General features: G+C 46.4%; 1 protein-coding gene and 1 pseudogene across 2 annotated transcripts; one reads left to right on the top strand and one right to left on the bottom strand.

The window, feature by feature from the left end:
• Positions 1–2,660: 2,660 nt before the first annotated feature.
• On the top strand, positions 2,661–3,653 carry LOC307063082 (putative olfactory receptor 1F12P; annotated as a pseudogene). The gene has a single exon. The product of its transcript is annotated as a putative olfactory receptor 1F12P (transcript).
• Positions 3,654–35,532: 31,879 nt separating this feature from the next.
• Positions 35,533–46,238, bottom strand: TMEM225B (transmembrane protein 225B; the record flags this gene model as incomplete). The annotated part of the gene is given in 7 exon segments (XM_079720275.1): positions 35,533–35,854; positions 41,780–41,917; positions 42,206–42,272; positions 42,276–42,277; positions 42,680–42,826; positions 43,756–43,966; positions 46,227–46,238. Coding segments are annotated over 7 exon segments (750 nt in total). The 3' UTR covers positions 35,533–35,681.
• Positions 46,239–72,089: the final 25,851 nt, after the last annotated feature.

Genomic DNA, 72,089 nt, shown 5'->3' on the forward strand with positions numbered 1-72,089 from the left:
AAATACAAATAAATTTTTAAAAAATAAAGAAATAAGTAATGAAATCACTTTACGTATTTAAAAAAAGAAGAAAAAGAAGAAGGGGGAAGTGATCAGCAGTGCTGGCTCCAGCTTGTTGGGTTTCTGCTGGGTTTCGGGAGATGGAGCCTGAGCAGATGAGCAATGGTGGCCTTAAGGAGGGAAGTTCCAGGAATTGGTGGGGAGGCCTGAAAAGGGGGCTACGTGAGAGAACAGGAAGGGGGAACTGGAGAATGAGTACTGACCACAGTTTGAGGACTTTTGCGGAAAAGGGGAGTAGACAAATGAGCTGATGGCCAGAGGGGAATGTGAGGTCAAGGGTGGATTTTTCAAACTGGGGGATGTCTGCATGCTGACAGGAATGGTCCAGAAGCTATGGGGGTGGTGATCCTTTCTGTTTGAAGTTAGACGTTTTGAGCTTTGGTGTTCTTAAAATAGGAGTACTAGGAAAGACTATCTTCCTAACCAGTGGGACATAGTAACAAGGAAATTTTCTTCTCCCATATCTCTGGGGAAGTGGGAGGATGGGAAGGAAAAGAGAGGATGGAGACACCCTGGTTCAAAGGGAACATTAGTCAAGAAAGGGACAGAGCTTTTGTCACTGCACCACGGCTCCCATTCACACGTGTGTCAGTCTCAGCACCTATGCTGCAGCCACACAAACAAGCCCTCTCTCCCTAGTACAGGAGACCCTCTTCCACCATGTCCCTGCCTTATCCAACCTGCTCCACACTCCCCTCCTCCTGTCCCTTTGCTGGTCACTGCAGGATTCCTTGATCCATTTACACTGATGCCCCAAGTTTAAGTTTACCCAGTAGCACTTCCATGGTCTTTTTGAGAAAATCAAAGTACTGCTTTGAAATCAGACTAACCTGGAATCAAATCCTGATGTCTTTCAGGGAAATTATTCAAACCCTCTAGGTGTCAGTTTACACATCTGTAAAATAAGAATAATAACACCTACATTATATACGTTGTGAGGATTAAATACATGCACATACATGCACATGCCTAGTCCTGTATATGACACGCAGTAGCTGCTCAATAAATGTCAGCTCCCTAGGCTAAGGACTGTTACCTTTCCATTCGACCAGAAGCTTCTTGGGAACCAGAACAATTTCCTTCATTGTTTTCTCATCTCTCACATCACCCAGTTTTAGAGCTGTTTTAATCAGTACTGATCTAATGAGGATTTACCCCATATTTAAATACATGTTTCTCTTCATTCTTACTTTTCACCAGATTTCTCTTAGCCTCCTGCATTTATATCTTATGGTTGTCCTTTACCAAAGATCCTTGCCTTTGGGTCGCCAAATACTCAAATCCTTTTAAAAAAAATCACATCAGTAAAACATTCATTCAAAAGGAGCCATTTATTTTCCACACTAAGGCATAGCTCAACAGAGGCCAAGAGCTCAGCTGGGTCCTGCTGCAGAGCTGAAATCTCCATCCCTGTTGTATGCTGCCCAGTTGAGCTGGTAAGCTCCTTTGCTCCAAGCAAAATGGCGGCACAAAGCCTCCCAAGACTGTTTACCCCTTTCACTGCCTGCCCAGTTCCCAGGTGGGCCATACCGATTCCCATAGCTTTTCCAGACTGATTTCCTCCGTCAGCTGTTCCCCATCCCCAAGCAGCACAGTAACTCCAGTTGCTTCTTTCTCCCCCTCCCTCTTGATGATTTACATTCTATAGGACCCAAATCCCAACTATGTCTTGTGAAGCACTGAAAAATCATTTCTATCTAGTGAAACTTCAGCTGAGCTCGCACTGAACTGTTACGAACTCCAACTTTGAGGGGTCCCTATGCTGCCCTGCTGCCCACTCTGTTACTCTGGGCAACGTTACACCTTTAGTTTCTCTTTGTTATTTGCAGGGGCAACTCTTTCCCTCCAGAGGTGAGGTCCTTCCTGGGTCAGCCGCAACAGAAGGGTTGGCTGAGCTGTCCCAGTCAGCAGGCTCTTCTGTCCAGGTTTGCTCTGGCCAACTCCAGCCCACAGCATCATCACCAGGACCAAGGTGGCCCAGAGTTGGTGACGAGTGGCAGCCGGAGCATCTTGATCCCTGGGCTCCATGTGGGTGGAAGAACAGGGGAGATAAAATACTGGTGGGGAAGGAGGTTTGTGTGGAAGGAGGATGTTTACGAACATTACCCTCAGGTTCCACGTATGTGCCATTGTGGTTCCAGAATTCTGTAGAGCAAGGGCCTTCAGGTGGCAATCCTATTGGGAGTAGGAGGAAATTACATTCCTATAGCTCTTTACTTAATATTGAGACAACATCACAACAAAGAATGAGAGTATGATAGAATTCTGGGGGGCTAAGACACCCTAAGTACCCCCCTTGTTGCCACCACTGAGTACCGGGCCATATGTCACAAGGATTCTCCTTGGAGAGATGACACATGGGGCTTTGTGGGGCTCAGGCGCAGTAGTATTTTGGTGGCAAAATCATTAAAATCCTGACTTTGGGATCAGTTGAGGCCACAGGACTCCCTGGTTGATAGGCAGACTTCTTTTGGGTTTCTACCAAATGAACACAGAGATGTGAGCTGAGGGATTATATGAGGGAAGGAGGGAGGCATGGGCGCCTCCATCTTCTCTAAAGTCTGCTCCTGGTCTGGATCTCCTAGCAGGACCAGCCAACCATGGAGAGGGGAAACCGCACACAAGCGCCTCTGAGTTCATCCTCCTAGGGCTCTCAAGCCAGCCTGAGAGGCAGGAGCTGATCTTCGGGCTCTTCCTTGTCATGTACCTGCTCGGGGCAGCAGGGAACGTGCTCATCATCCTGGCCATTGGCTCAGACTCCCACCTCCACACGCCCAAGGACTTCTTCCTCAGCAACCTCTCCCTGGTAGATTTCTGCTTCATCTCTGCCACAGTCCCCAAGATGCTGGTGAACATCCAGACACAGACTCAGTCCATTTCCTATGGCTGCTGCCTAGCCCAGATCTACTTCTGCCTTTTGCTTGCCAACATGGACAACTTCCTCCTGACGGCCATGGCTTATGACCTCTACACAGCGATCTGCCAGCCCCTGCACTACTCCACGATGATGAGTCTGCCAGTCTGTGCCCTGATGCTGGGGAGCTCCTGGCACCTCGCCAACTTCCATTCCCTGCTACACACCCTCCTCATGGCCCGGCTGGAGTTCTGTGCCAGCAACGTCATCCCTTTACTCCTTCTGTGACCTTGCTCCCCTGCTCCAGCTCTCCTGCCCCAACACCCAACTCAACCAACTCATGATTCTGCTGGAAGGGGGACCTGATGGTCCTCATCCCCTTCCTTGGCATTCTCGTCTCCTACATCCACATTGCGTCTGCTGTGCTACAGGTCCCATCTGCCCAGGGCAAACCAAAGGCCTTTTCCACCTGTGGCTCCCACCTTGCTGTGGTCATTCTCTTCTATGGGACCATCACAGGGGTCTACCTGAGTCCCTCATCCTCCCACGCAGCTGACAAGGATTCTCTGGCTTCAGTAATGTAGATGGTGGTCACCCCCATGCTGAATCCCTTTATCTACTGCCTGAGGAACAAGGACATGAAGGGAGCTCTAAGGAAACTGGTCAACCTGAAGGCGTTATCCCATGGGCTGTGACAGCAGAGCTCTCCTTCAGGGCCTCTGTGCTAGGAAGAGGATGAACCCCAGGGAAAGGCTCCACACAGAGAGGGTGGGAGGAGCACAGACCTCATTGTCCTGGGTTGTCACCATGGCCAGGGAAGCCTCTCATTGCTCCATAAGTAATCTGCAAGTCCAAAACTTCTTGACCCCTGCACTGACTGCCCAGACTACCAAAGGGGAATAAACTCTCCCGTAAAGACAGGACCACATAAACAGGTATAAACTAGCTCTATCTGCAGACCTTCTGGAGAGGGTTCATGTGAAGGGTGAGCTCATAAGAATCTGTGACCTATACTGACAGCCTGTGCCAAAGAGATGCCCTCTGAGTACCCCCACGCACCCCACAGAGCCTCAGACCCTTAACCCTCAAGCATCCCAGTTTCCAAACTCCTCCAGTTTCTCCACCACCACCCCACACTCTGGGCTGAACCTAGCTTTGGAGACAGACTTCACGGTCCTCCTCAAAGCTGTCCCACTCTCAGCCTTGGGTCCTGCTGGGTGGAGCTCCACAGCTCTACCTACTTGTATCAGGAATGCCTATAATGACTGTCTCAGCTGAACACCTACGCAGGCCCCATACTGTGCCACTTATGTGCTTTTCTTAGGAAAGAGAGGTCTGCTGACCACACAGTAAAGAGAGAAGAGAGGCTAGACTTAGAGCTGGTTCTCTGGGCATGAAGCACATAAAAGGCATGAGCCACAATAAGCCTTATGAAGGTGCTTCTCTACAGGAAGGACCTGGAGAAGGAGACAAAGGGGAAGGGCCTCATGTAACAAGTTTATGGCTGAAGAAGTTGTATGTGGCCTCCTGAGCAACAGGATAACATCCTAGGCTGCAAGGGGTATGGCAGAGCTGGGAGAGCGTTACCCAGAAAGTCAGCACAACCGGCATCCAGTCCTGGGCCCTCCGATTACCAGCCATTTGACTCCAGTCCCTCTGAAATGAACCATTCTACCAAACACACTGTGCATTTTTGTCCCTCTCATGCTATTCCAGCCATCCCATTTTGCTCATTTCTATTAAAACTCTAGTTGTCCTTCAAGCTCACATAAAATACCATGCCCTTCGTGAAGCCACTTCAAGTCTCCCCCAGTCAAAAGGAAGTATTTTTTTCTCTTCTGGAACTCCATATAATTTGAATTCTATTATAGCCCCTTTCATGCTCTGCTTTGCAGAGTTCACCTCAACTCTACCCCAAACAGGATTGTTGGAGTCGAGTTTAAAGATTTTTTTAAATGTTAATGTTTTGATTTAAATTGACAGCAGACATGGACAAAGAACACTTATGGCCTTTCTCCCCATGATTTTGCCTTAACCAATACTCTTATATTTCCCCAACACCAGACAAGGAAAAGGAGTTACCAAGCTGGTTGATCAGAGCCCAAGGAGTTCACTGGTCCATATTTTATGAAGGGCAGTGTGCCCTAAAGGGTCATCATCCAGGCATGAAGCTCCCTTCCTTCCAGCCTGGCCCCCGACTGCTCATCTTCTAGCTGTATGTCTTCACTTAGGTCCAGGCACTTCTCTCGCTCTCTCTCTCTCTCTCCCCACCATGCCCGAGCACACAGGTCCTCAATTCAGATCTGGGGCTGAGAGTGGGAAGCAAGGGAGGCCAAAGCTACTTTTCAGCCCACCTTTTACCAGTGAGCCCGTGATGGAGGCTACTGGGTATAACTCAGATACTAACAGAGTTGTACTTTGGCTCAAAGTTTGCTATTGTTCCTTGAACATACTGTTTCCTTGGGATCCCTCAGGAGCTGGGACTATTGGATTTTAGCTTTCCTGGGTCTCTAATCATAAAACTACAATAATAGCAATAAAATCTCACCTCAAACCCATGAAAATGATGCGAAGAAAAGCTGATGTCAGCATGGAGAAGAGGTCTTCGTATGCATTTAATATAATGGTGAATAATACAATGGTTTGGCCTCAAGGTAAAAAAAAAAAAAAAAAAAGAACAAGAAAAAGATTTTTTAAAAAAAGTTGGGGGGGAGGCAGCAATGAATAAATTTGAAAGACCTTCAACTGACCTTGCTCATCATTGGGTTGTGAGGACACTTCCTGTTCTGATGCCTACTCTTCCAAGGAAGGGCATAGGATAAGATAACCCTTCTCTTACAGCAAACACCTTTTCAGCCTGGCTCTAGTCCTGGCCTGGAGGCTGCTTGCTGCACGGTAAATAAGAAGGAATGACCTGCACACAGGCCAATGATAAAAAGTTCAGAAGCTCAGCCACTCTTATAGACTTGATAGCATAAACCCAATCCTGTGAAGATACCAAAATGTTAATTTCTATTTAAAAATAAAATGTTCAAGAAGAAAGGGTACGGGACTTCCCTAGTGGTCCAGCGGTTAAGACTCCAGCTCCCAGTGCAGGGGGCCCGGGTACGATCCCTGGTAGGGGAACTGAGATCCCACATACCACAACTAAGCCCACGTGCCGCAATGAAGAGCCCACGCGCCACAAAGAAGACCTGGTGCAGCCAAAATAAATAAATAAATAAAAATTAAAATAAATTTAAAAAAAAAGAAGGGGAAAAAATAGTTCCATTATCTACATTTTTAAAATAGTATCATTAAGGACCACTAGCAGGAAAGTGGAAGTATCTTCGAGAATAATTAGAGTAATAAATATCTCCTACATTACATTTTCCAAGTCACATAACACTTCCTCTACTCACGGCGGGTGCCCTCTCCACACCAGGGGCCACAGGTACTGCATCCATTTAACAAATGTAATTTGAGCTCAGGGACAATTACGTCCCAGGTACCTTATAAGAACTGGGGATATATCAGCAAAAAAAGCAAAGCTTCTACTTTCATGCAGCAGGTGATGTGCCAGAGAATAGGGAAGGAAAACAGAAAAAAAAAAAAAAAAGAACAAGTAAACATACAATATGTCAGAGAGTTCTAAGTGCTATAAAGAAAAATAAATCCAGATCAGGGACCAGAGGCTGATAGGGAGCGTGGTAGGGTTGTGCTTCAGTTATCTATTGCTTCATAACCAGCCACCCAAACTCAGGGACTTAAAATAACAGCAATCATTTATTTGCTGTCTCGTATATCTGGCGGTAACGGGGCCCTCAGAATAACTTACAGATGTGGTTCTGTGAGAGTTCCTGGTGAATCCTCCGCAGCACTCAACTCTAACCCCATCATACTGGCTTTGTGTGCTCTCCATACCCAACCCAGCACCTGGTCATGGATAAGCACAACCTCCTCTATAACAGAATTCAAGTGTTTACGGTAGAGCTGCACTCCTGGGATGCCCAAAGAAAAGTGCTTCATTTGCCTCTCTCATCATGGGTCGTAAAGTGGGGTGGAGCGATGGCAAACGAGAAAATTAGGGAAGGGGCACCAGGCGGAGAAGGAGATACTAGGTAGCTATTGAAGAAATGGATTCATTGAAGAAATCTTTATTAAGCACTTTTATTAAGCTTGGCATTGTGCTGAGTGCTAAGACATAGCAGTAAATGAACTTCGGATCACCCCCACAAAAAAAAAATCAGTCTTTTCCTAGTGCGAAATCACGATGTGACTACCCTGTATTGTTAAAGAGATTCCTGCATTATGGCTACCAGCTGAAAGTATTAACAGCACTTTGCCATGAAGATCATGCCTTGCTGTTCATTTGTAGGACCATCTCATATCTGCTTTGGGCTGGTGGGGGGGAAATTTCTGGATTTGTTCAAATGTTTCCATGAGTGCTCTGGTGAAGCCACAGTATTCCACGCGATGATACAGCAGTCTTTCTCAAAATTTACATGCGTATTATCACCTGAGAAGTTGGGTAAAATGAAGACTCCTAGGTCCCAACGGAAAACTGCTCCATCCCCAGTTACATTTTAGACAAGTTCCCCAGGTGATTTTTATATAAGTGGTCTTCAGATGACACTTTGAGAATCTCTGTTGAAAAGCATTGTTAAAAGATAAACTGAGGCATAGTAAAAATTTTAAGAGTTTATCTGAGCAAAAATCATTCCAGCCACAGGAGGTAGGGGCAAGACATTCACAGAGAAGACAAGAAGGCAAAGGGAGGAAATTATTTGAGTGGCTATAGCTTAGGCTGCCTTATACAGGAAAGTCAAATTGGCTGTTTGTGATTGGTTGTCCTTAGGTTTCGATTATTTTTAACCTTGAGGCATTTACAGGCTGAGGTTTTGGTTTGCTTATATAGGCTGCCAAGGCTTTAGAATCACCTCTAATGGTCTCCTTGTTTAATTAGTTTAACAGCATGAACCCTAACCCTCCCCTCAATCCGGAATATCCTAAGGATAGTTTTCCTCTTGAGCACTGAGTATGACAGGGACTTGCCAACCCCTCCATTAGCAAAGCTGTAAATAACACATCAGCAAGCTGACAGATCTGATTTTATTGAGTGTTGAGTACCACCCAGAGGCAGCAATATCCCCTGCGGTAGCGTGGAAAGCAAGGGAATGTTCTAAAACAATGGATCTGGTAATCTCTAGATCCCCTACACTGACTTTTTTGAAAGAGATGCCATTATTCCATGAGAAAATGATCTTCTAGAGTCAAACCCCACTAGTTACCTGCCCCACTGCTCCCCAGAGCTTCCTGAAATATAAAGTATTTCCATGTAGAGATGTGATCAGTGCCAGGTGGGATTTACCAGGGAGGTTTGTGGCGCACATTTGGGGCGGGGAAGGGCAGAGAAGCTAGGGAACAGTGTGAACCCCAGAATGTTGCAGGCCTCTACGTGTGGCAGCTCCTGCTGACCTGACAGCACGAGAGGGTACTGGATGTGGGCTGGGGCTGAGCTCCTCGGAGGTTTCCTAGGGCCTGGTGTTGGGGAAGCTTCCAGATGTACCCTCACAGTCACTGGGTGGTACATAATCTCTGTCACACACTAGAAGTGTGGAGCTAATGCTTTCTGGATGCTGAATTCCCAGCCTAACAGCTGAATTTAAGAAAACAAAAAACTGGACCTTCAATCCTGACCTGCCTTCTGGTCTGGTCCCCAACATCTAACCACCTTTCCGTTATTTCAGACTCAACAATCCTAAAATTAGACTAACTTTTGCCTTTTAACTCATTGCTGCTCAAACCAGTTACCCTTCCAGATTTCATTTATTTGACCATCAGTTTTGCCCTGTTGTAAAGGTCTGTCATGAGCACCAAGTCAGTCATAAATTGTGAAATAATTCCCAAACACTGTGAGACTGAATGTCCACAGGGACATCTGCATATATGTGTTAACCAGAACACACATTAATTACAAAAGATGCTCACTGAAGCAATGGCCTAAAACCAGCAGTTTTTGGAAAGATAGTCTCTAATTTGGGGGCAGGAGGTGTAACATGGGTGAGAGCACCTACAGAGACCATGAAGCCTTAAGCAAGCGATCAGCCTAAGGGCTGGTGAGTTGAGAGTATTTTGTGAGGACACCAACACAAAACCAAGACCAAGGATGGACACACACTGAAAATGGGACTATCTATGAAGAAAGAAATCTGCCAGCACCAGAGGTCCTCCTGCAGTCACCATGTGAACGAGCCCTGGCCAACCAGGCACACAGTTAAAATCGGATGGGCGTGAATATGCGGCTCTGATGCAAGACCAGGTGTAATTAAATCAGCACATCTCATGCACATCTCATTAGTTATACTCGGCTCCACCCTCCCGCTCCCACCTGGCGCAAGTATCATCTGACAAGGGCTTGGAACTCTTCCTCCCACAGTAACTGGTAAATCCTGTTCTTTTTTTTTTTACATTTAAAATTTTTATATGAAAATAACTTCAAGCTTACAGAAAAGTTGCAATAAGAATAGTGCAAAATATCCACATATCCTTTACCCAGATTCACTTATCATTAACTTTTTTACCCCATTTCCTGTCTTCTCTCTTCCTCTTTCCCCTCTCCCTCCCCATCTCCCTCTCCCCCTCCTTCTCCCTCTCCCCACCCCCACTTGTCTACCTCAACACACACACACACACACACACACACACACACAAAACCCACACAAATGGTCCTTTATCCCTAAATACTTCTGTATTTCCTTATAGGGATATTCGCTTACGTAGCCACAGCACAGTTATTAACGTTAGTGCCCTTACCCTTAATACAATAATTTAATCTAGATCCATATTTCAATTTTCTCAAATGACTCAATAATGCTCTTTTTTTAAGCTGCCTAATACTCCATCATGTAGATATGCCATAGTTTTTCCAACCACCTGTCTTGCACATTTAGGCAGTTTCTGGTATTTTTGCACTTGCAAAGAATGCTGCAATGAATAATCTTGTGCAGATGTATTTTCATATTGTTAGAGGTGTGCCTTCATGGTAAATTCACACAGAACTTACAGGTGTGTCACAGAGTAAATTCTGTCTGTCAGATATTGCTAAATTCCCCTCCACATGAGGTTGTACCATTTTGCATTCCATCAGCACTTAAGAATTCCAGTTTCCCCACAAACTCATCAAGAGCATGTATTGTCAGGCTTCTGAATTTTGACCAATCTGATGGGATAAAAAATAATATCTCAGGGTAGTTTTAATTGGTGTTTATTTCATTATGAGTGATGGTGAACGACTCTTCATGTTTGAGAGCCATTTTAATCTTTTTTGTAAATTCAAGTTTGTCAATTTTTCCATAGGATTTTAGGTCTTTTTTTCCCCCCTTGGTATATGAGGAATATTAGACTTCTGCATTATGTTGCAATTATTTCTCCCAATGTGTCATTTGTCTTTGCTTTTTGTTTTTGCCATTTAAAAATTTTTTTACATAGGAATTCATCAATCTTTTCTTTTATTACATCTGAATTTTGAATCACACTTTAAATGCCTTTTCCTGAACCTGTGTTTTAGGGGAATTCATTCACACTGTCTTCTAGTACTTGTATAGTTTCATTTTTTCACATTTAGACTCCTGATTCATTTGAAGTTTATTCTTGAATATGGTGTGAGAAATGGATCTATTTTTATCTTTTTCCAAATGGCTATCTGGATATCACAGTACCATTACTTTAAAAATCAGTCTCTGACCAGTGATTTGAGATACCATCTTTATTACAAGCTAAAATTCCATATAGAGCTGGGTCTATTTCTGAACCCTGTATTCCACTCCATCCTTCCATTTGTGCTACCACCACGCTGTTTAAACTCTTGGTTTTTCCACCTCTTATTTTCCATTCTTTCCATTAGCATCTTAGAATGCTTAGAACTGAAGACTGGGAAAACCTAGTGGGAACACTGGTTCTCAACGATAAACTGCTCATCGTGCACTCTGCTCTTCCAGTTCACAGCACATGCTGAGCCCTTCCACAGGAGTCAGCGAAATGCCTAGATGATAGAGACCGGATTTTCTCAAATTCTTCACAGACCTGGAGATGGTGTAAGACTCAAACAGCTTCTGCAGGTGGGACTCAAGAAGGCAAATACAGACTTCTACCACCACTTTTTCCCAGTCTCTCTAAAAGTTAATATACCACCTTCTCAATAAAACACATTTTTTAACTAGGAAGGGAAAACATGAAGCAAGCTCTTACGTCTGCCCTATTTCCTGGCCTCTGGCCACTTAGACGATGGTGCACATGGCAGCGATGGCAGCCCTTTTACTGGAACCTCTCTGCTCTTCCAAACTGCTTCTCTTAAGTCCCTCTGCTTCTCAGGGCCCAACACCTGCATCACCCACCCCTTCCATCCTCACTCTCCCAGCAGTTTAAATTCCCAGCGACAAACATGAGGAAGACAATTGCCTACCCTCCCCACTTTATAACATATGTTTCCTGAAATTTTTTTATTGAAACAGGTCAGTCCTGGGAATGGGCTGGACAAGACCAATCTCTAGAAATATGCCCTTCACTTGAGGTAATAAAGAAAAATACGGCAAGATAGGAACATGAAATTGTAAGAAGCCCAAGTGAATTTCTTTGACTTGTAGAATTTCTAAGTGAATTCCACGTAACTGCAATTGGCAGGACAGCAGCTACAGATGACTGCCAGATCGGGGGACGCTGGGGGGCAACTTGCTGCAGGGTTCTTCCCTCCTAAGGCACCCTCAAGAGAGCCTTCTAGCTACGAAAAAGGTAGAAATCCAGGTCTTTCATCCAGTCAAGTATTTATGACTACTGTGGGCCTTAGGAGACCTTATCATGGAGGCAAAAAAGTTGGAACTGGCTGCACTGTGCTTAACTGGCTCTCACTGCGCCCATGCGTTCACTGAGGACGGTGAACCTAGCCCCAGGCAAAAGCTCGCTGCTGTGTGGATGAGTGCGGCAGGTGCTTGCCTGAAAGGAACCCAAAGCAACCACCCAGGCTGCCTGCGATAGACCCCAGCACCCCATCCTGAGATTCCACTTCAAAAGCCCTTGGCTCTGCTTGGCAACACTACATTTAACCCATGTGATCTCTAGTAACTCCTTTGTTTTCTAGAAATTAGGCCAGGGCTCTTTAAGGTTAGCAGGAAATAGCTCCAGGCCTTGGAAGGCCAGTCCTTTCAATAGGGAGATGCATGAGGGAAGGGATGTGGGAACAGATGTATATGTATGACTGATTCACTTTGTTATAAAGCAGAAACTAATTTAAAAAAAAAAAAAGTTAAACCATCTAATTTGTTTCAGCTCTCTTACCCTGAACCCCAAGGGCAGGGGTTCTCAGCCAGGGTCAGTTTTGCCCCCAGGGGACATTTAGCTAGGCCTGGAAACATCTTTAGTTGTCATCAAGTAGATTGAGGCCAAGGATCCTACTCAACAGCCTACCATGCACAAAAAAGCCAGGGCAGCCTCCAAGACAAAGAATTTCCTGACACAAAGGGAGAATAGTGGGGAGGCTGAGAAACTTGGGCAGAGTTTAAAACAACAAGTAGGGCTTCCCTGGTGGCGCAGTGGTTGAGAGTCCGCCTGCCGATGCAGGGGACACGGGTTTGTGCCCCGGTCTGGGAAGATCCCACATGCCGCAGAGCGGCTAGGCCCGTGAGCCATGGCCACTGAGCCTGTGCTCCTGAGCCTGTGCTCCGGAGCCTGTGCTCCGCAAGGGGAGAGGCCACAACAGTGAGAGGCCCGCCTACCGCAAAAAAAAAAAAACAAGTAGACTCTAGAGAAATGTGTTCTGCCAGTTCCTTTCCCTGTCTCAGAAGTAGACTTGAAACCAGTGGGTTTTTTTTTTTTTTTTTTTTTTTGCGGTACACGGGCCTCTCACTGTTGCGGCCTCTCCCGTTGCGGAGCACAGGCTCCGGACGTGCAGGCTCAGCGGCCATGGGCCCAGCCGCTCCGCGGCATGTGGGATCTTCCCGGACCGGGGCACAAACCCGTGTCCCCTGCATCGGTAGGCGGACTCTCAACCACTGCGCCACCAGGGAAGCCCCAGCTTATTTTTTAAGAAACAAAGGTTCTCATACTTTTCCCTAGGCCGGGATAAAACAGGTACGGAAAGTATTTTTAGCACACTTAATCAGCCTGCAGACAACATTCACCCTGGCATACATTTTGAGAAGCAATTTTTTAATGCGTTAGCTCCCCAGGACACACCTTGGGCAGAAAGTTACCTGGTTCTGTTAACACCCAGGGGATAAAAAGGGGTTTCTCTTACAAAGGTCACACCCCTTGGGAGTGGCACCTTTCCTGTCACAGCAGCATGGCCCACGACGCGCAGCCAAGCCCTGAAGTGCACGACATTAGCCCTGCGTGAGGGAACTGCAGACACCCAATCATACACAGTGAAGGCTAAATATAAAGTGACCAAATATACCTGTTTGTCCTGGAGTCCCATTTACACCACTGTCCTGACATAACTAATAGCACTTCCCTTCACTCTCAAAAGGGGCAGGAAATGCACAAGATGATCTTGTAAAACCCTATCACACCAGAGAGCAAAGAAGCTATCAAAGATGATTAGGGTTATGTCGATTTAGGAGCCAATGTGAAGAGGCTCCCACTGGCCAAAAGCAAAATGATTTGAGCATCAATAAGAATAACAACTGTGGTGGACTGGTTTGAATTCATTAATGCATTTTGATTAAAAAATAATAACAATTGATTACTTTTATAAGAAGCAAAGCCACCAGATCATTATTATTGTGAAGACAGGTAAATAAAGGGAAGGAAGAATCAAGCATTTCCTTTCCTCTATGAACTGTATCTAATAGTGAGGGGAAATTTTTTTTTGTTTTTGAGAGGAAATTTCTTACAGAAGCTTTCCAGCTAATAAACGAAGAATCTTTTATAGAATTAATGAAATACATGCATTTAGGCTCCCAGCATCATATAATGAGAAACAACCAGACATGCCACCATCTGCAATGTGTTCTTGCCAAATTGTGAAATACAAATCTGGCTCCACCTCTACACCTATAAGCTTTTAGTTAATCAGATGACAGAGAACTATATTAAATTATGCCATGAGTATGCAAACAATAAAATTCAGAGTGTGAGAAACTCCACAGGATAAATAATCCAGTTGTTTCAATAAATGAATTTCAAGGGGAGGGGAATTTCCCTGGCGGTTCAGTGGTTAGGGCTCCGCGCTTCTATTGCAGCGGGTGTGGGTTCGATCCCTGGTCGGGGAACTAAGATCCCACAAGCCATGCAGCGTGGCCAAATAAAAAATTACAATTAAAAAATAAATTTTTTTCAAGGGGAAAAAGGGATAGGGACTATAGATTATTAGACTTAGAAGACAAAGCAACAAATTAAAATTTACAGATATTATTATTATTTTTTTGGCTGCATTGGGTCTTCATTGCTGCGCACGGGTTTTCTCTAGTTGTGGTGAGCGGGAGCTACTCTTTGTTGCAGTGTGCGGGCTTCTCATTGCAGTGGCTTCTCTTGCTGTGCAGCACGGCCTCTAGGTGCGCTGGCTTCAGTAGTTGTGGCACGCGGGCTCAGCAGCTGTGGCTCGCAGGCTCTAGGGCGCAGGCTCAGTAGTTGTAGTGCACAGGCTTAGTTACTCCGTGGCATGTGGGATCTTCCCAGACCAGGGCTCGAACCCATGTCCCCTGCATTGGCAGGCGGCTTCTTAAACCACTGCGCCACCAGGGAAGTCCTCTTACTTTGATCTTAAAGAAGGTTTTTTAAAATTGTGGGTTTTTTTTAAAAAACATTAATTTGGAATTAAGGAACTGCTCAGTTTTTTAGGTATGATAATAGTATTGTGGGTTTTTGGTTTTTTTTAAAGAATCCTTACCATTTAGAGGTATACAATGAAATATCTATAAACAACATTTGGGATTTGCTTTAAAATACTTCAACTGGGGAGGAAGATGAGGAGGAGGATGGGGTAGAGATAAAACAAGATTGGTTATGAGTATATATTAAAGTTGAATGATGAATACATGAGGATTCATTTATATATGTTTGAAATTTTCTATTATGAAAAATTCCTAAATAGAAAAATACAGAAAACAATATTTGACATTTGAGTAGATACCAAAAATAAGGCTACTACAACTCCATGGGGAAAGATTTCTTCTGAGACTCTTTTGAGGAACTGTCCATGAGCTTTGGTCTCAAAGCAGACATGGGAGCCCATGTGGGAAAGACAACAAGGCCTCTTACAGAAGCTCCCTCAAGAGATCTCAACTGACTGGAAACCCAGTGTATGATCAGAGAGTCTACCACTTAATTCAGGTAAACAGAAGCCCATTGATGAGCAACTCGGAGGCCATGCTGGCCCCAAACTCCCCGCCTAGCTTTGGAATACAGACCTTCCAGAAAAGGCCAAACTCAGGTCAGGTCAGCCCCCAAGTCACACAGACTACAGGCCAGAGGCTTAGGAAAAGCCTCTCATTGGGTTTGGCCTCCAGGTGGCTGTAAGCCTTGCCTGGCTTGTCTGGGGCATGGGGAAGAAAAGAGCTGACTCTGCATCTGGACCTCAACGTTGCTGAGAAGTAGCAGCCCAGCATCTCAGAGAGTGGACATCTCACAGCGCCCTGGTCAGCGCAGCCTCGTGGGGACAACTGAAGGGCCAGGAGGTCATTCGCTAAATGAAAAGTAAACACCACGGTTATCTGCCAAGAAATGAGTGATGAAATAATGTTTTTCAAGGTGGACTGAGTAATGCAACTCTCTGTATTAAAGTCACTACCATTTACCTTATTTACAATGGAAAATGGGGGGAAAAATCCCAGTGAAAGAATATAATATCAAGAGGCACCATGAGACAGATCACATCTTGCAGTTACAGGACACAGTCCAAAGACAGACTAACTTACAGTCCCGTCAGAACACTAATCACTCAGCAGCCGGCGTCCAAAGGCACAGCATTACGACACTGCAGCACGGTCCAGGCTAGTTAGGCAGTTTCCAGAATGTCCAAGAGAAAGGAAAACCTTTAACGATGGCAAAATAATATAAGAAAGCTTAAGCATGTTTACAAACACTGCATCTTCTCATTTTTTAAAAATTGTGTTTTTTTGATGCCTACAAACATCTTTGTTTTTCCTAAATTGGCACTCATGCAAAACAGACTGCTACCATCTCATCATCTCCAGGTGGCCCTGAGGACCCCAAGTACCTCTCAGATGACAAGGGCCGAGATGCACTGAGAACAGAGATGACTCAGGAACAAGAGGTAGGTGGTGGCGAATGCATCTCAGGGCCAGCTGACAGGACTGAGGCACAGGCTCAGATGCCAGGTCCAGAGGGTCCCGGAGAGCAGCCACGGGTTCCACTTTGGGTGGTTCTGAAGATCAAATACATTGACCAACACATAAGCTCCACGAGGGCAGGGATTTCCCACCCCAACTCCATACCCCGCCTATTTTATTCACTGATGTCCCTCAAGCACCTAGAAGAGTTCCTGGCACACTGTCGGGCCTCAATAAATATTTGTGGAACGAGTCAAGTGAGAAAACAGGGAAGCAGTGCATTATATATATTGTAAAGTGCCATCAAATACAGGCTATTAATACTAGTTCATCTTTTGGCCTCACTTAATTAGAATTTTATACAGACCTGGATGTTTTTTAAAATACTCTCATGTTTATACAGTGATCAACAGCAAAATATTAATTTCCTAACAGATGTGTGGACAGTTGTTATTGTTCAAGGAATAATGGAATGGGGAAACTACCAATGAGAATAGACTGTCACAGAGACAAAGGGGGCTGCAAATAAAATAAAATAAAGGAGGCTGCCTGAGCGACCCCAGCTGGGAGGAAAAGATCAGGCTCCTGGAGGGGCAGGGCAGGAGCGCAGAGTGAGCCTGAGAGGACTTCCTCTCGCTCAGCCCTCGCTGTGAAGGGAACTGAGGGCGCTCTGCGTTATTAACGAGTCTGCTTCCAGGGCCCAGTCACAAGCTCCAGGGGAATGAGGTCTCATCTGTCTCGTTCACTGCACTCCCAGCACCAGGCGCACAGTAGGTGTCATTTAACAAATAAATATCTGTTAAACGGAAAAGAGAATTGGGGGAAGGGAGACAGAGCTAATGTTCTTGCTGGGACACAGCCCTCAGAAAAACGAGGTTCAAGCTGCCGACACGGGACAAGATTTCACCTTGACAACCAGACTCGCTCAGGAGGTGGACGTGAACATCCACTGAAGGAGAAAAACCGGGACCTGAACTGAAAGTCCGGATACTGCTTCCTCAAAAAGGGTAAGAGAAAGTACGAGCACCACTTGGGTAGGAGACGTGAGATGCTGTGCCCTCTGGCCTCTCAAATAAACCAGGCCTCTCCCTTCCCCTATGTGTGAAACGAGTGGAAAGAAAATGGGGGAAAGCGCCTCTCGGCCCCCAACGTCCCTCGACGTCCCCAACCCTTCAGTGAGTAAAGGGGGGCGCATCCTCCAACGAGGTCTCCCTCCGCCTGGTGGTTCCAGAAGGCCCCGCCTTCTCCGGCGCCTTCTGTGAGCAAAAGAGGGGCATTTCGGCCGGGCACCCTCACTGCCCTGGGGTCTCCTGGCGATGCTGCGTTTTCTGGTGCCGGTTGAGGATGGACCGCTGGTTAAAGCTCCGGCCACAGGCAGGGCAGCAATAGGGCTTCTCCCCAGTGTGGATCCTCTGGTGCCTGACCAGCCGCTCCCCCTTGCTGAACCGCTTCCCGCACACCTGGCAGCCGTAGGGCTTCTCCCCGGTGTGGGCCCGCCGGTGCACGGCCAGGTTGGCATTCCTGCTGAAGCGCTTGCCGCACTCACAGGTGTAGGGCTTCTCCCCGGTGTGCGTCCGCCGGTGCACCTGCAGGTGCTGCCGGCGGCTGAAGCTCTTCCAGCAGTCCCCGCACTGGAAGGGTTTCTCGCCCGTGTGGCTCCTCTGGTGGACCTCCAGGTGGTGCCGCTGGCTGAAGGTCTTCCAGCACTCGCCGCACGCATACGGCCGCCTGCCCAGGTGGGTCCGCTGGTGCTTCAGGAGGTACTCACGCAGCGCGAAGCCTTTCCCGCACTCCCCGCAGCCGTAGGACTTGTCTTCTTCGTGGGTCCGCTGGTGTCTGACCAGATTTGAGCTCCGACTGAAGCCTTTTCCGCACTCGGGGCACTGGAAAGGCTTCCAGAAGGAGCTGTGGGTCTTGAGGTCATCAGGCAGGGGGGCAATGCCGCGCTGGGGAGGGGGCGGCCCAGGCGCGTTTCCCACCGAGCTCCCGGCCTCCTGCTCACAGGTTCTTCCGAGCTCCGGGACCTGGAGAGAGGCTTCCCCAAACCTCTCTGCCAGCCCCCGAGCAAGTGGCCCCTTGGGGTCTGCCAGCTGGGTCTTCGCCTCCTTTTCCTTTCTCCCCAAGCCTACAGGACAAAGGAGATACAGACCGATACTGAAACAGATCTGAAGGTAAACTTACATGTTAGAACCTGGCTTCTAAGGGTGTCCCACTAACAATTCCTTCTTCTTTCCTTTAACCAACAACCTCAGTACATTTGACTTTCTCTGACTCTAAAACCAGACATTCCTTTACTTCTTTCCATCTGTTACGGACTGTTTGTGTTCCCTCCCAAATTCACAGGTTGAAGCTCTAAGTCCCCAGGTGCTGCTATTAGGAGGTGAGGCCTTTGGGCACTAATTAGGTGAGGGCATGAGGGTGGCGCGCCCAGGATGGGGTTATGTCCTCTAAGAAGAGAAGCCAGAGCTGGCTCTCTGCACACACAGAGGTCACGTGAGCATGATCCCTCACGATGGGATTAAGGTCCTTATAAAAAAAGGAAGGGCTTCCCCGGTGGTGCAGTGGTTGAGAGTCCACCTGCCGATGCAGGGGACACGGGTTCGTGCCCCGGTCCGGGAAGATCCCACATGCTGCGGGGCGGCTGGGCCCGTGAGCCATGGCCACTGAGCCTGCGTGTCCGGAGCCTGTGTTCCGCAACGGGAGAAGACACAACAGTGAGAGGCCCGCATACCGCAAAAAAAAGAAAAAAAAAAGAAGAGACACAAGACGTCTCTCTCCCTCAGCCACGTGATGACAAGGCAAGAAGGTGGCCACCCATGAACCAGGAAGAGAGGCCCTCACCAGACAACAAATATGCCAGCAACTGGATCCTGGACTTCCCAGCTTCCAGAACTGTGAGATATAAATGTCTGTTGTCTAAGCCGCCCATTCTCTGGTATTTTGTTACAGCAGCCCAAGCTCAGACAATCTCCATGCCCTTTTACACAACAGTCTGCTAAATTTTAATGCCCTCCCTCTTAACTTCCTTCTAAGTCAGACTTTGCTTTCCTTCAAAATCTAACTCAGTGGTTTCCTCTAAGGAACTTGCCCCGATTACTGCCCCATCCTGGGTCTCGTCGACACATATACTCAATTAGCACCGTTTATTCCACAACTTACGACTGACCTCGTTGCACGTGCTGTTCTACGGTCATCTGAGATGTTCAGCTTCCCCAGGATCACAGACCTGTTCCAGCAACGGGGAGCTGCTGGCACTGCACGCCCTCCCTCAGCTCACTGTCCCTGCTTGCACTGTGCCCTCCACCTCACGCTGTTTTAGTAAGCTGGGTCTCTGGGAGCCTGGCACAGGGACTGACTCAGGGCAGACGCTTCACGACTGCCGGATGAGTGAATGAATCCAGTCTGCACCAGACTACCTCTACCTCGGCGTATTGATTAGGACTGAAACGCCCTCTACAAGTCCCTCCTCAGATCCCTCTTATACTCTCTCGAAATTAATAGTTGTTTACAGAAGATCAAGAGGAAGCGAAGGAGAAGAGAGAAAAGAGGTACTAGGGAGCAAAGAAGCCAAAAAGAAAAGAAGAGGGAAATGACAGGTGATGCTTAAACGGGAAAGAGTCCTTTCAGGCAAGCCCATTAAAAGATAAAGGGAGGGGCTTCCCTGGTGGCACAGTGGTTAAGAATCCGCCTGCCAATGCATGGGACATGGGTTCAACCCCTAGTCCAGGAAGATCCCACATGCCGTGGAGCAACTAAGCCCATGCGCCACAACTGCTGAGCCTGTGCTCTGGAGCCTGTGAGCCACAACTACTGAGCCCATGTGCCACAACTACTGAAGTCTGCACGCCTAGAGCCCGTGCTCCGCAACAAGTGAGGCCACCGTAATGAGAAGCCCACACACCACAACGAAGAGTAGCCCCCACTCGCTGCAACTAGAGAAAGCCCACGCTCAGCAACAAAGACCCAACACAGCCAAAAATAGTAAATGAATTTCTTTAAAAAAAAAAAAAAAAAAGAATCCACCTATCAATGCAGGGGACACGGGTTCGAGCCCTGCTCCAGGAAGATCCTACATGCTGCAGAGCAACTAAGCCTGTGCGCCACAACTACTGAGCCTGCGCTCTAGAGCCCGCGAGCCACAACTACTGAAGCCCACACACCTAGAGCCCATACTCAACGAGAAGCCACCGCAATGAGAAGCCCGCATACTACAGCAAAGAGTAGCCCCCGCTCGCCACAACTAGAGAAAGCCCGCGCCCAGCAATGAAGACCCAACGCAGCCAAAAATTAATTAATTAATTAATTAATTAAAAAAAAAAGATAAAGGAAAAAAGGACATTTCATGCCTCGTGATGTGATAAAATATGAAGGACACAGCTCTCACTTCTGATGTATTCTTTTATTTTGCACCTTTCACAAAAGTAAGTGTGCAAAACATAAAGAGCTGAAAGAATTTTCATAATGAAGATGACCATTAAATAGCAGCCACTTCAAGAAATAACATCACCAGCACCCAGAGGCCCCTCCCATCCCCTCTGGTGCCTGGTGACACCATCCTGCCCACAGGGTAATGTGTTATCCAGGCTTTTATCACCACAAAGTATTTTTGCCTGTTCCCAAACTTTACATATTTGATTCACACATTGTGTCTGCTTCTTCTGCTCAATATTACGCCTGTGTGATTCACCTATATCGTGGTGTAGCTGTAGCTGCAGTACATTCTTTCTCATCAGTGTATGATGTCATACTGTAAGAATATATTACACTCTCCTTATTAATCTGGCTGATATTCATCTGGGTAGTTTCCAGGTTTGAGGTGTTATGAACAGCAAAATTAAAATTAAATGCAATGCATGAATCTAACTGGACGTGGGGAAATGTGAGTACGAGCTATATATCATGTATCATGAAATTTATGTTTATTTTCTCAGGCCCAATCCTAGACAGTTGTCAATGCAAGAGCTGCAATCACATGGGAAGAACTCTCAGGAAGACTCAAGGTTGAGATGGCTAGAGGATGCTATGCTTGGGAAGCAGACCTCCGGCTCACCCAGTCTCAGCGTAAACGTTAGGGAAGTACGTGGGTTGTTTTGAAACAGCGAGCGGATAAGAGGACAAGCATAAAGCCAGTCTCTAGAACAGTCAGAATGGCCAGGAGGGTGTAAAAACTTGCTGGGAACACAGTGGCGTCCTTGGCAGAGGCCCGTCCCCAGCGCCAGGATGAAGGCGCTAGGATGCTGGCACCTCCATGGGTGCACCATGCACGGATCCTGCGCTCTGCATTTACCTCGGAGGGGTTCCACGTCCTTTGCCATCACAGAAATCGCACATCTCTTCATCATGGGTGACGGCCTTGTACTGGACCCAGGCCTCCCGAGCCACCCCCCCGCCCCAGTATACTGCCACTGCCACTACTCTGTGATGACCGCTAGTCAAAAATCCACATTTAACTTTACAGTCAGCCCTCCGTATCCAAGCTTCCTCATCCGCAGATTCAACCAAGAGCAGATCACGACGGACTGTAGTATGTATTCATTGAAAAAAATCCACGTGGAAGTGGACCCACACAGATCAAACCTCTGTTGTTAATGGGTCGACTGTACGATACTTCTGCATGTTTTAAGATGAAACATGTTTTAACATGTTTTAAGATGAAAAAAGACCAGGAGACGTCAGTACAGGTGAGTGGTCAGCACATCACTTACAAAGAAGTGATGAGAGGAGGAAGGAGAGAATCAGAGGGAACAAAGGAGGGAGCCCTTCGCAGCCACAGTTCCCCTCTCCCCACCGCCCACCCCATCCAAGCCGCGGGGCTGTCAGCCCTCGTCCCTAGCCCCCCCCCAGTGTTCACCGGCTGTCCCCGGGGGGCCCTCGGTGTGCACGTCCCAGGCTCACCCTTCCCTCCTACCTTCTCCTGCTGCTCCTCCCCCACAAGCAGCTTTCCTCCCAGCTCTGACCCCAGGTAAAACCCGGCTGCCACCTGAGACGCCCGGCCGGGCCCTGCTTGCTCTGCAACACCAGCCCACACCAGCCCCTCCCACGGCTGAGATCCCACCGCAGCCCCGTGCCCTCCTGCACCCACATACTGTGGGCTCCGAGGTTTCATGAACGTCAGTCCTGTCCCAACACAGAACTGCTAATGTGGGGCCTGCACACAGGGAGCGCTCCGTAAACACAGGCTGGTGAAAGAGATCAGAGGATCCCTCTTTTCTCTTACTCTCAAGCCCTCAGTTCCCTACAACCACAGACACAGTAGGAGTTCGTTCAGGGCATCCTAACGACCGACCTGTCTCCTTTCAGCCAGAATAACTACCTGGTGTTTTCTTGTTCCTTGTCTGCTCCTCTCCTGACCCAGGAAAGCACCTCGCCAGCTCCTTATGTGCCTTGGTCCATGCGCTTTCCACAGACCCATTTACTCATCTGCCATGATATTCCCTTCCTTTATCAGTAGCATCAGGTTCTGAAATCTGGGGCAAGGACAAGAACCCTGACCTACAGCTTTCAAAACTCCTCAGTTTCTTACCTCCGGGATGGAAACGGTCTTACCTGGAGGTGAGACCCCGCAGTCCTGGGGTTCCACATACTCCCCAAGGCAGTCTATCTGGGCTGGGGTCACGTGCCTCCACTCCTCCTCGGGGAAAGCCAGGGCCATGTCTTTAAATGGGCCCAACCCCTGAAACAGCACAGGAGATGGCTATGGATAAAGAAGTAATCCCAAGGTAGGAGCACTGGAAAAGCAGAGAGACACAGGGGACAACATTCCAGGGGAGAACAGAGCAGGAAGACAGAAGGAACGCGGGTCCCTAGATGGTCCAGAAGTGCCTCCCTCTCGACAGTTTAACGGCAGAGAACGATGGACTTGTCTGAGCCACTGTATTTTTGAGCCTCTGCTGCAGCCACTTGGCTGGTACCCAACGACTGCGGCCTCTAACTTCCACCGTTCAATCATCTCCACTCGATCCTCATGTTTGATGGAGACTGTGGGCTGCTGTTTAGCCCCTCAACCAGAACTGACTTTCCCTCAGAGATAAGTAAAAACTTGGGCTGGCCCTGCCTTAAGAACAACGTTGTGTTGAAAAACAGCGAACAGCACAGGCATCAACCCTTGCCCAAATACTGCTTTAGTGAGCTCAAACTTGAGTCACTTCTGGGAATTCCCTGAAGTGGGAATTCCCTAACCCTGGTGGTCCAGTGGTTAGGACTCTGTGCTTTCACTGCCGAGGGCCCAGGTTCAATCCCAGAAGATCCCAGAAGCCACGTGGCGCGGCCAAAACAAAAAACAAAAAAACTGGAGTCACTTCTTTTTTCCTGCCAAATGACATCTTTTCTTCTATAAGGAGCTCTTCACTTTAAGACTCATGTCCCCTTCAGGGAAGTGCCACAGTGGAAATCCCCCACCTCCCGGGGAACACTGGGCATCCCATGGGAGAGATTTTCACCGTGGCAGGAGTGCCCCACCTGTGCTCCGGTGACCCCCATCTGTGGCAGGCCGAGAAGTGCTAATAAGGCCAAAACTCCTGGAGCGGCCACAGGAGGGGCCAGAGAGACCACTCGGCTCGGGGCTCCTGGGAGCGCCCACTCGAGTCGCCTCCCTCCTGCTGACGTGGGGGGAGGATGGGGTCCAGAGGAAGAGCAGCAGCAGAAGCATCCATAAAGCGTACCCACAAAGGGCTACTGACCTCCTGGCCATCCACCACACCCTAGAACACGCCTCTGGGATTTCCACCACTAATGTCTTCCTCCTCACAATTACAAGAGCAATACTGAGTCGATGGAGGAAAAAAAGAAAAAAAAAACAAAGAGTAATCCAAATGAGTGAACTGAGCCTCATGCCTAGACCCTAAGGCAGGGGTCCCCAACACCCGGACCGGTACCGGACCGCGGCCTGTTAGGAACCGGGCTGCACAGCAGGAGGTGAGCGGCGAGCGAGTGAAGCTTCCTCTGCCACTCCCCATCGCTCCCCATCACTCCCCATCGCTCGAATTACTGCCTGAACCATCCCCCCACAGCCATCCGTGGAAAACTTGTGCTCCACGAAACCAGTCCCTGGTGCCAAAAAGGTTGGGGACCGCTGGCCTAAGGCTCAATTCAAATTAATAACTGAGGATGTAAAGTGGAGAAAACGAAGCTGTCACATCCATCAGAACAAGAAAGGTAGAATAATTCAACTCTGTGGATGGTGCTCTGCTGGGAGGAGAAATCTTGGGGAAGGTGAGCCTCATTCAAAGCGACATCGCAATCCCTGAAGAGCAGTCACAGCTCACCTGGGATCCAGCTGTAAGGAACCCCACTGCCATCTCCTGGTCTCTGGTGCTCACTGCAGGGAGGCCAGGACCAGCCGGAAGAACTGGCAGAGCTGAGCAGGGAAATAAACCAGGAGCAGGATTAGCGCTGTCCTGCAGTAGCTCGTCCACAGGCGTCTAGTGCCTGACACAAAGAACCCCAGGAACCATAAGGAGACTCCAGACAGGTAGGTGTGGGTGTACCCTACCCTGTTCTCAGCTGGGAAGAAGGGCCCAACCCAATATGCGCTGCCCTTCAGGGCTGTTCACGCTCCCAAGTCGCACTACGGCAATAACCCCCCTTGAGATTCAGCAACACAATAAGTCACATGTCACTTTTAGGGATTCAGTTTATCTGCCCACTTAAAAAAAATATCCCTACATGTCAGCTACATATTTCCTGGCAGTTTCTAGAAGGGATGTGAGGGAAAGGAGAAGAAATGATAAGAGAGCGTGATACCAGATATCCCCCGCAGAAATCAGGAGGTCGAGCTATAGAAAACAATTTCACTTCATCTGTTTCCTACTGAAGTCCAGGAAGTAGCCAAGAAAACTCAGAACTGCACGCTACAGGTAACTTAGTTTATCAACTGCAGGGTTTGTAAAGGAAAGAGGAGGGGGCAGGGCACGAAGCACCCTTCTCTGTGCCCTTTCTTCCCCACTGCTTGCAGCTTACCCTGCTCCTGGAAGGCCTGCGTCCCCTCTCCAGGGTCCTGGTTGAGCTGCTCCTCAGCGCCTTGGTCGAGGCCTTGAATTCCTTCCCCATGGGGCAGCCCCCACTCGGGCTTGACCTCCACGGGCCCCAGGTGGACACTTGGCTCCCAAGGACCTCTGCAAAGTGCTGTCTCCTCCTGCTCTCCCTGCATACGACACGGAACCTAAGAACAGGCCCCAACACCTATTAGAATGAGGCCTGCATAAGGCTGTTATGAAAGGAGTTGAATGAAAACCTAAAAAAGAGACCCACTGCAGCTGCAGGGGAGACAAAGGACAAGCCGGCTCGGCTCTTCCCCAGGACATGAGTGAGAAGGTGAAAAGGAGGCTAAACTGTCTTTATCAGGCGCTGAGTAACTTCTATGCATCCATGCCATTTTACAAGGGTCCCTTCTGCCCACCTCAATACTGATCAAATTCTACCATGAACTGTATCACAGAGAGATGTTATTATTATTCCAATGAGAACTTTAGCCCAAAACACTCACTATTAGAAAAAAGATTCCCCAGTTACAGATGCTGAAAGTATAAAATACAAAGCCTAGACTGTGCAGTGAATCAGTGAGAAAAAAACTGCTCTAGAAATAGCAAGGAAAACCAGAACTCACAAGAACAGGCCTTTCCTGGTCCACTTTTAAGCTCCTTGGTAGGGAGTAAAAAAACAAAACAACTCTTAGGACTATACAGGAAGTCAGGGGTGACTGCGGTGGGAAAAGGGAGAACACAAGGAAGACAGATTGTTACCTGCAAGCAAAACAGTAACGTTCAGTCCTGCCCTCTCTTTCCCAGACGGCAATCGGGAAACTGTACCAGAGAGGGACAGACACATGGCCAGAGTCCCAGGGGAGCATCTGAGATGCAAAGTCACTCACTATGTGAGCCGTCTCAGCCAACGTCCCAGACGTGGAAGCAGCACTGTTTCAGACAATGCTTCTCAGGAAGAATACTCACCAAGTGGAATTCCAGAATTCCCTGCATCCCCATATGCATCTCTGCCCAAAGAGGAATGAGTCTACCAGGGCCCTTGAAATAGACCAAAACTGCCTTCTTTGGACCCGAGGCTCACAAGGGAAATATGGCCAGGCCTCTGCCTTGATGACCAAAACAGGAGCTGACAGCCCTTCCACCGGCCCTGCGTCTTCCCTGGGAACGGCTTTCCTTGATGAAAACTCCTCTGCCCTCCAAAAAGTACCCCAGATGGTCTGGGAGCAGTGGAGGGAGATCCTGCGCCTCATCCACTCCCACTGCTTCCTCAAACCTCTCGCTTCCCGCACCAACAGAACGAGACCCAGATCCCCCTTCTCACCCACCGCCTTGGCCTCCAGGGCTCCCTCCGTGAAGCCCTCCATCACGGCCACAAGGGCCTTGCCGCTCTCTGGGCTGTGCTCCCGAATCCAGGCGTAGAACTCCCGGGGCAGGATGGTCAGGAACTGCTCCAGCACGAGCAGCTCCAGGATCTGCTCCTTGGTGTGCAGCTCGGGCCGCAGCCACTGGCGACAGAGCTCCTGGAGCTCCCTGAGGGCCTCCTGGGGACCAGCCGCCTCCTGGTAGCGGAACTGCCGAAACCTCAGGCGAAAAGTCTCCGGGCTGGGGCCTTCCCTCGCCCTGCCCCACGGCAACTCTTTCTCCAGTTTTACCACAGGGACACCCATTTGCTGCTGATGATCTTCTGCCATCCCTGGACACTCTTTAAGCATCTTCACATCCCCTCCCAGAAAACTGAGGGTCTGTTGGGAAGACCAGACAGACAATGAGAACAGCATAAATAAGACACAGGGAAGGTCAGGTCATCGCAGTTCTGTTCTCTACATCAATGAAATTAGGACTTAGCTTATACCCACAAATAGCTTAAAATCTCAAGAGAGAGACAACACTACAATCATAGAAAAATATAAGACGGGTTATAACTAGGTTAGTCACCAGGGCCCACTCTTCCAACACTAAATATACATTCGACATGTATCTATGCCTGACCCACAGAAACCAGAAATACAACAGAGAACAAGATAGACAAGGTGCTTGCCCTTTGAAACTCACATACTGGTACAGCAGACAGGAAAAAAAAAAAAAAAATTAGGGAATTCCCTGGTGGTCCAGTGGTTTCACTGCCGAGGGAACAGGTTCAGTACCTGGTGGGGGAAACTAAGATCCCCGCAAGCCCCATGCGCTCGGCCAAAAAAAATGAAACAAATAAATTTAAATTATAAATGGGGATAAGTTCTAAAAAGGAAGTAAGGAGGGTGTTAATGGGGACAATCAAGTTGGAGACTTGGGGACGTCCCTGGTGGTCCAGTGACCGAGGCTCCTCGCTCCCAGTGCAGAGGGCCTGGTTTCGATCCCTGGTCGGGGAACTAGATCCCACATGCCACAACTAAAGATCCCCCACGTGGCAACGAAGATCCCGCGTGCCGCAGCTAAGACCCTGCGCAGCCAAATAAATAAATATTTTAAAAAACAAAAAACATTGGGCTTCCCTGGTGGCACAGTGGTTGAAAGTCCGCCTGCCGATGCAGGGGACACGGGTTCGTGCCCTGGTCCGGGAAGATCCCACATGCCGCAGAGTGGCTGGGCCCGTGAGCCATGGCTGCTGAACCTGCGCGTCCGGAGCCTGTGCTCCACAACGGGAGAGGCCACAGCAGTGAGAGGCCCGCGTACCGCAAAAAAAAAAAAACAAAAACTTGGAGACTTGGAGAAGGCTTTTCTGAATAAATAGTGCTTAGGCTAAGACCCAACGAATGAATGAGATGAGCCAATCACTGAAAGAGCATTCCAGGCAAAAGCCTTGGGGCTAGAAATTACTCTGCAGTCTGAGAACAAGCCCCAGTGCAGTGTGGCTTCAGCAGGGTGAGGGAGGGAAAGAGCTCAGAGGCAGGCGGAAACCACATTATCGAGGGCCTGGGCACACAATAAGAATTATGGGCTTTACTCTTATTCCTTATTTTAGTGGGGAAATACATGTTCTTCAAAAGTCACTCTGTCTGGGAAGTGTCAATAGAGAATAGATAAGAAGGGTCAAGAAGGGAAACTGCACTTACCGTGGTCCAAGCAGGAGATAAGAGACTTAGATCAATGTGGTGACAAAGAAGCAGACAAAGTCAAGACATCTGGGAGGTAAAACCAATAGACCTGCTGGTGGCTAGGATGTGATGGTGTACTCAGCCTAAAGAAAACAAGAGAACAATATATATATATCATTACTATAATTGATCAAAAGATTTCTAACTTGTGTAGGCTTTACCATTCAGAAAGCATGTGAGCACATACTCCCATTTAATACTTACAACCATCCTATCGGGTGAGTACTACTTCCCCTGCTTTTCAGAAACTGAAGACGTAAGAGGTTAGATTGCAGGCCAACGTCGGCCTCCCAAAACATATGGTATAGATGAGAAACATGGGAGGCCAAAAAGACAGAAAGGTTTATGCAGGTTCAAGTGCTCATGAGAAAGAAGAGGCTTGTAGTAGACTTGGGGAGGGGGATGGGGCTCACTCTAAACAGAGCAGAGAATAAGCAATTGTCAGTTATGTACGTCCCAAGTGTGTGCTTAATATTCTATTGGAAGTTACTGTATCTCCCTAGGTATCTACCTACCTACCTACCTACCTATCTTAAATCTGTTGACATTTTCAGTCTATTCATTTTCTCTGCTGCATCAATTGAGATTTCTCTTTCCTGGCTTTCTAGCTATTGCATTTGTTCATGGTTGCATTTACCGCATTATAGTACGAATGTTTACCCCTCTGTCTCCCTCCGTCTGCCAGATTCCCTTTAGTCAGGAAAGGTCCTCACTCATCTTTTACCCCTAGCACTTGACAAACAGGCGTCCCATGGTTTCTTTGAATGAGCGTCTGGTTCTAAAACGACCACTCTCACTCTTCACAGTGTTCCGCTTTGGTTCAAGAGATCAGGCTCGTGGACACCCCTCCGTTAAGGCAACCCTGGCCGGGCGGGATCAGCCTGGCTCCTACCTGAGCCCAGCGCGGTGCGGCCCCCCGGGTCCCGCTCGGTGCCGCGGGAGTCAGCTCCGGGGAAACGCGCCACCCGCAGCGACAGCCTCGCAGTTGCCGAGGCCCGCAGCAGGCCCTCAGCCCGGCCCCGGCTCCCCGGCCACTTCCGCCCCGCAGCCCCGCACCTGTGCCGGGCTCGCCCGGGCCCGCAGCGGACCGGAAGTGGGCGACGGACGCTGTCAGACAGGTGCGTCAAGGAAGGGCCCCTTCCGTTTCCCCTCTAGGACTCTCGGAGGCCGGTGCGTCTCGATGGTCGCTCGTCCCCGGGGACCGTTCGGGAGCGCGCGCTGGACGACCAGGGGCTCCTCCCCCGCCTACCTACTTCCCTCGAGGCTCGCGGTCGCCAGGCCCCTTTGCGCCTCCGTGCCTTTGCACCTGCGTTCCTCCGGTGGGAAGGACCCACCGGACGCACCGCCGGGTACGGCGCCTCCCTCAAAGACTTTAGAGACCCGTCGGTCGACAAGTGTTTATTGCAGCCTCCGGCGCTTTTTGCGAGGGTTAGGGGCGGAGGGTGATGGAGGGTAGCACCGAGTATTGTGGGTTCACATAAGGGGTCTCCACCCTGGGTAGTGTGTGGGGGCGTAGGCGTAGGCGCTAGTCAGGGAAGCCTTCCTGGAGGAGCCGGCACGTGAGCTCAGATTTGATGGATGGACCCAAGAGTGAGGTCAGGTGCCCCCAAGCGGAAGGAGCACGACGAGCCCAGCAAATGGTGGGGACTGGTGGCTTTCCCGCACCCTCAGAGCCGCTAGAGCAGGCGGCTGAGCTAGGTAACCTGGAGGCAATGGGAAGCCGCGGAAAGATTTAAAGGCGAGAAGGGACCGATTTTAGAAAGGTACTACAGAGAAACCTGCAAAAGAGACTGAGCAAGAGGCGAGGGAGGTGGGGAGATGAGAAGACTGACTGTGGGTTAAACGAAGCTAAATAATGCAGTCCCCGAGAGAAAGGATGAGAGACAGGACTGGGGCAGTCGTGAGACTACAGATCGCAAGGAGAGTTTGGATATCAAACATATTGGGAAAGTAAAATTGGCAAAGTTTAGGGATTGATTGGATGTGGAGAATGAGAGAGAAGGTGGAATCATTTAGTAAATGACAAAGGCCACATCTCATATCAATAAGAATGGACTTTTAGAAAGCAAACAACTGGTTGGTCATCTGGAAGTAGGTAACATTGGGTCCATTCCTTATACCACATGCCAGGGCAAAGTCCAGCCCTGCTCACAGGGTCTCCCATCCTTTTATAGTACAAATTTCGTTATCAACCCATCTTGGAAATATTGTTGGCTCGCCTCCTCATTCACTAACATGCCCTCACATCCAAGAAGGACAGGGCTGAACCATCGAGGAACAAGAGAAACAGCCTGATAGACTTAGTCTGTCTTGGAAAACTGAACTATACCGAGCGATTTCAAAAACCATCGTTCAGCTTGCCATGGAGAAGACACAAGGAAGAAGGCATTCTGGAAGAGGCAAAGAGAGATTGGATCAGATCACAGGTTTCCAGGTCAGCCTTGGAGAAGAGAAAGGGGCTCTTCTGAACGGGGAAGAAAAGAATCAAACATGGGTTATGGTCTAGGTTAGGGCTCAGCAAACTTTTTCTATGAAGGACCAGATGGTAACTATCCTAGACAGAACACATAGTGTGTCGCCTGTTCTTCATTTTTACAATCCTTTAAAACTGTAAAAACCATTCTTAGCTCACAGCCAGGGCTGGATTTGACACAAGGGCTGTAGTTTGCTTACGCTGAAATAGATTATTTTAAAATTATTCTAGAGAAGTGTTTAAGGAGCTCATTCTTAACCTCTTTTCTCAGTGATGTTACCTGCTGAGAGTGCAGGGGACAATGATAGGTTGCAGCCTAAATAATGGAGTGAAGATTAGCATATCTGTTGTGAGGAATGATGTAGGAAAAAAATCATAGAATGAATGAAAAGATTGTCAAGCAACACTGAATGACTGATATTGAAAACAAAACAAAATAAGTGACAGAATCAATCCACACAATTGTCTATGCAGTCTGGGGGCTAAGAAAACAGCTGGATTAATCCAATATTAGGATTGGTCATAAGGATGATTATGAAAGAATGCCAAGGGCGTGGGGGGAGTGAGGGCTCTAGTGGGAGAAGGTTGTACTGAGTGACCATGGAGTCCAAGCTGAGTTGGGGAGGGACCAAAACCAACAAGAAAAACACGGAGACCTGAGGAATCAGAGGTCAGGATGAGGCCATGAAGCAGGTTTCAGGAATTTTTTCGGAAATGTTATAGGCAAACTAAGCATAAAACGCATTATCCTGTTTGTTTTCCATAAACAGAATCATACTATATTCTATTCTGCTCTTTGCTTTTATTCAGTAAACAACATATCTTTCCACACCTACACATACTGATCTACCCCACTCTTTACCAGCTCTACAGTATTCCACTGTATGTTCTGTGTTCCCCATGATTTATAAAGCTTATCAGTGGACATTTAGGTGGTTTCCAGCATTCGGATTTACCAGAAACCTGGATGAACATCGTCATACAGAATTCCTTGTGCACTTTTTGGCAAATAAATCTAAAGGATGAGTTCCCATACATGGAATTACAGGATCTAAATCACATTCATTTAAAATTTTGTCAGCTATTGCCAAATTATCCTGCAAAGAGTCTGCACCAATTTCCACTCTCACAAACAGTGGGGGATAGCGTTCATTTTCCCACAGTCTCATGAACGCTGGATGTCATCAAACTTTTTCATCTTTGCCAATCTGATGAGTGAAATCAGTGATGCCCACGTTTTTGTTTGGACTTCTTAATTATAAGTGAAGTCGTTTTTCCTACCTTCATTAGCTACTTGTATTTCCTTTTCTGCAAACTGGCTATTTTTACCCTTTCTTCTGTTTCTGTTGGGTTATCTCTTTCTTACTGAAATATGAGTTTTTTGAAAATTAAGGAAAATAGCCCTTTTTCAAAAGTTTTGCAAATATTTTCCTATTTGCCTTTTGTCTTTCTTAATGACACTCTGTGCACTGCAAAATATATGTTTTACGTATTCAAATTAATCCTTCCTTTTTCTTTAAATCTTCTCTGTTTTGTGCCTTCCATCCTCCAAGATGATTTTGTAAATCCCCTGTACACACTTCTAAGACATTTATTGTTAGGTTAAATCTGAGATCTGTCGGAAATGCATTCTGATCAAAGGAAAAAAAAAAAGAGAAAATCCAGCCAGTCTTTTTTTTTTTCCAAATGGCTAGCAAGTTTTCCTCAACCATATTGAAGGATCAATAATCCTTGCTGATTTAAAAGGTTAATTTTATCAAATATTATATTCCTCTATAAAGTAGGCTTTATATTAGTACTCTTACTCTGTTCTGTAATCTCTGTATCCTGTGTCAGGACCTGCCAAACTGTTTTAATTACTGCAGTTTTATGTTGTGCTTTTGCATCTGGAGAGATTTTCTATATCATTGACCCTACTTTCCCATGGTTTAAAGAAGAGATTGTTGGAGAAAAATTAAGAATGGTACCCTGAAAACTGCAGAAGAAACCAGATAAGTTCTGACCTCATGCTCCTGGCCCTGAGAGACCAGACTAGAACTAAGGATTGCTAGGGAAATGGCATTGTCAGAAAGAAGGCAGATTTCAGGAAGATGAGCAATTGAAGGCTTTTTTTTTTTTTTTTTTTTTTTTGGCAAAGAACATGGTACTGAATGAATTGAGAGCATGGGGGCATGGCAAGAAAGAAGAAGGGAAAAAGGGAGGAAGGGAAGGAGAAAGGGACAGATGCAGAGGGAGAGAGGAAGAAAATTATCTGACAAGAGACAGAAGAGATGAGGTTACGAGGTGAAATACAGAAAGCCGGGAGAAGTTGTCATGACCATAAAGAGGAAACAGGTTAAGAGGCAGCAGAGTTTACTTTAAAATTTTAAAAACCTGTACTGAACATCAGAGGGCTTCACCTCTCTGGTTCTTTAATAAGAAAATGGGTAGAATCATAGCTGGCCTGTCTTTAGCAGTACAGAGTGAAATGGCAGATGTGAACGTTGTTTTAGCACTAACTATAGAAATGAAGGTTATAGGAGTTCAGAGTGCTGTTATGGACAGTGTTGGATATTTGACTTATATTACCCAATTTACCCTTTAAGATTTAATATGAATTTTTGAATAGGTAATACATGTACATGATTCAGGAGCCAAACTCATATAAGAAGTTACACACAGAACGATTACTCCTCCCTCTGCCCACTCCACCCACCCCATTTTTTAAAATATAAATTTATTTATTTTTGGCTGCGTTGGGTCTTCATTGCTGCACACGGGCTTTTTCTAATTGTGGCAAGCGGGGGCTACTCTTCGTTGCGGTGTGCGGGTTTCTCATTGCAGTGGTTTCTCTTGTTGCAGAGCACGGGCTCTAGGTGCACGGGCTTCAGTAGTTGCAGCACATGGGCTCAGTAGTTGTGGTTCGCGGGCTCTAGAGCACAGGCTCAGTAGTTGTGGCGCACAGGCTTAGTTGCTCTACGGCATGTGGATCTTCCTGGACCAGGGCTCAAATCCATGTCCCCTGCATTGGCAGGCGGATTCTCAACCATTGTGCCACGAGGGAAGCCTCCACCCCATTTCTTAATCTACCCCCATCTCTAAAGATTCATTCATTTATTATACGGTCTTCAAGTGTTTATTTATTTGCAAATACTAATATTCACATATTTCCCTACCTTCTCCCCTTTTCTTACACGAAAGGAAATATACTAGGTACCTTGCTTTTTATCATGTAATATGTCCTAGAAAATATTCCATATCAGTACTTAGAGACCTTTCTCATTCTTTTTTTTTTAAGCTGGTGTGGATGTAACATAATTTATTTAAAGTGTCTCCTGTTGATGAGCATTTGAGTTGCTCCTAATCATTTGTTACTGCAAAAGCTGCAGCATTTAATCACCCTGCACCTATGTCATTCTTAAAGATGTGTGCAGGTATATCTGTTGGATAAATCCTTAAATTGAGAGTTGGGTTGGGTTAAAGCATTACTTCTGCAGTTTTGTAGGTATTGCCAGATTCCCCTCAGGAGGGCTGTATCATTTGCACTTCCATCTGCCATGTAAGATGGCGCCTACTTCCCCACAGGTTAGCCAACACAACATGTTGCATCAAACTTTTGATTCTTGCAAATCTCACGGGGAGAAATGGCATCTCAGTAGAGTGTCCTCCATTTTTTGAAAATTTTGCACTTCTTTTAATTTCTTTAACACATTAATAATAGCTTAATAATAGTTATTTTAAAGTTTGTGTCTGCTAAATCCAATATTTGGATCATTCTGTCATCTGCTTCTATTGGTTGTTTATTCTCTTCTTGGTCACATTTCTTCATGTCTAGTAATTTTGCATAGTACGCCAGTATTTGTGCATAAAGGAAGAGGCTCTAGGCCTTCCACAATGGGGCCATGCTTTGTTCCAGAGTGTCTATTCCAGTAAATAATAATAATAACAATAAAGCATTGCCCCATCATGGAAGAGGTTGATAATCTCATATCAGTTTTCCTAAGCAGATGTTACTCCTTCCGATAGATTCCTTTTCAATAGAAAGGAACTTTATTTCAGTAAAGTTTTCTTGAATTTTAGTTTTAAATACTTGTTCTGTTCCTTTATTTCCATTTTCTTCCTCAGGGACTCCGATTTTACCTACGTTGGACATACAAACCTGAAGAACAGGCACTAGGTGTTTTAGTTAGATTGTCTTTAGTTTTTTATTACATTTCTCTCCAAAAGGTATCTTGGGAGTTTCTTTCTTATAGGGAGATGATGACAGCCTAGTTCCAGTCTTTTCACTTTGCCACCTCACAAAACCCTATAGGAACAATATAGAACTAGGCATAGAGAAAATCTACAAACTCTAAAATATGTAACAGTGGGCCAGACCGCCCTAAATCAGCAGAATGAGTATGGAAAGCCACAACTGGGAGATCAGCATGGCTGGAACAGTGGGGTGGTTATACTCTGTTCAGTTTTTATTTTACAAAACTCACGTCACTTGATCATTTCCTAATATTCCTCCCTCCCTTCCTGCCCTCTAGGCTGCAGGCTGGTGTTTTGTTGTGTTTTGTTTGTTCGTTTGTTTATTTTTTGGCCATGCTGTGTGGCATGTGGGATCTTAGTTCCCCAACCAGGGATCGAACCTGTGCCCCCTGCACTGGAAGCTCAGAGTCTTAACCACTGGACCACCAGGGAAGACCCCTGTTTGTTTTTTGAGGCATGGATTAACAGACAGTAGTCATTGTTTTATTGAAAACACTTGTCCAAAAAAATCACTCAGAAAGCTCAGAAGAATTCAGAAAACTTTTAACAAATTTCAAACACACGCAAGATAGAATCACTTTGAGTAGGGGAAGTGGAGGGTTGATTTGACACTCAAGAGCCTCATCAAAAGTAGCAGAGACTGGTGGAGGTGGGGGAGCCACACACAGTGACACGTGTGCACTCACACAGCTTGATGAAGGGCAGGGCACAGACTATCTTGGTCTAGATAACTGTTTCTTCCTTCAGCAGCGTCTCCCTCTGTATGGAGCTCAATTCTCCTCCCAAACTCTCCACGTTTTCCAGGTGTGAGATCTCTTGGGTCTCCTCAGTACTCTGGGAAATGGGCAACAAATGACAGCTAAGGCAGGCTGTTTCTTGAACGAGGCAGATGGCACCTGGGTGACAGCAAAAGTTTGGGTCAGGTGAGAGAGAGAGTGTCAAGCTCAGTGCCTGCCCTAGAGGTCGGAAACTCCCTCCTCTGACCTGACTCCCTCTGGTCTGCACCTGCCCTCCTAGTTCTCCCCTCCAATAAAAGGACAAGGCATACAAATAGATGGATAAATTCATGGAACCATGGCCAGTGCTGGAAGGTATCTTAGCAATTGTCTAACCATTAATAGGTAAGAAAACAAGGTTTCAGAGAGGAAGGTCAAACACAAAGCCCAGGCCTCTTCATGGCCAACTCAATCAAGACCCTCAGTAAGTGAAAGAAAGGAAGAAGAGAATCAATGTTGATAAGAACAAACGGAGATATCTTGAGTGGATAATAAATGCTGTATTACGGCTAAGACTAAGATAAAAGACAACTATTTTTAGCTTTATAGCAGACTAGCTACTCTCCCACTAAACACAACAAAAATTCTAAATATTTCTTCAAAAACCTATTATTTATAAATGCATCATCAAGCTGACATCAGAGTAAGACATTCTTAGACGCCAAAACCATAGTGATAACAGGAATCTGAAGGGCTAAGCAACCACACAATTAGCCTTCACCTTGGAGACATGCACTCAACCCAGGTGACCCTGAGTTTCCATTCTGTTGGCCTTTCGGGACACGGAAAAATAAAAGGAAAGCCCAGGTCCTGCTCACAGTGGGGAAATCTAATAAGAGTTGGCCACATGAAACTGGAACTGCAAAGTTACCTGCATTGACTGAGATTTCACAAACACAGGCTAGCTGTTATGTGGGTCTGCAGCTAAACTAACAATACCTAAGTATTTTGGTTGTGATCCTAGGGTAGTTCTGCACCCAAGCACCAGGCAGAAGCAAATGCAAATCCTTTTTTGAGGAAACACTTTAAATATAGGCCTCAAATAATTTCCAACAACGACAACAAAAAAATATTCCAAGGAAAATAAGTTCACAGTCGAAATCCACAGACCATACCAAGAAAGAAGGTACCACAGCAAGAGCCTATAGAAACAGCAGCAAATAATTCAGTTGTTAAATTTATAAGACACAGAATATAAAATAAGTATGTTTAACATGTATAATAAAAATATATTCAGAGAACAGATTTTAAACATGAGGAAAAAAGCATAAAAGTAACAAGATTTACAGGAAAATACAACTTCTAGTTATAAAATAGATTAACTGAAATAAAGATTTAATGGCTAGGTTAAATAGATCAGACACAGCTAAAAAGTGAATGGGTAGGGACTTCCCTAGTGGTCCAGTGGTAAAGAATCCACCTTGCAATGCAGGGGACACGGGTTTGATTCCCGCTCAGGGAACTAAGATCCCACATGCCATGGGACAACCAAGCCCGCGTGCCACAACTACTGAGCTCGCGTGCCTCAACTAGAGCCCGCGTGCCGCAAACCACAGAGCCCACGGCTCTGGAACTGGTGCACTACAACTATAGAGCCCACACGCCCTGGAGCCTGTGCGCCACAACTAGAGAAGGGAAAACCCCCATGCCACAACTAGAGAGAAGCCCGCCAACTAAGACCCAATGCAGCCAAAAATACATTTAAAAAATAATGATAATAATAAATAAAGCTTTTTTTAAAAAGCGAATGGGTAAAATTGAAGATGCATCTATATAAGTTATTCACAATGCAGCCCAGAAAGACAAAGACAGAAAATATGAAAGAGAAATTAAGACATGCAGGATAGAGTAACAAGGTCTAACAGAAATCTTCCTGGAGTTCCACAGAGGACAAAAAGAAAGGGAAATAAAATGGGGAGGAGATAAAAATGTTTTACAAATGCTGAGAGATATCACTCCTCAGCTTCAGTTCATACATCAGATCATAACACAAACATCCATACCCTGCAAAATACCAAAAAAAGTCTCAGAGAACAAAAAGTTGCCTCAAAAAGAATGATATTTTTAAAGAGAGCCAACTTCTCAACAATAAGAACAGAAGTGGGAAAGTAATAGAATAATATCTTGAATGCTGAGAGAATAACTGTTAACTTCAAAATGTATATTCAGCAAAACTAACTTTAATAAACAAAAATGAAAGATAATTTCATACAAACAAAATATGAGATAGTATATCTCTAACTGACCCTCATTAAAAAAGCTAAAAAAAAAAATGAGGGCTTCCCTGGTGGCGCAGTGGTTGAGAATCTGCCTGCTAATGCAGGGGACACGGGTTCGAGCCCTGGTCTGGGAAGACCCCACATGCCACGGAGCAACTAGGCCCGTGAGCCGCAACTACTGAGCCTGCGCGTCTGGAGCCTGTGCTCCTCGACAAGAGAGGCCGTGATAGTGAGAGGCCCACGCATCCCGATGAAGAGTAGCCCCCGCTTGCTGCAACTAGAGAAAGCCCTCGCACAGAAACGAAGACCCAACACAGCCATAAATAAATAAATAAATAAATAAAATACATTAACTGTCAAAACTAGAGTCGTCATCATTATCATTATAAAAAAATGATATAAACGAACTTATTTACAAAACAGAAACAGACTCACAGACTTAGAGAACAAACTTATGGTTACCAGGAGGGAAGGGTTGAGGGAGGGATAGTTAGGGAGTTTAGGATTGACAGGTACACAGTGCTATATCTAAAATGGGTAACCAACAAGGACCTACTGTATAGCACAGGGAACTCTGCTCAATATTATGTAACAACCTAAATAGGAAAAGAATTTGAAAAAGAATAGATACATGTATAAATGAATCACTTTGCTGTACACCTGAAACACAACATTGTTAATCAACTATACTCCAATATAAAATAAAAAGTTTAAAAAAATCATTATAAAGTATGTACTTCAGGATAATGATCTTAGATAGAAGGTCTGAGGTTTGATGAGCAGCTAAATTGGTAAATATGTGGGTAAATTTAAACAAGTATTAAATGCATAAAATAATAATAATAATAATGTATAGAATTTTTTAAAAAACAGAAGAAACCAAAACACTGGACAAAATGCATATAAGTTGGGGGGGAGGGTCCTTGAATTATTTATGAAGAGAATAAATATGCTGATTAACTAAGCATGTTAAAATGTCAAGAGTAACTATGACACAAATGAAAACAGACCGTGTAATTTCCAAGCTAATGAGGGAGGAAATGTAATGAGAATTATATACTAACATTCAATCAACCCAAAGCAAGGCAAGTGAGGTAGAGGGTGGGGAGCAGAAAAAACTGAAAGCACAAACTAAGGTGGTAGAAAAAATACAAATATATCAGTAGTCACAATAAATGTAAATCAACTAAATGCTCCAGATAAAAGACAAAGGTTATAATAAGACTAGATGAAAAAATCCAATCATAAGCTATCTATAAGAGACATCCATAATGTGAAGACAGAGACAGGTTTAAAGTAAAAGACATAACAGGCAAATAATAACCTAAAGAATGTAGCGGTAGTTATAGTAATATCAGATAAAACAGACTTTACAACAAAAAACATTATAAGGAATAAAAAGTATCACAGCATGATGACAAAAAGTTCAATCCACTAGTAAAATATAGCAATTCTAAATCAAGGTTTAAACAAGATAATAAAAAAGCTTGATGTAATGTTTATAGATAAAAGGTTGCATTCAACATGAGACATGAAAACGGACCTCAGACTAGGCTATAAAGCAAGTCAATAAATCTGAAAATATTAGGACTATATAAACCATGATCTGTCATCAAATTGAAACTAAGTTAAAATCATTATCAGCAAGATACAATAAAAATTCTATGCTTAGAAATTTAAAAGTATATTTTAAAATAATTCATGGATCAAAGAAAAAATCATAAGGGGAACAAGAAAATATCTGAAATCAAACAACAACAAAAGATATTACACATCAAAATGAGAGCTGCAAATAAAGATGCAATTCTTAGAGGGCAACTGAAGCTTTAAATGCCTACTTAGAAAAGAAGAAATAATCAATGAGCTTAGATCCTGATTTAGGAAGCTGAAAAAGGAACAGCAGAATAAACACACAAAAAAGTAGTAGGGAGGGAAGTTCAAAATAAGAAGCAAAAAGTAATTAAATAGAAAACAAACAAGGTTTGTTTTCAAGAAAGCTAAAAAGCTGGTTCTTTGAAAACACTAAAAAAAACTGATAAACCTCTGACAAACATAGTAATGAAAAAAGAGAAAATTAGGTGTGAAAAAAGTACATAACTACAGCGACATCCCTGGTGGCGCAGTGGTTAAGAATCCACCTGCCAATGCAGGGGACACGGTTCGATCGCTGGTCCAGGAGGATCCCACATGCCACGGAGCAACTAAGCCCATGTGCCACAACTACTGAGCCTGCGCACTAGAGTCCATGAGCCACAACTACTGAAGCCCGCGTGCTGCAACTACTGAAGCTCGCACACCTAGACCCCATGCTCCACAACAAGAGGAGCCACCGCAATGAGAAGCCCGCGCACCACAACGAAGAGTAGCCCCCTCTCACCGCAACTAGAGAAAGCCCGCGCGCAGCAATGAAGACCCAATGCAGCCCCCCAAAAATTCTTTTAAAGTACATAACTACAGATGCAGCACAAATTAAAAGTAAAACATTTTGAGTAATTTTATGTCAATAAAATTTTAAACTTAGATAAAATGTATAAACTTAGAGAAATATATAAATTACCAAAACTGACTCAAGAAGAAATAAAATATCTGAATAGTCCTATAATCATGAAAGAAACTCAGTCATAAACTTAAAATTCTCCCATAGAGAAATGCCATGCTTCTATAGGAAAGCTTAGTTATACAATTAAATACTCAAGGTGGTAAAAATGAATGAAGCTTAGTTCCTCATATTAACATGGAGGAATCTCAAGATTATGCTGATCAAACATAGCAAACTCCAGAAGAAAAAATACAGTTTGATTATATTCATATAAAGTTTTAAAGCATGCAAAACTAAATAATATGTTGTTTAAGGATATATATGTGTAGTAAACATGATTGGCATAAATTTCTGAAGAATTGAATCCAGAGGGGAGAGAAGAGGAAGAGGCCAGGAACAGCCACATGGTAGAGGGGGGAAGACTTCAAAGATATTGAATACTTAATGTTCTAACATGTTTTGTTAATTTTGACAAACCCATTTTTTTTCACATTTTAAAATCTCTGAAATGAGGATGTACCTTACAAGCTCTAGCATCTTAGAATTATATTTGGTATCAATTTTTCTTTCTCAGTGGTACATAAAATAAGGGTGTAACTTATAAACGATGGATTCGACAAAACGTGGCTAGTTCTTAAACTATATGGTGGAAATATGGGTGTACAGTTTATTTATAATTACTTGTATCTTACAGATATATTATAAACATTCTTTGTTATATATTCAATGCATAATAGAATCAAGTTAAAATAGGTTCTGATCATGGGTCAGGTTAAAATAGTGGGAAGAGGATTAGGAGTAGGGACAAAATGAGAAGGGATTAAAAATTTCGATGATGACGATGATGACGGTTGGTAAAGAAAAAGCGACTGAGTGAGGAATAAGATCACAGATTTCAAGATAAAGAGACAGGAATAGAAAGCCTTAGGAGCCGCGATGGTGGTAAGGGAGAGTATGAAAGTGTGCAAGTTTGGTTCTAAAGTCAAGGAGCATAAGAATGGGGAGGACGAGGGTGGGGGACAGGGCTGAGGCCCTAGAGCAGTGCTGTCCAGCAGAAACTTCTGCATCCGCACCGTCCAATGTGGAAGCCACTAGGCACATAATAACGTGGTTTTTGAACATGTGAAGTGTGGCTGGCGTGACTGAGGAACTCAAGTTCTAACTTGATTTCATTTTAATTAAATAGCCACAAGTGACCACGGTTTTGAACAGCACAGCTCTAGAGCGTCCACAGCTCCTGAATCCGGACAGAGGGCAGGGAGAGGGTACCAGCCCTGGGACACTCACCAGCCACTAGGAACAGAAGGATGCTAAAGCCCAGGACGTAGTAAGGCCACTGCACGTAGAACTGCGGGGGGCTGGGCTTCATCCGCAGACTCCGGATCTCCAGGGCATGCAGCAACAAGGCCAGGAAGGCACAGGCCCCTGTGGGTCACAGGGCGGCAGCCTTGCTCTCCTCCCGTGGCTCCCACCTCCACTCCAGGCTTCCTACACCTGTGTGGCTCCTGCCCGCACCCTTGCCCCTTCAGAGCCAATAACCTCCACCCCACATGCCTGTCTCGCCCTCCTTCCCAACTCATCTCAAAGCCCGTGTGCCTCACCTCCCAGGGGCCCCATGATCAGAAATCCCCTTCCCGGGTACCCTCTGTGCCTGTGCTCTTGGCTGACTCCAGATGGGGCCCCCTGGGTGTGACGTTTTGGACGAAACTCAACCTGATTTTCCCACTGTGAGCGTTCCACCTCCTCCATCTGATGGGAGCCTCCCAGGGTAGGGCCTTGGTCAGCCTTTTAAAGTCAAAAGGTTCCAGAGGGCAGAGATGATCTCTTCCATTCGTTCATCCAAGAAACATTTGTATTTCATTTATATTCGATATTTCAATTATATTATAACCCTGTACCAGACTCCATGACAGTTGCTGGGATAGAGATTATGGGAAAAAGACCCCCAGACATGACACCAAGCCAAGGCTGTGAGGACTGTGTCCGCTGGGAGTGCAGAGTTAGGATGAGCCCCAAAGCGGGGGGATCACAATCCCTGAGGGGGCAGGTTGGGGTGGGCTACTTCATTGAGAGGGCAGTGGAGGAGAGGGGCCCTAAAAATCCCCTCTCCAGAGACCACCCCCCCATCTCTGGCCATCTCCCCAGATCCCCCACCCACAAGGCTGGGGCCCGCCTGCTGCTCCCCACCTGTGAGGAAGCTGATGAAGGCTGACACAAGATTGTGCTTCCGGGTCCTCGGAAAGAGCCGAGATGCAAAGGACACCATGACGACGGTGGTGAGGAAAGACAAGATGACAGCGGACAGCAGGAAAACACGGCCCACGATGATGTAAACTGCAGGGGAGGGAGGGAGAGCGGGCTGGCGCTGGGCACGCTGGTCCAGAGGGCAGAGCCCTGCAGAGCCTGGGCAGGGGTGGCCCTGGAGCCTGGTCGCCATCAGATCCCAAAGCGTGGCCTGGGACCAAGGCTCTGACCCGGCTGCTTTGCCCCCAAGCATGCCCTGGGCCCACCATCTTGTTCCCCATGACATGAAAAAAAAGTTAGATGGGCAATTTCAGACACTGAAATTATTAAGCAGTTCTTAACAAATACTGTTACGTGAATCTGGTTGTATCAAAGTGTAGGGGAAAATCATGTATTGTTTGGGAAAAAACGGTGTCTTTAATAAACAACATAAAATGAAATTGTCGTGATAAAATTTGTTGCATGTGGAAATGTGAAGAATTGCATCTGCATTGGTCACACTGAAATAAGTCACCGGTGGAAAATCAGAACTCTGTGAGGTCAGGATATTCTGAGCTCTGCAAGGAGTCCCTCACACCCCTATTTAATTATCCACGTTAACAGGAGTAGTGAAACAGACCGAGGATCGAGGGGGATTCATTCTCCTACTGTTGGCATGATTCAGACCTTGTTAAGGTGAGTCTGTATGACCTCCTGAGCATGCAGAGGTGAGCGGCTGGGGGAGGGACAAAGAGACAAAGGTGTTGAAGACCCAGATATTCTAGAACCTACCCTGGGGTTAAACCAGTGGTTCTCTAGTAAGGGCAGTACTGCCCCCACAGGGGATGTCTGGCGATCCCAGGAGGTAACGGTGGGCATCACAACTAAGGGTGGGGGAGGCGCTAATGGACTCTAGTGGGGAGAAGTCAGGGGCGAATTCAGTTCTGTCCTAGCTGCCCCCACCAGTCCTCTGTCACTCCCCAACGCCCGCACTGGCCCCATCTCCCTCGCCCCCATCCCCACCCCCATCCCCCTGCTACCGGGTAAGGGTCGAGGCTTCCAGCACTTGATATAGAAGCAGTTCTCAAACAGGCCACTGAAAAACACTTCCTGGGACTCCTCGTTCACCAGACGAACCCAGAAGGGGAAGATGGAGACCAGCAGTATAAGCAGGTAGCCCAGGGAGGTCAAGGCAGGGGCTATGGCCCAGGTGAACCCCTTCATGTCTTTGTCCTCTAATGTCAGCATCACCTGTGGAGGGGAACAATGGGGGGGGGGTCTCACGCAGCACGGGGTGAAGGAGATGATGCCCGTGGACATGTTAGCACACGTGAGGCTCGGGAAATGTTGATTTCTTTGCCTTGATTAAACTTACAGCCTTACAGACGCCTTCAGTAGGCCTAAACAATGCATAAAACATTTCTGCCTCTAATTCACTGGGCAATCTTGAGTGTGTGGGGTCCCTTCTTTGAGCCTCAATTTCCACCTCTGTAAAATTTCCACCTCTCCCACCTCTCAGTTCTGTTGACACCCACCCACTGGCCACAGAAGAACCTCTCCAGTCAGCTGTCAGTTACTATGTGCCTTTTGAGATTTCAGAATGAGGACCAGGGCAGAGATTAAAACCAGGGCCTGAAGTGCCTTTACTCAGTGACCGGCCTTCTTTTCTCAGGACCTGGGGTGTAGACGGACAGGGGTCCACCTGGCCTGGAGGAGCCCTCTGCTGAAAAATGAGCAGAAAATATGCACACAGAAAGTTTTAAAAATAGTTTTAGAGTTTCACAGACCCTCCAGAAGCCCTAGGTACCCTCTAGGCCTGGAGGTCAAGACCCTCAGTTAAGGATCCCTCAGAACTTCTCCATCACCACCAGCTGTCATTAAGGATGTCTTCTTGGAAGGAGCACCTGTGATGTGGAAGCTAAGTGCCGACAGCTGGATTTGGTTCTGGAAGCCCGTGACTGTGTCCCAGCTTTATCACTTGCTGGCTGGGTAACCTCAGGGAACTGGCTAAAACTCTCAGGATCTTGGGTCCCCATTTGGAAAAAAGAGGAAATAACACCTGCCTAGTAAGGTCCTTGCGAGGGCCAAGTAAAATGCTGCCAACGAAGTGTCAGGCACAGTGCTTCAGGCCCAGGCATTGGGTTAAAGTTGGAGGGTGAGGGGCCACCATCTTCTAAAATGCAAACATTCCTGAGGGAAACTCGCATTCACAACCTAAGGGCAAATGTATTCAACTAGTCTGCTTTCCTCTCCAGGCTAGCAGGGGAAGGAGAGGGGCGGTTGGAAGCCTGGGTGCGGCAGGCAGGGCGGGCCCTGTCCGGGTGGCCCCCAATGACCCTGGCCACACGGTGGTGCAGAATGGCGACATCAGGGGGTGAGAGACAGGACATGGGAGGTGGAGGACACCCCAAGACAACAGCCCTTCTTTCCAAGTCATGCCCAGAGCCAGGCCTGGAGGCTCCTGCCTAAGCAGACTGCCTGGCAGCGCCAAGCTTCGCAGCTGCGCACTGCTGTGTGCAAGACAAGGCCCTCAGAGTGAGGGGTTTCCCTCTCCTCTCCGCCCCTGTGTGTGCCCACGCACTGGGGCCCCTCCACGCTCCCCATGCGGACGCCCCTCTCACTGCAGCCGGGGGCAAGGAGTGTCTCTGAGGCTTTGAGATCTGCTGATCACCATAGCAGAACAAGCCTGATGGTAGAGGGCAGAGGAAATCTGCTGTCTATAAAAGGGTTAACAACTGTTAACCTTCGACTGCTGTCAGAGTGCCTGGAAACTTTCTAAAGCACTCTCTCCTCTTTCTGTTGTTCATTACTTGCTTTTTTTCAGGTCTTCCCACCTGAAAAACTTATCCTGCCGTCTCTGCAAAGCTTCCCTTTTGATCTTCCCTCCACCCTCTGGCCAGTACTGATGAGTCACCTGAACTTCAGGGCCTCGGTGTCCTCTACTCTAAGAGGATGAAGACCAGAGACCCTTGAGTCCTGGCTCTAAAGCTCTCCAGCTAGGAGTCATGGCGGCATCTTGACCCCCATCCTCTGGATGGAATGGAGAACCCTGGACATTTTCCGTTGATGGTCTGAGCCCCTTCCTGCCCCACCCCGCCCCCACTATGAACCTCAATGCGTCTAAAGCTGACCTCGGTGTCTTCCCTATTTTAGTCACCCTCTCCATCCCCCATGCTCTAGCCTGGAGCTCCTGCCGGCTTCTCCATTTCTCCCACACTTCCACCTCGTCAGCATTCCTCACCTTCTCAGTTTTTCTTTCATAGAGTTTCCCACGCACCCAGCCTCCTGCCTCCACACCTGCCATGTCTCGCTCCATTCCCAGAACACCACAGTCACCCCAAGCACCTCCAGCCTTTCCCGGGGGGAGGGGGGTGCGGTGCCCTCACTTCACCTCTAGACCTTTTAAATCCCACATCTTCTGCAAAGCTCAGCTTGGTCCTGTCCACTCCACGGACCCTCCCAGCCACCAGCCATTAACCATTCATTCCACAAAAGTGAACTGTGTACTTACTGGGCGCCCCATGCCCAGCTTAGGCCAATGGGGAGAATCAGGGATGAAAAAAGACAGGAACTCGCAGGCTCTTGGTAACTACTGGGGAGGAGAGACACATAAACTTGTCACGTGGGACAGCTCTTTCCCTCCCCCCCTCCCCCGCCTGGGGTGACTGAGAGCCAGGCGCCACCTCCTAGCTGTCTGTCCCCTTGCCCACCCCAGGCTGCTCTCCAGTGAGGGGGACCTTGTGGGCCTTCCTCTGGGGGATAGGCCAGCGTCTTGCATGGAGCAGCCCTCAGTGCTGGTTCTGGATGACTGTGCACCAGGGATATACAATTGGGGGACACAGTGATATAAGCCAGACTCAAAGGGCCATAGACATGTTCATATAAAGGGGGATTTGGAGAACCCTTTGTACTGATGGGGAAACAGCTGGAAAAAAGAATGGACTGGTCCAGGATCCCAGGCTCAGTCAGAGTGGAGGCAGGGACCACAGTCCTGCACGGCTGCCCCTCCCTCCTCACCTCTTCACCAGTCGCCACTGGCCAGCAGTTCAGTTCGGGATTCCCAAAATTGGGGGTCAGGGAGAGAGAATGGGGGGAACAGAAAACTGCCAACTTTTCACTTTGCCAAGGGCATTCAAAACAAAGCAAAACTACTGCCATCTACTGTCACCAATTGTTTTCATTATTATTTTGAAAAGGACCTATGGCACTGTAAAGTAGAAGAGCTGCATGCTCCGTGGGGCCCGGGTTCCCGCGGCAGAGTCTCCCTGAGCCATCGCGCCGCAGCCCGAGGGCAGCCCTGTCATCGGGCCAGGCCCTGCGCATGCCAGGGACAGCTGAGAACTACACAGGGCGAAGAACGAGAGGAGCAACATACAGTGCATCTCAGGCTGGACCGGGAAGAGACCAGGAGGGAACCGTCTGGGCCACGAGGAGCCTCACTCCCCACTTTTCCCGCCAGTTAATTTGAGGCTACTTGGGCTGCAGACTGGCTTAGGTTCCGTCAGAGGTTCCTTCCTGCTGACCACCCTCCACCTTTCCGTGGCCCCAAAGCCCCAGTGACATTTTCCAGACCCAAAGATGGGTGCTGACCTGGCCATCAGCCCCCAGATCCATCCCCGCGGGTCCCAACAGCCGGCCGGTAATGTTTGGGGTTTGGGGGGCCTCTTCCTCTTCCTCGCCCTCCCCCTCCCAACCCATGGCTCCACCTCCGCTCGCCACCGCCCCCCCCCGACTGTTTCCCGTCCCTCTGCCGAGGCACCGTTGGGGTCTCCCGGTCTCGCGGTCTCCCGGGCGGGGCTCCCCTCCAGGCGGCCCGCGGTCCGGACCTCCCGTTGGCCCCCGAGGCCCGGCGAGGGTCTGCTCCGTCTCCCGGTAGAGCCCACCGAGCCCTCGGGGCCCTGCAGGGGAGGGCGGGGGTTCTCACCTCTCGGCCCGCCGCCGCCCGCTGCTCACCTGGCCCTCGGCTGGGGGAACCTGGCCTCCGGAGTGGTCCGCAGTCGCGGAACAGAGTCGGGGCTGGAGCGACCTTAAGTCCGCGGATCTGAATTCGGATTCCAGCTCTGCCATCACCAGCAGGATGACCTTGGGTGAGTTACTTCTCCTTCCTGGGTGTCAGTTTTCTCATCTGTGAAACGGGAATGATAATAGTAACTCCCCCCATGAGATGGCTGGAAGTGCCTGGAAGACACGTCGCTGTGGACTCTGCTGAGAGGCTGCGCTACACAAACAGAAGCCTGGACCGAGAGTCTGGAAGAAGCCAGAGTTTCCTGACTACCCAAGGCCCTGCCAGTTCGCTCCCCTTCCCCAAGACCCTCGCTCACCCCCCTCCCCCACTCCCAGGCCCTCCCTCGCCCTTGCCCTGCGCATGCGTTTTGATCGCCTTCAGGCCCCCCCGCCGCCGCCGCCACTCCGCCCCCCGGCCCTCACATTCCTCCGCTCTTCTCTGCCCTCGCGTCTTAAGGCTGACTGCACCTCTCACCACGTGGGCTGGTTTTAAACTTTTAAACTTAGGCTCTTCCAACAGAGGCACTCTGGCTCCTGGCCCTGGGGGTGGCGCTGGGGGGCCGGTTCGAGTGGCAAGAGCGGCCACACTTGGAGCCGGATAAGTCACCAGCCCCCCTTGCTTTGAGTCTACGCCCACCAAGGAAACGCATTTGTAACTGCTAAATTTTAAAAAGCCAGGACCATGTCTGCCACCTCCTCACACCTCTCCACTAGGGCCAGCACATATTCAAAGACAACAGGAAGGGATGAGAGCTGATGAACCACTAATTTATTGAATCACCTATCATGTGAGAGGCATAGCAAAGGCCCTTTTACTAGTCAGGATTCTATCTGTCCTAAGGTTCAGACCCGGATTTGTAAGCGCTCAGGCAAGACAGGGTCTTTATTGGCTTAGCTGGGGCAGGGCAGAGTACAGCTGGGGAGGCCTAGAGCCAGGCCAGGGAGACCCCCTCTGCCCTGATCTCAGAGAGATGGCTTTGATCCCCTCCACCCCATAGGCTATCATCCTCCAGGCGGCAGGGGACACAGTCAACTTCCAGACTCATATCCTCACATTTAGCCACCTGAGGGAAAAAGAATATCTTCTTCACCCTATTCCCACCCCTACTTGGTTGGAAATTTCCCAGGGAAGCATTCTGATTGGCTCAGCTCTGGTCAAAAGCTCATTCCACTCTGGCCAAAGAAGATGGCTCAGCTGTGCCCCACAGAGGCCAGGCAGGTAGGATCATCTAAGAAGCCAGCGATGTGGACCACTTATCTGGAGCAGCGTACAAACTTTCTAAAAGGAAGTGAACACCTTTAGAGAACACCTTTCTAAAAGGTGTTCTCAGAAGAAGGGAGAAGTTATGGCAAACCGTGACAGCATCATCATATGCACTCTATGTCATACTTTTTTACACATCAAATCCAAATCATGGGCATTATTATGCCCAGGCTGCAGATGAAAAAACTGAGTCTCAGGTTAAGAACATGCCCGACGGGCTTCCCTGGTGGCGCAGTGGTTGAGAGTCCGCCTGCCGATGCAGGGGACGCGGGTTCGTGCCCCAGTCCGGGAGGATCCCACATGCCGCGGAGCGGCTGGGCCCGTGAGCCATGGCCGCTGAGCTTGCGCGTCCGGAGCCTGTGCTCCGTAACGGGGAAGGCCACGACAGTGAGAGGCCCGTGTACGGCAAAAAAAAAAAGAACATGCCCAAACTATCACGTGGATGGTTGCTAAAGGATCATGGATGATTACTAAAAACATTAGGCTGTAGAGGAACAGATTCTTCACATGGTGCTGGAGTAGATCATCCTCACAAATTACTAATTGCAAAAGGAAAACATATCTTTACACAGGAGAAATCTAGCAGTCACTACCTTAAACAAGTGAACAAACAGCACTACTTGAGGTGGAATAATCTGACAATATGTGCCTCTTGAGGTGATAACAGTATGAAGGAGACATCACCTGTGAGGTATTCTTGCCAAAAATGTGTTATCAGGCCTCTAAACCTCTTTTCAGTTAAGAGAAAATACAGGGCTTCCCTGGTGGCGCAGTGGTTGAGAGTCCGCTTGCCGATGCAGGGGATACGGGTTCGTGCCCCGGTCCGGGAAGATCCCACATGCCGCGGAGTGGCAGGGCCCGTGAGCCATGGCTGCTGAGCCTGCGTGTCCGGAGCCTGTGCTCCACAACGGGAGAGGCCACAACAGTAAAAAAAAAAAAAAAAAAAAAGAGAGAAAATACAGGGGGGCGAGAAGGAAGCTAAATACCACCGGAGGAAAACAAGGAAATCAATTTTGTAGAAAATTATAGGGGCTTCCCTGGTGGCACAGTGGTTGAGAGTCCGCCTGCTGATGCAGGGGACACGAGTTCGTGCCCCGGTCCGGGAGGATCCCACATGCCGTGGAGCAGCTGGGCCCGTGAACCATGGCCACCGAGCCTGCGTGTCCGGAGTCTGTGCTCCGCAACGGGAGAGGCCACAACAGTGAGAGGCTCGCGTACCGCGAAAAAAAAAAAAAATTATAAAGGATAACTCTTCTTGACTCCTCCAAAAGTCTCTGTCATTAAAAAAAAAAAAAGTGGAACTATTATAGATTAAAAGAAACTAAAGAGATATAAAGCCAAATGTAATGTGACCCTTGATTTTTTTTTTCTGATTTGAAATCGTCTAACTATAAAACACATTCTTGGGGCAACTAGGGAAAATCTAAATACAGACTCCATTTTAGATGGTATTATGGAATTAAATTATTTTTCTTAGGTATGTTAATAGTGTTGCGATTATGTAGGAGAATGACCTTACTCTTAGGAGACACATGCCGTAGTATTTAGGGTGAAGGTTATATCTGAGCTTACTTTCAAATGATTCAGAAAAAAAGCATATAGATAGAAAGCAAATATGGAAAAATGTTAATACTGTCCATCTAAGTGGAGGATATATAGGGTGTTCATTATTCTATTCTTTCAAGTTTTCTGTATATAAATCAGACAAAAAAATCAGAAAAAAATAAAAAGAGACCTTGTCTAAGAACACAAACAGCTGGAACCTGAACCCGGGTTTATCACTCAGCCTCTCAACACGAGTGCTTTCTCTAATGACAGAGGCCAGGATAGGTGAACATGGTCCCTGCCCTCATCGAGCCTGCAGGAAGCGCAGAAGACAGGCAACTGAATAAATCATTTTTTTAAAGTGTGCTCGGTGCACAAAAAGTATAGCATGCTACGGCAATTGCAGAGCGCGAACAATTCAGTCCAAAGGAAGACCTGCCAAGAAGGCCCTTCTGGACAGAATCTTACTCCCAAAAAGGGACTGCAATGTGCAAAGACTTTTACCTGCTCTACAGCAAGAAATACTGTACATTATACTTTGCACACATGCTCCCTTGTGCACAAACAGAACAAAAGTCTGACTTACCTTTGTGATGGATGTTTTCTACTCCATTCTAGTTCTGCCTACTTTTTCCTTTTACCCTTTGCTGCTCTCAACTCATTACAATAAGACCTCCTAGTGGCTCTTGACCTACATTTGAAAAATACTGTGTTCAAGGACCCAGTGAACTTCAGAATGACTGGGAGAAGGGGAGGCCACAGAGGGCTGGAGAAGTCAGTGGGCAGAGCTGGGATTTGAAAGGTCTTGTTGATTTCATTCTGAGGGCCATGACGGGCCTTTGGTGGGATTAAAGCAGTTCATGTGGGTGCCACTGCCAAAATTCATCTTCCTCCTCCTCCTATCCCCCTGAGAAATGGACTATTTCCTGCCGTATCAATAAACAAAGGATGTCACAGGTGTGCTTTTTTTTTTTTTTAAGTCAAGATCCCCATTGCCCAAAGACTCCTGCCCCTTCAACCAGAACATAGGAAATGCCTCTCACCCAGGGGGCCCAAGGCTGTGTTCAAAGTATGGCTTGGGACTGCCAGACCAGCCCCTCCCAGGACTGAATATTTTAGAAAGTGTGTATAAGTTTAGGTTATAGTCTCCTCTGGAAGCATTTTCATGTTTTCCCGGGTCTAGGGTAGGGGGACAGGTAAGGGAAGAGGGAACTGTCTGCTGGAAAAGTAGGTAGAGAGCCCATGAGCTGGGGCTGGAGTCTTCAGAGTTCTGACTCCCCCAGGCTCTGTGCTTTCCTTGGTCCCGAGCTCCAAAGGGAAAATCCAAAGTTACCCAAACCATAGCTTTACTGCACAGGGCAGAACCAGACCTGGCAATGAGCAGGCCCTGAGGGCGCCCACCCAGTAGCTGGCTCCACCCCCAGCACAAATCCCTCCCACCGCTCCTTCCACCTGGCCTGGGACACCCTGTCTGTCTCCTCTCACACAGGCCCCGGAGTCTCTCCGTACTCCCAGCCTAGCCCTCTTGCCAGCCCTCAGTGCCTAAGCCACCAGATCCTGTGTGGTCTCTTTGTGTCCTCCTAGCACCTGTGAAGCATTGATAACTTCTCCTGTATAGATTCTCAACCTTGGTTGCACATTAGAATTACTTGGGAGCTTACAAAACCCCAAAGTCCAGGCCATACCCCATACCAAATGTACACAACCTCAGAGACTGAGGCCCCAGTGCTTTGAAAGCTCCCCAGGTGACTCCAGTAGGCAACCCAAGCTGAGAATCTCTGCTCTACTGGGTCCTGCTGCAGCTAGGAGCCATGAGAGGTGGGGGAATGAGGTCACGATGGGTTCGGGGGATCCACCCTCCTGGTTTGCGGAGGACTGAGCATTTTACTGGATGTGGAATGTTCGATGTTAAGGCTGGGTAAGTCCTGGCATACTGGGATGAGCTGGTCACCCTCGTGTTCACCTGAGCTCTAACGGCTTGATGAACTACTCTGTCCACTAGTAATATTTGTGCCTAAAGAACCAGAGCCCCGCTTGAGTGTTTTTGATACTGCTAGGCAAACTCTTTTCTCCCCTCTCCTGGCCTCCAGGGACACCTCCGCTCTTGAGGCCTGGCACGTGACTCCATACACTTACCTTGTCCTGGGGTGCCCTTCTCGGCCAGTCAGAATCCGACCTGGCCTTCAGACCCCACTCATCAAGCCCTGCCTTATTCCAGAAGCTTCTCAGACCCCATAGAAGGAAAGGGCCCTTTCTGTGGTATGAGGGGGTGGAAGGGACTCGAAGAGGGTCACATGCCAGATGGAGTAAGGGGGCCCACTGGCTGAGGGCTCAGACCTGGCCTCACAGAGTCTACTCAGGGTGTCCAGATGGCAAGGTGACCCTTGTATAGTGTGATAATCACCTACAGGAACAGGGGAGGAAGGTGGGGGAGTGCAGAGAAGCGTGGAGACAAACAGGAAGACTTCAGCTTCCAGTAAACAGATTCACTCCACAGCCACTGAACACCTGTGTGCATAGCACCAGACCAGGCAGGGAAAGGTATACAAGACAGAGGCAACTTTCAATTTCAAGAGTCTACAATGTAAGTATAGTTTTCACTGATATTTTAGATAATCACTAATCCAGACTAACAGGAGGAAAAATAATCTGATTTTTTGTAATCAAAACATAAGCGTTTACAACAAAGTAGATATTTCTCTCAGACGCCTAGAATAAATCTAAACTATACTGCCTACTAGAGGTACTTTGGGAATCTCCTTTAATGATGAAAATATTCCTGATAAACTGGTGCTCAAATTTTTGATTTTTTAAAATTTTATCAGTCAGTCATGTGTCACACTATTCAACTACTTTGCAAACTTTTCCCTCGATAATTACACGGTAGTGAAGCTCTGCCTCAGGTTATGATGGAAGTTTTGTTATAAAGGAGTCGGAACAGTAGCTTTCCTGATAGGAAATCTTGAAGCTTATTATTGAGGTTCTTTTTTAAAAACAACCAGAAGCTAACCATTTCTCTCTACCTAAACTTGAAATAAATGTGTACTTCTCATAGGATAGTAAGCATGTGTATGACTAGGATTCAATCAGAGAAGGAAAACCACGGCCCAGTAAAGGCAAAAAAGAATCCTAGGGAAGGTAGACTAGTTTCATGTCCAGCTCCAGTGAGGTGAGTCAGCAGAGCAGTGACATGTGTGAGCTACAAAATTACTGCTGCTTCTGTTCTGCCCTCCACCTCTCCCAAGAATCTCCCTTGTAGACCACACAAACCGAAAAATACAAGAAAGGGAAATCTGACACATGCACTTCAGCCTACCAGAGTTGACAAATAACAAAGCCCATGACATGTTATACTGAGAAATTATTGGGCTTAGAAAATTTTCCCATTTATTAAAAGCATCTATAAAATATAAAACAAAAAGAGATTCAGGAGTCTGCAGGACATTGAGGAGGGAAAATGCTGGTCCAAGAAGACCCAAGAGCCACTTCCATGTATAGTTACAACCAACAGGACAGATGAGATACAAGGAAAGCTATTGGATTCAAAGGTCACACTGCAGCTTTCCTGATCTATGAGTCTGAATCCAGAATGCCCTGATTCTTTCTTCCCTGGAATGGATCTAACCCATTCCATTTTTGGCGGAAGATTATGGAGATGTGAAAAAAAAACCATAGAATCTCCCTCTGATGTAGATCCTCAAAATCAAGTAAAAAGTAGTGCTAACTTAAGCTTCCACTTTAGTCATTCCTTCTGTAGTGTCACATGACGCCCCTTTCGTGCCCCTCTCCGACACATAGCAAGGCTCTCCCCATACCCGTCATTCCCCCAAAGCAAACTGGCTAATGCTGAGTAAGGCGGGAACTCTGTCTAAAGGTACTTATGCCCTGAACACGTCTATGAGATCTGTCCACTATGTGGATTTTCAGGTCTTAGTAAGAGTTGAGCTAGGACTGAAGGCCGTCTGCATTCACTACAGCCAAAGGTTTTCTCCCCAGCACGAGTTCTCTGATGTTCGCTAAGAGCTGAACTCCAACCAAAGGCTTTACCACCTTCACTTCATTCACAGTTTCTCTCGTGAATGGATTCCCAGGTGATCAATAAGGTATGAATTGTACTTGAAGGTTTTCCCACATTCTTTACATTCAGAAGGTTTTACCCCACTGTGAGTCTTCTGGTGCTGAATAAGGTGGGAGTTCCGACTAAAGGCCTTCCCGCACTCACTACACTCATAGGGTCTTTCTCCAGTGTGAATTCTATGATGTTTGATAAGGAGTGAACTCCTACTGAAAGATTTCCCACACTCATTACAGTCATAAGGAGTCTCCCCTGTAATGGACTCTCTGATGTTCGATGAGGTGTGAGTTACGACTGTAAGCTTTCCCACAGTCGCTGCATTTGTATGGTCTCTCTCTGGTGTGAACTCGCCGATGTTCTGTTAGATTTGAGCTCTGGCTGAAGGCCTTCCCACATTCGGTACATTCATAGGGCTTCTCCCTAGTGTGGATTCTCTGATGTCGAAGGAGACTTGAGCTCCGACTGAAAGCTTTTCCGCACTCATGACACATGTAAGGCATCTCCCCCGTGTGGATGATCTGATGCTGGATGAGGTGTGAGCTGCGCCGGAAGGCCTTCCCACACTCACCGCATTCGTAGAGTTTCTTCTCGGTGTGGATTCTTTGATGCTGAATGAGATTTGAACTATGGCCAAAGGCTTTTCCACATTCATGACACTCATAAGGCTTCTCCTGTGTGTGGATTTTTTCATGCTGAATATGGTATGTGTTCCGTCTGAATAGCTTGCCACAAATGTTGCACATTTGAGATTTTTCTTCCATAAGAATGTGTGGCTGTCGGATAAAGTCTGAGATATGACCAAAATTCTGTCCATACCCATAGGGTCCCGCATGTTTGTTTCGTTCAGATTCCTCTCCTTCATGTGGCTGTGTCCCTACTTCAAGAGTTTTCTGCTTTGTAATTAATTGATCCTCAGGCCAGGTCTCACCATCTGACAGAAAATACAAAAAAAAGTATATGTAACAATAAAAATTCCCTGTAGGAAACAGGATGATCAAAGTATTCCAAGGTATCTGGTTCAAAAAAGTACGAGAAATGGCCTCACAATAGGAGGAAAAGATGGATACAAGCTGAGCAGATTTGGAGAAAGTGGTGGGGAAACTAAAGTGAGGATTTATATATGAAGTCCCTGACCAGACAGATACACTGGAATTAGCAGAATAGGAAAGCAGAGTTTGAGGGAAGTGGGATTATCTCAGAACACAGGAAGGGTGATGCTGGGGGCTCTGTGTGGGGAGGGGCAGGGACTGAGCGGATAAATAAAAGAACCTCACGCAGAGGTTCTGTCCACATGGTACCCTGGTCACATGCGTTGTCACTGTGGTAACAGGGAAGGCTCCCTTCCTGTAATCGCACACCAGCACCTTCCTCACTCCTGTTGAGAGCCTCTCTCTACACACAGATGCTCACATGCTCATTCATGAACATGACATACTCGGACCTTAGATGCATCTTTTAGAAATGGTACAAACTGGGAGGGTTTGCGAGAGGGAGGGGAGAATAGGGGGAAAAGTTGCTTAAAATATGAAGCACGGGGTAGTGAGAAATACTTCCAAATCTATTTCAACTCTAAGAGAACATACAAAAACCAATTCTGGGGACTTGCCCGACATTCCAGTGGTTAAGACTCTACCTTCCAATGCAGGGGGCGCAGGTTCAATCCATGGTCAGAGAACTAAGACCCAAGATCCCACATGCCACGCGGTGCGGCCAAAAATTTAAAAACAAACAAACAAAAAATTCTGCACCCTAGCTGTATCTAAGGGAGACCTTAGAAAAACATCTCCTGTTTACTATAATACATTTCTCAAGTTTTACTTATTAAATATGGCTTACTGAAGTGCAGTGATATTACAGAAAGAAGGCCCTCTTTTTAGGGGGATCTTTCTGGAAGAAGGGGGTGCTGAGGAATATCCAATGTAGTATCATTTCCATCAGCAGTGAAAGTCTAAAACATATGCAACACTGATTTTAGTAGGGAATGGTCATTGTCTTTAAGGAATTTAATAAGTATCTGGTCTCACAGAACCATATTTACACTTGTTCTCCACCTCCAGATATGACCTCATCTTCCGTACATTCAATTTGGGTACTGGTTTTCTTACAAATATTTTTGTGGTGAGAACTTTTAAGATCTACTCTCTAAGCAACTTCCAAATATACTACATGGTGTTATTAACTATAGCTGTACCTTATATCCCTGGGACTTATTCACCTTATAACTGTAAGTTTGTACTTTTGGACCCCCTTCATCCAGTTCTCCCACTCCCCACTCCCCGCCTCCGGCAACCACCAATCTGTTCTCTGTATCTATGAGTTTGGATTTTTCAGATTTCACATACAAGTCAGGTCATACAGTTTGTCCTTCTCTGACTTATTTCACTTAGCATAATGTCCTCAAAGTCCATCCATGCTGTTGCGATGGCAGGAATTCCATGTTTTTTATGGCTGGATAATGTTCCATTGTGTGTACAGATAGCACATTTTCATCCATTCATCCGTCGATGGACACTTTGATTGTTTCCATGTCTTGGCTATTGTAAGTAATGCTGCAATGAACCTGGGGGTGCAGATATCTTTTCGAGAGAATGATTTATTTTCCTTTGAATAAATACCCAGAAGTGCTGGATCACATAGTAGTTCCATTTTTAATTTTTTGAGGAACCTCCATACCATTTTCCATAATGGCTGCACCAATTTACATTCCCACCAACAGTGCACGAGGGTTCCCTTTTCTCCACGTCCTCGTCAACACTTTTTATTTCTTATCTTTTCGATGTTAGTTATACTACCAGGTGTGAATGGATTGCTGGTTTAATGTCTTTATGTCCCCTTGCACGTGTGTTTACCTTACTTGTCAGACAGATTGCAAGCTCCTGAGGAGCAGGGACTAGGGTTTCTTCTCTACCTCACTGACCTGGCCCCCATCTGTCTTTCCAGCCTCATTCTGATCTTCTCCCTACACAAAGCCTCTTTACTATCTGTTGAACCACTCTAGTCATAGTATGTGAAGGCTGAGATGTTGTAGAGAATGTGCCTTTTATTTGGCCCACTGCCCGAGATTTGACAGCCTGCCCAACGTAGTCGAGAATGTCAATCTCACTGCTCTCAGGCCCTGTTCAATATCACCTTCTCCATGAAGCCGAAGGTGATCCTTTTCCTACAGCTCTTGAAATACTCCTCATCTTTAAGTCATGTAACAGTCAGTACGTTTTATTGATCACTAACAACATGCCAGGTATAGTTCCAGACTCTGAGATACGTCAGTAAGCAAAACACAAAAATCCTCAAAGCGGGCTTCCCTGGTGGCGCAGTGGTTGAGAGTCCGCCTGCCGATGCAGGGGACACGAGTTCGTGCCCCGGTCCGGGAAGATCCCACATGCCGCGGAGCGGCTGGGCCCGTGAGCCATGGCCGCTGAGCCTGTGCGTCCGGAGCCTGTGCTCCGCAAGGGAAGAGGCCACAACAGTGAGAGGCCCGCGTAACAACAACAACAAAAAAATCCTCAAAGACCTTTCATTTTACTAAGGGAGATGGATAGTAAACTATGTCGATTACATACTGTTAAAAGGTCATAAAAGTGTTATAGAGGAAAAAAGCAAAGAACAAGGATTAGAGTGCCAGGGGGCAGTGGGCAAAAGGGTTGCAATTTTAAATATCACAGTCAAAGGAGGACTAAGAAAATGACATTTAAGCCAAGACTTGAAGGATAAGGACATGTGGGAAAGAGCATTACACATAGAAGAAATAGCAAGTGCGAGACCCTGGGTGTTCAAAGAGGCAACTGTGACTGGAGGAGAATGAGCAAGGGGGAGAGGAGTGAGAACTGAGGTCAGAGACATAGAAGGGGGATCAGAGAACACAGGACCCTGTAGGCTACAGGTTTGTAAGAGGTTTATTTCAGAGTGAGATGGGAAGCCACTGGAGGGTTCTGACTAGAGGAAGACAAGAGCTGACACTTTACCAGGATCACACTGGCTGCCATGCTGGGTAGAGGCTGGAGGGAGGCAACTGCAGAAGCAAGACAACCAACCAGGCTGCTGTGATAATCCAGGGGAGAAGTGATGGCGACCTGAACCAAGACGGTAGCAGAGGAGGTAGTAAGAAGCACTTGGATTCTGGAAAGAAACATTGACAGTCGCATGGACAGGATAACTGGCTGACGGATATGGATATGAGAGAAACAAAAGTTTCTCTCTGGGTTGTGTAGCTGGAGGGATGGTGTTCCCATCTACTGGGACGGGGGATATTCGTAGACCAGCTACAGCATCTCCAATGATCGAAAAAGACATTTCCACACGACGGCTCTCATACCAGTTTCTTGAGATCAACCTATCCCAAACCTGCACATACACTTCTGGTGTGTGAGTACTTGGTACGATAGCCTTGCAACTCTCCTGTAGCCTTAACATTTTTCAAAATAAAAGGGGGGGGCGGTAAATAATGACCAGTGACTCTCTTCTCTGTCCCCACATCCACTCAGTAAACAAAAGTACTATTGCTTCTACCTACAACATAGCAATACTTCTTTTTTTCCCCTGCCTTCCTGTTATCACTCCTAATATCCTAAAGTCAGATCCTAATCACCTCTCACACTAAACAAACTAGAATCTCTTCCTTGATTTGCAATGCTCATCTGCTAGCCTCCTGTTAAACAAAGCTCACATACTTCAATTTCTGCCAAGCAAATCTAAATTCTTTGGCGTGGCATTCATTTTCCACACTTGTGCTCCACTCTGCCTTTAGTCTCATCCTCTATCAATCTACTCTATGCTCCGGTTACTCTGAAACGTTTCCTGAACATTTAGCTCCCCACGCAATTCCTTCTCCGCTCGACCTTCTTCCTCCACCTGGATCAGCCTCCCTTCCAACTTCACCAATCAAAATCCTATCCACCCTGCAAGACCCAGATCAAAGGCAGCCTCCTTCCCCAAACTTAACCCTGCTCCAACCCCCGGCTGGAACTGATCGTTCCTTTGAATCTCTAAAGCATACAGTTCCTGCCCCCTCCTCGTGGCATTTAACCACATTGACTTTGGGCCTCTCCTTAGAAATATGTTTAGTTTTTTATATGTGTGTATTCCCTTCAATTTATTTTGAAAGTACCTCTAGAATAAGAGGTGTCTTCCATTTCTTTTCCTCCAACCTCAGTACTATGTAAAGAACTCTGCACAGATTAGGTGCTTTAAAATGCTCCCGATTATTTCCTAGCAATCCATTATAAGGAAGTTCTACTCCATCAAGAGAAGAATCTATAAATCACGGAGGGCCCCGCATTGACCACTTATAAAGTCTTCAGGACTAAAACTCAAATAGAATTCAGAGAGGTATATCTCCTCGTGGGTTTGAGCCACTTATACAAGAAATATCAAAGACTTGGATCCAAACTCTGATGGACGGCAGGACCCTCTGGAATACCTCTGCAGACAGTGGCCACTCTGAGACAGAGCTAGAGAAGCCCAAGAAGAGAGCAGTTGCCCTCTGGAATAACAGGCTCATCAAATGTGTCCCTGTGGATGAAGGTTTAAAAAAACATTTCTAGACTGATTTGCTTCTAATTTAAAGAGAGGGGGAAATCTACACAGTTCTTCAAGCAGCTTAACTACAAAGCTGTGTGATCCCAAGTACATTTACTTCTAACAGCAGAAGAAATGAGCAACGCTTCCTGTACTGGGTCAAATAGAGCCCTCACCCCCAAATTTATGTATACCTCAGAATGTGACCTTATTTGGAAATAGGGTCCTTGCAGAGGTAATTAGTTAAGATGAGATCATAATGGATTAGGGTGTACCCTAAATCCAATGACTGGAATCTTTATAAGAGAAAGGAGAGGAAGATTCAGACACAGAAACACATGGGAAAGAAGGCCATGTGACAACGGAGGCAAGATTGCAGTGATACAGCTACAAGCCAAGGAATGCCGAGGATGGCTGGAAGCCACCAGAAGCTACGAGCAGTCAAAGAAGGATTCTTCCCTAGAGCCTTCAGAGCAAGCCTGGCCCTCTTGGATTTCTAGCTTCCAGACCTATGAGAAAATACAGTTGTTTTAAGCCATGCAGTTGCCGTAATTTGTCATGGCAGTCGTAGGAAACTAATATACTTCCTGTTTGATTTAATCACTCAACAAACATATGTACCGCTGACTATGTGCAAGATTCTGGTAAAGAGATTATAATGCTGTTTCAAAGCACAATTAGGAATGACAACCCCTCCCTAGGTGAACTGCGGACGACATCCTCAAAGAATGAGCTACATCTTGAACTGTGATCGGCATCAACAAGGTAAAGAGAATTGCAGGCAAAAGCAACAGCATATGTTAAGGCTCAGAAACATAAAAGGGAATACTAAGTTTAAGGAGTAGTGATAAGAAATTCAATGAGATGTATGCTCCGTGTGGGCAGGAAGTAGGACATAGAGCAGAAAAAATAGAGTAGAGGCAGATAATGAAAAGACAAAAAAACAATAATAAAGTCACTCTGAACAATTTTTTTTGTTTGTTTGTTTTTGCGGTACATGGGCCTCTCACTGCTGTGGCCTCTCCCGTTGCAGAGCACAGCCTCCGGACGCGCAGGCTCAGTGGCCATGGCTCACGGGCCCAGCCGCTCCGCGGCATGTGGGATCTTTCCAGACCGGGGCATGAACCCGTGTCCCCTGCATCGGCAGGCGGACTCTCAACCACTGCGCCACCAGGGAAGCCCCTGAACAATTTTTTTTGAAAAACATAATGAAGAGACATATACGCCACACTCAGGATTTTAGACTTTATTCTATAGGCAGAGAATAATATGGGCAGCCAAGAGTGGGGGAAATTACCAACAGCACAGGGATGTGTCAATACTCCAAGGAATTACAATGGGCCTAAAATGAGGAGGTGGTGGGTGACAGGCAACAGAGTCAGGCCTTTCTGAAGAAAAAACTGACAGGATTTGGTGGCCAAATGAATACAGAGGGAAGGAGAATGTAGAGGATGATCCAAGTTTTCTGGCTTGGGAAAAGCACCTACTAAAATTAGTCAAGGGAGTCACTGGAAGGTAGGGAGGTGGGGGATGGCAGAAAAGAATGAGTCCAGAAGTACACTTACAGATGTCTGGTTCAGCACAGAGCGCAACCTGAAGTCTCAGAAGGGGACAGGATCACCCACAAGGGTGAAAGAGGAAGAGGGCTGAGAACTGCTTGGGGAGAATCAATGTTTAAGAAACGGGTGGAGGGAATTCCCTGGCAGTTCAGTGGTTAGGACTCTGCGCTTTCACTGCAGTGGCCCAGGTTCAATCCCTGGTCGGGGAACTGAGATCCCACAAAGCACGTGGTGCAGCGAAGAAAGAAGGGAGGGAGGGAGGAAGGGAGGGAGGGAGGGAGGGAGGGAGGGAGGAAGGAAGGAAGGAAGGAAGGAAGGAGTAGAGAAACAGGAATGGGAAAGACCCTGAGAAGGCAAGTGGCAGGACCAGGAGAAAACGGTGCTTCCAAAACCAAAGAACAAGAGTTTCAAGGAACAGTGATCACGTCAACAGAAATACTAAAGGGTCAAAAAAAATTAGGGATGGGACTTCCCTGGTGGCGCAGTGGTTAAGAATCCGCCTGCCAATGCAGGGGACACAGGTTTGAGCCCTGGTCCAGGAAGAGCCCACATCCCACGGAGCAACTAAGCCAGTGTGCCACAACTACTGAGCCTGCGCTCTAGAGCCCTCGAGCCACAACTACTGAGCCAGCGCGCCACTGACTACTGAAGCCCGCACACCCTAGAGCATGCACGTCGCAACTACTGAGCCCATGCATCGCAACCACTGAAGGCCGCGCGCTCTGGGGCCTGTGTGCCGCAACTACTGAGCCCGCGGGCCTTGAGCCCGTGCTCCATAACAAGAGAAGCCACCACAATGAGAAGCCCGCGCACTGCAGCAAAGAGTAGCCCCCGGTCGCCGCAACTTGAGAGAAAAGCTCACACACAGCAATGAAGACCCAACGCAGACCAAAAAATAAAAAAAAAAAAAAAAATTTTAATTAAAAAAAATATGTTCAGTGGATTCATTAGTTAAGCCACTGGCAACCTGGATATAATCAGTTTCGATGGAGCAGAAGCAGTGCCCTGCACCAAGTGAATGGCAGTTACAAAATTAACAGCAACTGGTGAAGATTTTTAAGAGGTATGATAGCAAAGGGAACAAAGGTGATTACACCCAACTTCCCTCTATTACTTAGTCAACCACCAAGTCCGACAGGTTTCCATATCAACGTCTCTAGCATGTGTTTGTTTCCTTCCTGGCAGCCACCAGTCTGTTTCAGAAACCTGATGGGAGGAGGCTGCCCTGCAGTGAGGTTTCAAGCATGGGACACTAGGATGTGTGGGGTTTGGGTAGGCAGAGAATGTAGGGGACAGTGATGCAAAAAAAGGACACAAAGGCACAATGGTGGATAGTGCAAAGTGTTTTCTGCATTACCTTGTGCAGACACACCAGTCTTGAGGGGTCTGTCTGGGGGAACACTGAGATAAATACTTTAAAGTTGGGTTGAGGGCTTCCCTGGTGGCGCAGTGGTTGAGAGTCCACCTGCCGATGCAGGGGATGTGGGTTCGTGCCCTGGTCCGGGAGGATCCCACATGCCGCAGAGCGGCTGGGCCCGTGAGCCATGGCCGCTGGGCCTGCACGTCCGGAGCCTGTGCTCCGCAACGGGAGAGGCCACAACAGTGAGAGGCCCGTGTACCACACACACACACACACACACACAAAAGTTGGGCTGAGACCCCACTGCAGGGGACCCTGAATGCCAGGTTACAGAGAATGAACTGAATGCAGTGGGCACTGTGAACTAACACAAGTAAATATTTTAGGATGGCAACTAAGGCACTTGGCCTTAGAAAGACTAGCAGCGAGGAGCCTGTGATAAGCGCCTATCCCCTCTTACCTAAACTCTGATTCTTTTCTTACTCTAAATTCTTTCAAGGCCAAATATATGACTTTCTAAGGCCTCCTGGGCCAGTACCCAGTTGATAGGTGAACGTCCACATTGTTTATTGTCCTGTAGTCTCTCACAGATAACTATTCCAACTCAACTCTAAGCTGGTGTGTGGTGGTGGGGGTGATGGGGTTAGGTTTTCTTTCAACTTAGTCTCAGCACCTTATAATAATAACTCAATAGAATATTTGAGTTAAAAATCAGCCTAAAACAGAATTAGAAGGCTAAATATGTGAAAGAAAAATCCTCCAAACATCAGCCATCTCAAAATCCATGATGTGGATTATCTAAGCCTTTGTCCCTCAATTAAATAATCCAAATCCACCTTTTTTTAAAGGCCAAGCATATACGAGATAATGGTGGGATGGTAGATTGAAATCTAAATGTTGATGTTTACAGTTTAACCTCATTTTCCATCAGCAGGTGGCTGGCCTGTCTACTGTACTCCACAGGCAAGGTACCCTCTCGAAGTTTACATCCTGGTGGAAAATGTATCTTCCCTAATGATGAAAGACAGGTTCGGGGGAGAAGCCCACTCTTTTCCTGGTACTTGGGGTATAGGACACACTTGGCTGGGTTCATTCATTCTTTTATTCACACAACATTTACTGAGCCTCTCAAAGGACAAGCAAGTTAACACGTGCTGGAATGACAGATACTCAAGACTTAGTGCTATGGACAGTGCTGCTGCAGGTCTGCAGGTCTGTCTGCTCCACACATGAAGAGAGGAAACATTAGTGATAGGCTTTATTTACATGTAATAGAGTTTTAGGTTAAAAAAAAAATCAGTGTCTTGCACCAGGGTAATTCTAAGCGCACGGTTAGTCGCGTCCATCTGATCTGAGGCCGCGGTGGGAAGGACAAAGTTTAGACAAAGAAAGCAGCTAAGTCAGCTCTCCTCACCCTTGCTCTTTCGAGGCTCCTGCTCGAGGGACGGACACGGGGACTCCGGGGACGTCTGCTCAGGCAGCTTCTCCATGGGCCGGGTCCAGTCCCCGGTGCCGCTCCAAGGCCAGGATCTTCTCTAAAAGGTCTTCAGAACCCGACCCAAGGAACGGGCAGTCACTTCAGGACAGAGAGCGAGAAGAGGACAGATATAGGGAAAGCTGCCCGTGCCGTTGGTGCCGCTTCCTGAGAAGTTTCCGGCCTGGGGGCGGTCGGGGGAGCCTCGTCTTCCCTGCAGGCAGACTGGGCCCCGCCGCGGGGAGCGCCCGGCCGGCCGGCAGCGCGCCCCACCCCGACCCCACGGGATCCCCCCTGCCCGGCCCTCTCCCGCCGCCCCAGCGCCGAACCGCAGCACTCACTCGCTCAGCCGGCCGCGCGTTCCGGCGGAGTCGGCGACCTCGGCCTCCAGGGGGACTAGAAACTCCTGCTCCTCGGCGCGCACTTCCGGGACCCGTCTAGGCAGCTCGGAGGTCTAATCTCGATCGCGGGTTCCCTAGGGTCCGCTGGGGAGCTGGGTCCAGAGCGGAGTCGGGTGGGGGGCCTCCTTGGGCGTTTGTCCTCCTTCCCAAGGAGGGATTGAAGGAGGACAGAAAAGATTTCTCTATTTGCCCTTCATCGCCCAAGTGGACTTAGGATCTAAATTGGTTGTCTCTTTCTCATCCCCAGTGTCCCGTGTGCACCCCATTTGCCTCCTCCGCTCTGCTCCACCCATCTCCACATTCCTTCTTCAAGATCACAGGCCACGCTGACCCTGCTGGGCCAAAACCTGTTATCTACGCCCTCTGTCCAGCCTGCCCTCCTCTCCCTTTGTCGCTTCAACTCAGCCTCCCAGTTATGCCTGGAGCATACAAACAAAGAGGAGGAACGTACTGGTACCGAAGGGCTGAAAGAGGAAGAAAAGCCGTAGAGATAGGATCAAGATCCAAACACCTACTGCACCTGGAGTACAGGTTTGCAGAGGCGTATCTGATATGCTGAAGCAGGAAAAAAGGATAAGGAAACGAGCTGTTCATGATAAAGAGGATTTTCCTGCTAAACTCAAACATAACAGCTACCGGTTATGGGGCACTGAAACTGAACATTATCTCATTAACCCTCACAACAACCCCACAAAATTGATACTTTTTACTATCTTACACGCCAGAAGCTGCACAGCTAGTGAGCAACCTAGAGGCAGGATTTCAATCCTGGCCCGTTCAAACCAGAGCCTGGAGGCTAACCACACTCCGGAGAGACAGTGGAGGAAGACGGGGTAAATGCTGTCTGCGGGACATAAGCAACTGCGGGAAAGACGCTCGTAATTACGTCCAAGTTGTAAATTTATTAACGTGGATGAAATACAAATATAAAAGGGTAACCATTTTCTTAGAGAGAGTGGGATGAGGCAGCAAAATAATTCCAAAATCAATATTTTCTTGTTGATTTGTACAGAGCACCATCTACTTGAAACCATTCTTCAGTCTTGGATTTAACATTGGCTCCTTCATGCACTCATATTTTGAAGGGAGTGTTAAGGCTTGATGCTGCGTGATAACGAATGTTAGAGGCATGTCAGTTTGCCGACTCCAGCAGGAAGTGCCCGTCAGGAGGCAGTTCCTATCACACAGACCACAAATGCCTAGTGATTTCTCTAGTCATATTTTAAGTTCTCCAAGCTCAGGGTGTCCCTCCCTGGACAATGCTAGTCCTGCACTGGTAAACGCTTGCTCATTGATTTCCTCTTTTTTAGATTTTATGCTAAGTATCTCTCCTCTATTGTAGCGTTTTTTATATTAGTATTTACATTAAAAACTTCTGGGCATTTAGTATATGACCAGTAGCTTTTACATTATCTCATTTAATTTTCATGCTATTAACAACCACACTGTATACACAAGAAAACTAGAAAGGCTAAGTAAAATGTCCAAAGTCATATAGCTAGTAAAGTTCAAACATATGTCTCATTCCAGTCATTGCTTTGACTCATCTGTCTTCTTTACCCAGTGGATTGTTTAATGCATTTGATTAGGTTAACTGTATCCACCAGCTACCACTAAATATCATATTTCCTGCCAACTGTATTACTGAATGAATGAAAGGACATAAGAGGTTACATATTTGGATGTGAGAAATTCCATCGTTTCTGAGATAACACCCTATGGGCTTCCTTTGAACTTTGTTCTCAAATCCTCAGTTACCCACGTACTATTTCCTAAGGTGAGGCATTCTCCAAAGAGCTCATTTATTACTGCCTTGAAAATGCCATACTCCTTCCTCTGCAGGCCTTCTGACATGCTCTCTTTTGCCCGAAATACTCTCCCTGCTCCACTCTCAGCACTCTCCATCTCTAGTCTACCTATCCACTTTTGCTCAAGCCGAAAACCTAGGAATCAAACTTGATTTTCCCATTACCCACTTTGCTCCACCACTATAATATAATCAGAGGTGACAGTAAACCTTGGTAAGGATATGTATCTATTAGTAAGTCCTAGTTGGCAGAAAAATTAAGAATGCATTTGGGCCATTGAGAAATGGAAATATAAATCTAGTGATGGCAGTGGGGGTGTCTTGGCAGAAGATGGGAATTCAGGACATTTGACCTGTAGCCTGTCGTTGTCAAAATTGTCAAGCCTGTTTCAAAGGGTAGGACGGGGGGTTCTAACTAGCTCCCAAAAGATACTGGGATATTTTCTCCCAGCTTCCCAGAGAGCTCTGGGAGCATTTAGGATCAGCTACAAACTAATGGTGAATCACTGGGTGTGTAACAGGGAACAAAGAACTATCAAAGAAAACGTCTCTAGGTTCTGGGATGTGTCCGATACCAACATCACGATGATGGAAAGCTTTGGAGTCAAAAAGCCCTGACTTTGAGCTTACTGTGTGACCCTACAGGTTTTTCAACCTCTCTACACCTCAGTTCCTCTGTAAAACGGAGCTGGTCCCCTTGCAGAGTTGTTGTGAGGACTGTTTGAATATGTGCATATGTACATACATGTGTACGTAGGTAGGTGGACAGATAGATAAAATTAGGTGTCCCAACTATTAGATTTCTTCTCTTCCCTCCCCTGCCTTCAAGGCTAAAAAGACAAAGAACACAAACTATACTGGACCAATTAAATATCAGCAAGCTTAAAGAGACAAGTTACTTGCCCTCAAGGATTATTTTGGTTTCTCATTTTTTAAAATGTTTTATTTAAAAAACACATTCTGCCTAGCTCTACTGAAACCTCAAACTATTTACCCTTACTTTATGTGCCAACAGCATCCCAACCGAATAACCCTTTAAATTGTAAACATTCAGACTTTATTCCAGAGGTCTGTGGAAGAGCAAGCTTTGTACCTGTATGAAGGAGAGTGATTTATTTCTGCTGTGAAGCAGGTTTCTAGAAGGAACTGAGTTGCAGCCAGGAAGGTGATTCTAAGATTCCCAAATGCTTCTGGCTGAGGACTTCAGATTTTGAAACAGATTCTCAGAGTACCAAACACACCTTTATTCAAGTGGAAGTACAAAAGCACATTCCTAAACCAAATGCATACACGTGATTTTTACATTTTCTGCTATTTAGAGATTACTTAATCCTGTTTCATAATCACCGGAGGTGATTACCCGTGGTCTCTATCCGTAGGGTATATATGGTCATAGACAGGAAAATGAAAACATGCATTTTTCATATGCTTTTACATTTAGATCAATTCATTTAGGTCCCTACCGTGCCCTGATGAGATCCTATGCTTGCTGATGGCTAAGAGGTAAAATACTGTGGTAGAACTACCCTAGAGGTTATTAGCCATAAGAGGCTTACAGAGTAAGCAATGAATTTTTATATATTTGTTGAGGATCCCTAGTGAATATTTTAACATATGAATTATGAATGCCTCAATCGCTGAAACAACTAGAATTTTAAATAACAACTTCTCTTATTCACAAAATATTTTGACGCTTAAGATGGAAAAATACAATAGAATGCTTTGACATCATCTAAAGAATCATGAACTCTTGCTAGGTGTTATGACAGTGACCCTGAACTCTGGAGCCAACATCTGTGCTCAGTTTCATCAATCAAAAAAAATTATTTTATATGGCCTGTAGACTCTAGTAAAATACAAAAAATGTGATGATGTGTAAACAATTCCAAACAGGTAATGAAAAACAGTAATGGTTAAATTTTACAGGCATATCTGCCATTCTTGAAATATTCTCTCTAAAGATATTACACAAGAACAGCAATACCTTTGATGGAAGGCAGCATTCCCTTACGAAGATCTCTGATTTCTCAGTATATGTTCTTTACGTTTTGCCCTATCAAAAGCAGACGTGAGCATTCTGCTGGCCTTCAATGGACATATATAAAATAATTCTGAACTTAGACATGCAGAATAGGCGCTGAATATAGCTAGGCTACCACCAGTCTTGTTGGCTTCCTAAGGTCTTTTTCATCTCTTTTACAAGGCTGTGAATGCTAACACAGCTAAGAACTTGGGTGTCACTTGAAAATGTTTAGCTGCCTGCCACAAACTCAGGGGAAACAATCCTTCATACTCATGGATGGAGAGGGTGTGTAAATCCATTTCTTTTAAAGGAAGATACTTTGCATTAGGACAGAAGACACCAAAAAAGCAAGTAGGTGTGGCATACCTGCTGGTGTAAAGCTTAAAGCTAGGAAACCATCATTGAAGGTGCTTAAGAGAATGGAGAAATCAATAGGAATCCAAATGTTACGGCTGGAAAGAAATAGGGTCCTCAGAAAACAGCAGGCCTAAGAGTCTGTTTTGGAGAGAACTTTGACTGAGAACAGCAGAAAAAGCTAAATGAGAAACATTCCAGAAGTTGACATGTTTTAACATCGGTGTATCAATGTATCTTAGGGAAGCTGTGAACAATAAGAACCAACTTCAGGAAAAATAAAAATGTTTATAAGCCACATTAAAATTAAAATAGCTTAAATGAGTTCCATAAATAAAGCATACATACCTACTTATAACACCTATTAAATAAAAGAATGCCAGGAGAAAACAGAACTGCATTCACCAAGTCACTCCTCTGACTAGATTCTTCTGCAGTGAAAAAGACTGGGACTATATATTAACGATTTCATATGCAAATAATAATTTTCCCTTCAATATTTTGATGTTGAATAAAGCCTGAAATATGGTGCTAAATGTTTCCACTTGCATTATATCAAATTCCGGTCTGGTGTGGATATTCTGATGATGAAAAAAGACTTGAACTCCTAGACTTGTCATTTACTATATACCCAAATGACTTCTCTTGGGTATGAATTCTTTGCTGAATGAGGGTTGGAAAATGGCTGAATCCTCCCACACATACACATTTATTACATTCATAGGTATTCGGCATGAAATGAATTTGATGCTCACAAAGTAGTTTCTTTGACTGAAGGCTTTTTCACGTTTATAGGGTTTCTCTCTAGTGTATGTTCTTTTATGTCAACTAAGACTTTAAGTCTGACTGAAAGATTTTTCACATTCTTTACATATGCAGAGTTTCTCTCTAGTATGAATTCTCTGATGTCTAGAAAGGGCTGAGCTCTGATGGAAGATTTTCTCACATGCATCACATTTATAGAATTTTATTCCAGTATGAATTCTCCAATGGTGACTAAGGTATGAAAATAGCATGAAGCATCTACCACCTTCAATGTATTTGTAGGTTTTCTCATTGGTATGGGTTTGCAGGTGTCAAGAGTTTAACACGGACTAATAGCTTTCCAACGTTCGTCACATTCAGGTTTCTCTCTGGTGTGAATTCCCCAAGGATGAATAAAGGTTGAGGTGGGACCGAATCCTTCACCACATTCAGGACACACATGATTACTCCCTGGTGTGAACTCTCAGATGCTGAATGAGGCCTGAACTTGACTAAATGTCTCCCCACTTTCATTACATTCGTAAGGTTTCTCTTTGGTATGAATTCCTTGATGGTGGACAAGGTGTGCTCTCTGACTGAGGTTCTTTTCCCATGCATCACAATCAAAGGCTTTTTCTCGGGTGAGGACTTCCTGTTGCAGGACAAGATCTGAGCTATGGTTGAAATTATCCTGATAATCATTACACTCATAGGATTTCTCTTTCCTATGAATTTTGTGATGCTGAATAAGGCATGAGGTTTGACTGAAAGCTTTTCCACATTCATTACATTCATGTGGTTTCTCTCCTGTGTGAATTCTTTGATGCTGAATAAGATGGGAATTCAATCTGAAGTCTTTTCCACATTCATTACATGTATAGGGCTTTTCTCTGAGACGAATTCCTTGATGCTTAATAAAGGTCAACCCACATTCGTTGTATTCATAGGACTTCTCTTCACAATGGACCTTCTGATGTTCAGCTAAGTGTGAGGTATGACAGAAGTCACTGCCACACACAGTACACTTACAAGGCATCTCTCTGTGAACTCTCTGATGTTGAGTGAGGTGTACACTACGACTGAAGACTCTTTCACAATTGCTACATTTATAAGATTTTGCTCTAGTGTGAATCCTCTTATGCTGAATTATGTCTGAGCTCTGACTACAGGATTTGTCAGACGCCTCACAGGATTTATCAGACGCTTCACATTTATAGGGTTTTTCTCTAGTGTGTATTCTTTTATGTCGACTAAGACTTGAACTCTGACTGAAAGATTTTTCACATTCTTTACATTTGTAGGGTTTCTCTCTAGTATGAATTCTCTGATGTCTAGAAAGGGCTGAGCTCTGATGGAAGATTTTCTCACATGCATCACATTTATAGGATTTCTCAGTGGCAGGAATGCTCTCACATTTATTAAGGTGGGAGAGTTCCATTAAACTTTCCTTATATTCATTACTCTGAAAATCCTGTGTTAGATTTATTTGTTCATGTTTATCAGCTGAATTCTGGTTGAGGCTCATATCATACTTATCAATGTCATCAACATTCTGTATTCTAAGAACTCTCTGATCTGCATCAAGAGTTGAGTCCAGACTGAAGCTTTTTTCAGGTTCATTACATTCACTGTTCTTCTCACTGGTGAAGGTTTTCTTACTGATTGTTATTTGCCTAAACTCTCTCTCCAGGAAGAGAAATTTCCTTAAGATTTCCTGAAGCCTTTCTAATCTGTCCTCAGTCTTATACACTTCTCTAGTCTCAGGAACTTGGGCAATATCCTTTTTGAGTCTTCCTACTCTCACTTTGTATGAATGTACTTCTTCTGGAATTTTCTGCTTAGGAATCAACAGCTCGTTTTCTTCTCTGGTCTCTCCATCTGATTCAATATATAAATAGAAAATGCAAATGTAATCTGTACCCTGTGCTTAGAAAAACAAAACTTAGAGAAAACTAAATAATCTACAATCTACCAGGGTAAGAGAAGTTTATTTACTCTGAAACACAGGAACAAAATCTCAACAGCAGAGGTAAGGGCATGAATAGGAGCAGTGAGGTAGGATCCAAGTGGTCCAAGGTGTGGTAGAAATAGAGGGCAGGTTCAGCAGAGTAAGAAGATAATCAATTAAGGTGTTTCAATGGAGATAACAGGGAACTAGTTCAACAGAATTATAGATAAGTTGAATAGGGACCTAGTACAACTTACAGATAAGGGACAAAGTAAGAGTTCATCAAAACTGAACGGAAAAGG

This window comes from Hyperoodon ampullatus, assembly GCF_949752795.1.
Source record: "Hyperoodon ampullatus genome assembly, chromosome: 14".
Taxonomy (NCBI): Eukaryota; Metazoa; Chordata; class Mammalia; order Artiodactyla; family Ziphiidae; genus Hyperoodon; species Hyperoodon ampullatus.